Here is a 72,089-nt window from a genome sequence, read left to right on the forward strand (position 1 = left end):
CTTATAAAATGATCATAAAAATTTAAAATAATTTTTAATTTATTCATATTTAAGATTTTTCAACGCACACTCACTAAAACTCTTATCGAGATGATGACATGGTGCTTGCATGACAAACAATTAAAGTCGAATGCTGAATGTACAAAATTGCCAATGAAAATGTGCCACATGGCACATCCCCCTGATCCCCATCAAACATATTCTTCTTTCCCTATCTTTTTCTTCTTCATGTGTGACCGAAACAGTCGAAGGTAGTGGCGAAACAACGAGGGATCAGAGATGGGAGCGAAGCAGTGGTGACCGACGGGTGAAATAGAAGCGTTGACAATCGTGGTGGCGAACGAGGATAGAGACAATAGCTGCAGTGAATGATGACAATCCCTCTATATTTCGTCTCCATGCGTGACCAAAGTAATCAAAAGCAAAGGCGACAGCGAAACAACAATGATCGGTGAGACCAACGCATAAAGCAACGGCTAACGAAGCAGAAGTGTTGATGGTGACGACGATGAATGATGATAAAGGCGATGACGAATGATGATTGAGTTGGCATCGTCGGCATTAGAGGGGAACAGCAACAATTGACAACCAGAATAAAAGGGTAGCAAACGCAGGTGAGAAGAGAAAGAGAGATTGAGATAATGGGTTTGGTGGGGATAAGGAGCTATGCCATGTGGCGCATTGTCATTGGCAATTTTGTACACTCAACATTTGACTTTAACTGTTTGTCACATCATCGTCACTCCAACACTATGTCATCACCACAGCAAAAACACAAATGAGTGCATGCTAAAAAATCTTAAATGTGACGAAATTGCAAGATATTTCAAACTTTTAATATAACTTTACAATAAATTGAAGTTTAATAACCATATTGCAAAAGATACCAAATTTTGGTGGCGTGGTGTGATTTAGCCACTATGTACTTTAATTAAAAACTAAAGCTTTCTTAATCGACCATGTGTAGAAGCATTAATTCATGAGTCACGACAAAAATAATAATTAATTTTTTATTTAAGAAAATCTTAGATATAGTATATAGTATAATAATATTTTATGCGAAAATAACCCTATATAAGATTAAAGTGATACAAAATCTAAAATTCATGTGTAATTTATTTTTCAATCGGGTTAGTCTGTTAATGCTAGATATATTGTATTGTTGAGAGTTGATTATTCTCTGTAGACATATTATATTCGTTGAATTGGAGAAAAATCTAAACACGCCATCTATGAAAAATAAATTTGGCACGTGATATTCCTGTTTAGCATGGGTTCTAATAATTATTTTATACAAAAAAGTTTGGCAAAAATAAATATATGACAGTGATATTTGAAGAAATTAAGCTAAATTTGGCATGTATTCTGATTAGTTTGAAATGAAACGACCTAAAGAAATTGCAATAAAAAAAAAGATAATGTATATCTAGTTATGCTAAAGATTTAGAAGAGACTATGGGTCTCTTCTCTTTGTTGTTTTTAATTCGTTTTAAGTTTTCAATTTTTTAAAATACTGAAAATGCCTTCTCTTTTTTATTTTCAAAAATATATTTAAAAAAATTATAAAAAAAATCCAAAACAACATTTATTATTTTGGGTGTTTTATGTGAAAACACACACAAAACACCAAAACGCGAAAAATGAACCGCCTTCCCCCCAGCCTCAGCCTCAGCCTCAGCCTCCATTCTTGCATATCTTCTCTCTCTCTCTCTCAAGCCTCGCCCAAACACCGCGCATGCCATCTCCGTCGCTGCCAAAGCAACCATTGACCTCGCTCACCATCTTCGTCGCTGCCAGAGCCGCCGTCAACCTCGTTTGCCACCGCCGAAAGTCGCCATCGACCCCTCCTCTCCCCCTAAATCTAGCAAACCCCATCCATTCTCTCTTTCTTCTCTCCAAAACACCCAAAAATCGCAAACCCGAAAACACAATACCGCTATCGACTGAATCAGCCACTACCACCATGACCATCGCCGTCAACTGCACTCACCATCGGCCGTGCGAGCTACCGTCTACCGCACACCGTCGCTCCCAGGGGTGTCAACGGTTAGGATTGATCCGGTTCTATAAGAATCCAATAACCGAACAATTTTTAACGGTTCCGAAAAAATAAGAACCGTAACCGAACCATTACATATGTAAAACCAAATCATGACCAATCCGTCGCATCAGACCGATTTCGATTCGGTTTCGGTTCTATCTAATTAACATTTAGTTTTTATACATTTTCACAAAATATGAAATTACAAACAAATTTATTAATTAAAATAAATTCATAACTTCATTAATGCTTCAAATCTTGAAGTAAAAATAGAACAAAATAATTCATAAACTACCTTATCAAATTATATTATATCGATCATTTAGTATAGCAATAACGCATAAAAGTCTAAAAATAAAAGAGTTTATGAATAACAATAACTAACAATAAAAAAGAAATAAACAAAAACTAGCATATTAAAATTGCAAGTAATAATATATTTATGTGTATATATATGATTAGTGGTTAATTTTGTAAAAATTTTGTTATAATTATACCCTTCTTTCGATCTTAAATATGGTTTAAATTAGATATTAATATATATTTTATGGTTATATGTAAATTTAAATTGAAAAATGAATGAAATGAAATTTTAAAGTAAAATTTAATAATAATAATAATAATATATAAAATTATATATAATACATATACATCATTATATGCATGCATGTAATATATATATATATATATAATATAATCTAATATATATATGTGCCATGTGTAATACATATATATAATATATAATTTATTAATAACATTAAATTATTTTTATTTTTTAGGCATGAAGAATTCAAGCCCATGAAGACTTAAAGTCCATGAAGAATTCAAGTCCATGAAGAAATCAAGCCCATGAAAAATTAATGTCCATGAAGAATTCAAGCCCATGAAGAATTAAGGTCCAATTTGAGCAACCCATGGAAGATATTATTTGGAGAAGGCCCAAGGATTATTTTTAATCCTAATAAAGATTAAAAACCAATTTATAGAAATCTATTTTTATTTTTTATGTGAGAGCTTTATTAGGTGTGTTTTTTTTAGCTAAAATCCATTTAACTATTAGGTGGATATTATAGCTAAAATCCATTTAACTTTATGAGTGCTTTATTAGGTATGTATTTTAGCTAAAATCCATTTAATATTAGGTGTGTATTATAGCTAAAATCCATTTAACTTTAAGTGTGTGAGTGCCCATTAGATATAATTATGTCTAATTGAATAATTGAAATTGTGTGGTTTGTATTGCATCGTGTAGCCTATAAATAGCTCACTTGATTGCATTTGTAAGTGTGATTATTATTCTTGAATAAAAGTTTAGTTATTTCCTTAGAATTCTCTCTTTGAGAATTGCTTTTGTTCTCTCTCATTTTCTTTAGTATTTTCTCTTGTGATCTTACTTCCTTCCTTTCTTCTTTTAAATTCTTATGTCATTTATTATTACTTTATTATTCACCGCCTAAATGGACGGTTAGTTTTTGCCTTTAAATTCTTGCAATTTTCATTCTTATCATTTAATTGTTCACCGCCTAAATGGACGGTTAGTTTATGCCTTTAAATTCTTGCAATTTTAATTCTTGTATTTTAATTATCTACCGCCTAAATGGCCGGTTAGTTTCTTCTATTTTAATTCCTGTCATTTAAATTCTGTTATTTAAATTATGTCATTTAAATTCCTGTCAATTAATTTAATGGAGATGAGTAGCTAAATCTAATCTTGGGTTAAGGCAAGGACAGTATCCAACGCCAATGATTCCCAAAGAAAGCTGCGCTTTAAATAAGTAACATTAATTTAAATTTCAATATGAGTGTGTATTAATTATTAAAAAATCACTAGGTTTGGATTGGAGCGTAGGCCTAACTTAGAGCTTTCATGCCATGTATGAGAGTTACTAGAACTGGAAACGCTATCATACTTAAACCCAGATGATTAATTTAGTTGTTTTGTGTATTAATTGCAATTGGATTTATGGTGGTTGCTTAAATTAGAATCTCGCATATCATGTATGGGGATTGCTTAACCTAGAACTATCATCATCTCTAATTGCATTTAATAACAAATTCTCATATCTGAAATTAAATTAATGTTGCTAATTTTTTATGCTAAAATTTGAGAATCAACGGGTTGGTACTGAAATTGTCTTAACTCAAGCACTATCCAAATTCATATTTTTACGTTTAATGTTTATTTCAATTTCTGCCTTACTTTATTTTCTAGTATCTGTTGTAAAAAAAAAAAAACTCATAAAAAACCTTGTTGCCAATTTGTCCAAATGCGTGTGCGTGTGTGTGACATTCTTTTTCTTTTGCCATAAATAAATCTCTCAGTGGACGACCTGGATTCATCCAGAAAATATAAATTTAAATTTGGACTACAACTGCACTCGTACACTGGCGAGTATAAACCTCTCACTAAAATAAAAAAAAAATATAAAAGTTTTATTATGATTTGTTTTTATTATGTTTTAATTGCAGGGTGAGAGTGCAGTCAAATTTTGGCGCCGTTGCCGGGGAGATTAAGGCAAAAACAAAAGGAAAAAAATAAAAAAACAAAAAAAATAAAAGAATAAGCATCTCTTGATAAAATCGGTAACTCTATTTCTCTTTTACTTTATTTTTGTTTGTGCATTGTATATGAGACTGAGATCAGGTAGAATTTTGAAACAGTATTTTCATATCATTCTGAGTCTTTACCTGCAATTGGATTGTCAACTTTACACTCATGTCTCAAAATTACTACAATCTGTCTGCACAAGATACTTATCATGATGAAAATTATCATTTTGAATCTGATTTGTCTAGACCTCTTAAGGATTATCTATACCCTCTTAGGCAAACCACTTTTGATTTGCAATCAGACACTACCCATTTGTTACCCATTTACTACCCATTTACCATGAAATTGAGGTTTGGTGTGCTGTGTGTGAGACTTCAGCTCATTTAACGGATGACTGCCCTATAATACCTGCTTTTAAGGATGTATTGTATGGTCAATCTAGTTACACACACACACACAACTATGAGAGAATGTATTACCAGAACCATGAGGAAAACTACCATTCGGACTTTGATGCATATCACCTTAATTCACACTTTCATCCAAATTTCTCATGGAAAAATGATTTTGTAGCCCAACCACATGAGCACTTCCTTTCCCAGCCTCAATCATTTCAAACTAATGAAGGGTCTACATTCGATGCATATCAACCCCCTCATGGGAGTTCATTAGAAGATACCTTCAATCTATTTATGCAAGGCCAAATGGAAATTTTTACACAAATGTCCAAATGTCAAGAACATACCATTAGAGTTACAGAGGACATTAGGAACCAATTGACACAGCTAACACAGACTTTGAGCATGTCAGAGCCTGTCCATCCCAACTCACTCCAAATCCCATTAATAAAACCCATCATCAAAAGTGAAAGTCAGGAGCAGGACATAGGAGTGACTGTCTTAAGGAATGGAGAAATAATTGAGAAACTTGATGCCCCTAGGACAATACACCCTTTGGTGTAAGAAAAGAGAGTGGTTGATCACAGTGAGGTAGATGTCAATGAAGCCTTGGAGGAAGAAAAAGACCAAAATGATGTAAGAAAAGAAGAAACCTGGGAGGAAGAAGAGGATAAAATTCTAGAGCCAAAATGTGAAAAAATAATAAGTTTATCCACATTTACCCCTCAATTTCTATCTTTTAGGTTAGTCGATATTATTGAGGATCAAATTAAACCAAACACGTGTGAGATGTTTGTGCAAATTAATGTGCCATACGCGGATATAATAAAACCAATACCTTCGGACGATATATTTTCAAAATATATATGTGCATTCATGAGAAAAATCAATTTATATAATTTTGAAAATAACTTTAAAAGTGGTGTAGTGAATGGGAGATATTATACGATTAGGTGGGCAACCACTCATTTGATCCTTAATTGGAAGAAAAGAAAAAAAAATTCTAAAAAAAAAATAAATAAAAATATAATAAAATAATTTTTTTTATATATATATATACATATAAGTTGTTCCTTTTCTTCATTACTTAACTAGTGTTTCTCTATGTGCAGTCTAAATAAAATTTCTCCATACGAGTTTATGTATTGAAGACCGCTAGGTATGCCTATCTTCTATCCTTTTATTGCCAATTGAGGACAATACGCAATTTAAGTTGGAGGGGTAAGGTGTCTACAAAATTTTATCTAAAAAAAAAAAACAAAAATTAAAACAAAATTAATTAAAAAAAAAAATTGAATTGAGAGAGACAGAATTGACGCTGGTGGTAGCCATCTTTTCTTGGGCAGTGCAATCACACTGCCCTATAAAGAAAGAAGGCACACTGCCAAATGTTGAAAATAGAGGCGCGAGCGTTGAAAAAAAAAAAGGCACTGACAAATGTTGAAAAATGAGACGCTAAACGACGTCAAGTCTGACGGTGCAATTATGGCATGCCTCGAGTCGAGTGTAGAATAGTGATGCCCATTGCTCTATAAGAGACTCCATATCTGTATGAGGCAAGTCACCCCTCTTGAGCTCAATCTTCTCTCCTTTGTGTTATTCTCCGATCAGGTACTCTCATCCCTTTTGTAAAGTTTATAGTTCTTTACTTTCTTCTTAGTATAATTTTTTTTTAAAAAAAAAAAATGGATCTTTATCTCTCAAAAATTCACAAGTACTATCCATCTCTCCCGCAGAATGATTTGAAAAAAATTTATGTTGTTAGGTGTGAAAGACTTAGGTTGTTGATGCTTAATAACATCCCTGAAGATATTCGTTGGCTGATCGAAGCAAAAGTTCGATTAGCTGGTGAAACTTCACCTAGTTTTAAGCATTTTCCAGGCTTAGGGAAGAGTAGTTTTGCGAAGAAAAGAAGAGCGAAAAGAGTGAATGGTTGTTATAAATATGCTCGATGGACCTGTAACACACGATGCAAATCTGTGGGGTTTACGTCCATAAATCGAGAAGATAAAATTAGTTTCATAAAGGATGGACTGAGTAAGGAGTCTCTGGATGATATCCGATTGACTCTTGAGACGCATCCATGTGGAATAGTGCAAAGAGAACTTCTTGCTTTATGGACCCAGTTCAGAAGTGACCACCAATGCTATAGTCTTGGGAATCTGACTAAAAACGACCCTGTTTGCCAATCTATAAGAAAATTGGATGGGAAGCTTATCCCCGCTTCATAGAAAGTGTTTAAGCCGTTTCTGGACGTAAAACCAGAGGAAGATGTGAGCCACAATCACAACTACTTATACATACGCATGATTTTTGTTTGTATTTATTTCTTGTTGAATTGTTGTATAGCTACTTTTGATCGCCAAACTTCTTTTCAGGACATACAAAAGGAACAAACATGGAAGGCCAGTTAGTTCGTCGAATCAATACCATATGCGTACTTTGTGGCTCTCAACTTGGGAGCGATATTTGTTACGCACTTGCAGCGAGCGAACTTGGTAAAAAATTAGGGGAGAACAAAATTAATTTAGTATATGGAGGGGGAAGTCGTGGATTGAATGGTTATATTTCACAAGCTGTATATCTTGGAAATTCATCTGTGGTAGGTGTAATGCCAATCCCTTTAGCTGAACCACATATTTCCGGGATTACACGCGGTCAACTTATAGAAACGACTTCTATGTCTGAGCGCATGGCTTGTAAGATTTATCAGTCAGATGCCTTCATTGCTTTACCAGTAGGTTTTGGAACACTTGAAGAAATCTTTTGTATAATCTCCTGGGCCAAGAGTAATCTCCATACCAAACCCATTGGACTTTTAAATGTTAACCATTTTTTCGATGGGTTACTCTCTTTTCTTAATCAGGCTGTGGACCAACAGTTCATTTCTCGTTCAGCAAGAAAGATTCTCATTTCTGCATCCACCATTGATAAGCTGCTAGAGAAATTACATGCTTATGTTCCACAGTACGATCCTCATGAGCCTCGGATAGACTGGTCTAAGGCAATTAGTAACAAGCGCCAAAGGGGTCCGATTAATTTAGATTTATCACTGTGAGAAATGCTCTTTATTAAGATGACTGAGTAAGGAGTACTTTTTGTACTCTTGAGACGCATCTAGTTATTGTACACCTTGCAGGATTTTTCTTGGTTGTGTTCTTTAAAAAAAAAAAAACAAAAAAAAAACAAAACTGTGGAATGTTGTTAGCAAAGTCTTTGATAAGGTGGCTGAGTAAGGAGTACTTTTTGTACTCTTGAGACGCATTTTACTTATCTTATGACTTGCATGAAATTTTTATTTTGGTGTAAAAATATAAATATATATATATATGGTGTGCTCATTTGTTGTTTAAGTTTTAGCAGTTCACAGCAAATCTATGGACTTGTGGAGTTACAGGTATTCTTAACAACCCTAATTTATTACTGCAATTCAAGTTGGGGGGTGTAAGGTTTAGTTATGAATTATTTGGTTCATATTTAACTGTGAGTTTGCTATTGCTAGTTTGTTGTCTTGTGTGAAGTGATTATCTTTATCTGCTCTTATTAAAAAAAAAAAATTGTGTTTTAAATAATGCTATTCCTAAAGCTTTAAAGTTATGCACTGATAGCCGGTTAAGTTTGCAATACGAAACATGGATGCATTGATTTCTTATTTGAAAACGTTTATGCATTAGAATAAGTAATTTGCATTCATTGGGGATTCAAAATTTAAAAATTGGTTATCGGTCATAAAGTCAAAGGTAACAGTAATTAGCTGATTAGTACATTGTATGATCCCTCAACAGAAGTGGAGACTATTACCCAAGTAAGTGTTTGAGCCTAATAACCATTAATTCTGAGTGAAATAACACTTACTCTAAATATGCTCTCTTGTTTATCTTATCTTTTCAATGGCTTCAAAATATCAATTCGCTTTGAATGTCTAGTATGATAGCGGATGAATTTGACTGGTTTCAAACTTCGACTTAGATGACTGAGAACCATGATAGGGGGATCAATTTCTTTCAGTTTGAGCCTATTAAACCTTTTTCTTTCTTTAAATTAACCTCCCTTGCTATCCCATTTGAGCCATTTGTAGTACAATTTCTTTCGTTACTCTCGGTTAACCCATAACCATATGAATTTTATCCAACCTAGTGTGATTTTGGGAATTAATCTGTCTTTCTATTTTCATATTTAAAGAGAAAAAGAAAAAAAAAGAGAAAAAAAAGAGAAAAAAAAAGAAGAAAAAGAAAAAAAAAAGGGGGCAAATTCTCTTAGCTATTCAGCATAACTGTTTCAAAATAAATGCTAAAAAAAAAAAAAAAATCCCGACACACCCTTTGCACACTCTACATTTTCTTTGACAACCCGTATTAACCTTATAGCCCCATTACAACCCAGTCTGGTCCCTGTTGATGCTATAAATCATGTGATCTCAGAATTCGAGTTTGGAGTAGGGAATCATGTTTAAATTCAGAAGTTACTCATCTAGAGCATTATTCCAATCATGAAGCTATGTCAATTTCCTTATTCTTTCATGAAAATACGTTCCTTGTATTTGGGATGACACCGAGTTTTGAACTTGTTCTGCATTTACTCTTATAACGGTGCACCCCCTTGTGTGTACACCTGAGGAATCCTTTTTATTGGAGAGAAAATCCATAGTGAGATTTGAAGTCAAAACTTTGAGGGAGTAAATCTGTGTGTTGGTTATCCTAATTTCCATTCCTGAGATTGTATGACCTTTAACCAAAAATCTGATTTAGAATGCTAAATTACTTATTCGATTTTATGCATTTTGGTTTCGAATTTGAAATTTTTACATTCATACAGTTATTGTGAATAAAGTTTGGCAGGTGTATAATCTGATTGCTAAGGGACTAGCAATGTTTAAGTTGGGGGGTATGATTAGTGGTTAATTTTGTAAAAATTTTGTTATAATTATACCCTTCTTTCGATCTTAAATATGGTTTAAATTAGATATTAATATATATTTTATGGTTATATGTAAATTTAAATTGAAAAATGAATGAAATGAAATTTTAAAGTAAAATTTAATAATAATAATAATAATATATAAAATTATATATAATACATATACATCATTATATGCATGCATGTAATATATATATATAATATAATCTAATATATATGTGCCATGTGTAATACATATATATAATATATAATTTATTAATAACATTAAATTATTTTTATTTTTTAGGCATGAAGAATTCAAGCCCATGAAGACTTAAAGTCCATGAAGAATTCAAGTCCATGAAGAAATCAAGCCCATGAAAAATTAAAGTCCATGAAGAATTCAAGCCCATGAAGAATTAAGGCCCAATTTGAGCAACCCATGGAAGATATTATTTGGAGAAGGCCCAAGGATTATTTTTAATCCTAATAAAGATTAAAAACCAATTTATAGAAATCTATTTTTATTTTTTATGTGAGAGCTTTATTAGGTGTGTTTTTTTTAGCTAAAATCCATTTAACTATTAGGTGGATATTATAGCTAAAATCCATTTAACTTTATGAGTGCTTTATTAGGTATGTATTTTAGCTAAAATCCATTTAATATTAGGTGTGTATTATAGCTAAAATCCATTTAACTTTAAGTGTGTGAGTGCCCATTAGATATAATTATGTCTAATTGAATAATTGAAATTGTGTGGTTTGTATTGCATCGTGTAGCCTATAAATAGCTCACTTGATTGCATTTGTAAGTGTGATTATTATTCTTGAATAAAAGTTTAGTTATTTCCTTAGAATTCTCTCTTTGAGAATTGCTTTTGTTCTCTCTCATTTTTTTTAGTATTTTCTCTTGTGATCTTACTTCCTTCCTTTCTTCTTTTAAATTCTTATATCATTTATTATTACTTTATTATTCACCGCCTAAATGGACGGTTAGTTTTTGCCTTTAAATTCTTGCAATTTTCATTCTTATCATTTAATTGTTCACCGCCTAAATGGACGGTTAGTTTATGCCTTTAAATTCTTGCAATTTTAATTCTTGTATTTTAATTATCTACCGCCTAAATGGCCGGTTAGTTTCTTCTATTTTAATTCCTGTCATTTAAATTCTGTTATTTAAATTATGTCATTTAAATTCCTGTCAATTAATTTAATGGAGATGAGTAGCTAAATCTAATTTTGAGTTAAGGCAAGGACAGTATCCAACGCCAATGATTCCCAAAGAAAGCTGCGCTTTAAATAAGTAACATTAATTTAAATTTCAATATGAGTGTGTATTAATTATTAAAAAATCACTAGGTTTGGATTGGAGCGTAAGCCTAACTTAGAGCTTTCATGCCATGTATGAGAGTTACTAGAACTGGAAACGCTATCATACTTAAACCCAGATGATTAATTTAGTTGTTTTGTGTATTAATTGCAATTGAATTTATGGTGGTTGCTTAAATTAGAATCTCGCATATCATGTATGGGGATTGCTTAACCTAGAACTATCATCATCTCTAATTGCATTTAATAACAAACCCTCATATCTGAAATTAAATTAATGTTGCTAATTTTTTATGCTAAAATTTGAGAATCAACGGGTTGGTACTGAAATTGTCTTAACTCAAGCACTATCCAAATTCATATTTTTACGTTTAATGTTTATTTCAATTTCTGCCTTACTTTATTTTCTAGTATCTGTTGTCTAAAAAAAAAACTCATAAAAAACCTTGTTGCCAATTTGTCCAAATGCGTGTGCGTGTGTGTGACATTCTTTTTCTTTTGCCATAAATAAATCTCTCAGTGGACGACCTGGATTCATCCAGAAAATATAAATTTAAATTTGGACTACAACTGCACTCGTACACTGGCGAGTATAAACCTCTCACTAAAATAAAAAAAAAATATAAAAGTTTTATTATGATTTGTTTTTATTATGGTTTAATTGCAGGGTGAGAGTGCAGTCAATATATATACCTAAAAAATTATAATATATATACAAGTATAATATTGGTTCCGATTCAGTCCGAACCACGGTTTAAAAAGATAAATCAGTAACCAAACCAAATATATCGGTTCTTAATTTTTTAGAATCAGAACCTAACTATTGAACCATAGAACCAATCCAAATGACACGGTTCGGTTTGGTTCACCAGTTTTCGAATATTTTTTGACACCCCTAGTCACTCCCCTTACATCGCGTCCACCATCATCGCCTCCCCTTCGTACGAGACCCCATCCATTTTGTCTTCTATTTTTTGAATTCTTTTTTTATTTGATTTTTTTTGTTTTGTTTTATTTGAATACAAATATGGAATATGATATGTAATATAATTTTTTTGTATTATTTTTTTTTAATAGTTTATAATTTATTAATAAATGTTTATAATTTATTTTAAATTAAATTTATTGAATAAAATATTATAAAATGATGTTTTTCAAAATTTCAAAACAAACGCGTTTTCTAGTTTTTTGTTTTAAGAAACAATTTTTCAAAATGATAAAAAGAACACATTTTCAAAAATCTCAAAACGGATACTCAAAACACAAAACTAAAAATAAATTCAAAACTCAAAATCAAAAACTGAAACACGAAGAGAACATCACCTAAATGCTTAAACTCATATGATAAAAATAAATATGACACTTGTAACTTGTATATGGATGAAAGTTTCAAGGTTGATCATCACTTGATTTGTATAATAGTTGTGTTTTTTATTGGTCTTTATTGGTTCAAAAATATTATTAGCAATCCTTGAGCTCAAGATTGTTTGAATTTTCTCTACTTGCAAAATAAAAGCGAGTCTCAAGTAAATCTTTTGATGATTAAGTCAATCATTGTACTCGAGAATGATACAATAGTTATGTAATCAATGTATAATTAATGAGGTACTTAACTTTTAGAAAATTGTATCTTTATATAGGCTCCCAACAAGGCTAGGAAAGGTTAGGATCGAGTAACATAGAGGATATAATATTGATCACGATGTGAGCCTTACCAATTGGCAATGTAGTGTTGGCTTGAGCTTGGGTTGATTTTCTTAGGTAGGTCTCGTGACCCATAGAGGATCTTATGTTAGGTCTTAGAGTTATTCTAGACCTGACTTTTCAAATCTCGATTTATATAAATTTCTTGAGTTTCGTATTTAATTTATACCTTAGACTTGTGTGTACTTCTTGTGAATGTTACTTTGGGTATTTTTCCTTTGTGGTATCATTATATATTATTTTTATAAATGCTCCCCAAACATTTAAGACCATGTTTGTAATACCCTAAGTTATTATGAATAAAATTAATACTATACTTAGTTATACTTTTATTTAGATGATGCTTATATGATATATTTAATTAGCTTAATATGATATATAATTAAGTTATTAAAGTGTGCTTATTATATAAGTATAAGTATATATAAGTATATATGCATGTATGTATGTCGTATGGTATATATATGTATAAAAAAAAAAAAAGAAAATCCGAAAAATTCGGATTTCTACAGAGTAGTGCGCGGCCAAGGCATGGCCACGCCTGCAACCGGATTTCAAGGGTGAGGGGGCCATTAAATGGCCGAAGCGATGTCGGAGTGACCTAGGGGACGCGTGGTCGTCCATGATAGGACAAGTCACGTCGAATTTGGGCTATAAATAGCCTCGTTCGAGGGAAGCAAAGCACCGAAAATTTTAATTCAAAGATTGGCTGATTGGGAGTGAGTTTGAGAGATTTAAGAGTGAGATTCTGATCTCCAAGTCATGGGCATCATTTCTGTTAAGTTTGGTGGCCAATGGAGCAGTGAAGAGAAAGACCCAAGCATCGCCGGAAAATCGCGCATTCGATCGGAAAATTAAGGTACTTTTAATGTTTTTTTCTCGTTTTTAATAGTAAATTTGGATTCAGGGGGTTGAAAATAAGGGGGGAGAGCTTCGTTTCGAAGCTCGGAGGGGCCGTCGGAGAAGGCGACTGCAATCGGGCGCGTGGAAACACGGGCCCGCGAGTGGGAAGAAGGCGCGTGCTGCTCACGCGCTCGACAGAAAAAAAATAATAAAAGAAAAAAAAAAGAAATAAAAGAAAAAATGTAAATAAAAGAAATAAAATTTTAGAAAAATTTTATTAAATCTGAAATGTTGTTTATGATTTATTGGTGAAGAAATTTTCTGAAAATGCTAAATTTATTAATTATTAAGTAGATTTTTTTATTATGGAAATAAAAAAATAAGATTTTTAATTCCAAAAATTCCAAGAAAATTTCAGGATATTAGAAGTATTATATTAGTAAAGAGAAATAGAATAAAATAAAAGATTAGGTAATTATTATGTAATAATTACATATTTAGCTATTATGAAATAAGAGAAAAATAAGAATTTAAGTTGGAAAATTCCATGAAAATTTCAGAATACTAGAAATATTACTTAAGGAATATTAGTAAAAAGATTAAATTTTTATGAAGTCTAGATAATTATGTAGTTTCGAAAAGATAAAGCTTAGAAACAAAAGAAAAAATGGAAGAAATTATGAAAAATAGTAAATGGTGTTCTAAAAATAAATTTATGTTGTAGGAGTCCTTGTGAGTAGGGAGATTAAGGAATAGCTACTCGGCACGTTGTTCGAGACAAAATAGCAATAAGTGTACCGCATGAACTTAGTACAGTTATAAATGTTAATGCTTTTACCATATTGGCATGTTATGATGTGCAATCAACACGTAGACTGCATCAATGACATGATTATGAAATGCATACATACACATTGATACTGTTGATCACACGCATATGAGGCCGTAGGGAGTACGAACTGACACTGCTGTCTTATCAAGGGTGCACCCATACACCTCGGCTTCGAAAGAGATGGCCACTAAAATAGTAGGCAACATGAGGGGTGCAGTTGACACATACGATGAAAGACATTGCATACACACATGACATGACATTGTGTACCTTACTTAGATGACTCATCATCTAACTTGGGTTTTCGCCCCTGGAACATTCGACGTTCCAGTCGGGACTTGCAGAGATGATTCCGAGATTGGTGATGAGTAGTGTCGCGAGACGACAAGATACGAGTATATGTACCATGATATGTTGTAATATGGATAGTTTAAAGAATTGTGTACATTGTATTTATCAGACGCTTATACCTTGTAATGAACGCCATGTCCAGTTATTATTATTGCCATGAGCAGGTTCGATTCAGCTTCCGCTTTGTATTTATTCTCTAGTATAGATATCTCATCTAGCACTAGATACGGTCTTAGGGAATTTAAAAAAAATATATATAGACCAAATTTCTTAAGATATAACACGCCCGAGAAGGTGGGCTGTTACAATGTTTTATCTTATGATATCAAATAATTTTATCTTTCAATACAAAATAATTATAGAACTTTATCCTTTAATAAACTTGTTAGTACATAAATCATCTAATATGATTTTATTTGATAAATTTCATATATTACTTTTGAGATTTATTTAAATTGCATTGACCATCTTAATCTTTTGAAAAACAACACCAACCTCCCTTTAACTTTTATGGTTTGACGTCAATTTTCATCATCCCATCTAAAATTTGCTATTAATATAATTTAAATGACCAAAATGCCCTCACTTATATTTCTCTCATCTCATTATATCTCTCTACATCACTTTATTATTTTTCTATAATTTGTACTAGCCCTACCTTATGAATTAGTAGTGATAAGAAACAAGATTTCTCTTTTTCTGCAGTATACACTATGAATAAAATTTGGTTGCTAACGACCATTATTATTGATGGGAAACAAGATTTATTCCCTTATCTCTCTTTCTCATTCAAACCTAAATGAGTTTTTTTATCATAAAGATAAATTGATAAAATAAAGATGAAAATGAACAAATGAAAATAAATTCAAAAATGAAATTGAAGATAAACCGACAAAGAAAAGTATATTTCTCTCTTTCTTACTTACATTTCAATGAACACAACAAGTTTTAGGTTCAATTTATCCAACCCAAACCTTTTGGGTTCATTCATTTCAGACCTATAAGCCAAAATTTTATAGATTTGAAATAAATGATTATATATCTAGATTAGTTCATCTTGAACTTAGGTTTAGGTTTGCTCTTTATCAAGGAAGATGAATAACAAATCTAGATCTAACTTCGATTTGGGTTCAATTGATAGTTAGTGATTGGCTATTAGCAGGCAACTTACGACAAGATATGAGAAATGTTAGAGATGGAGAAATTAGATAGAAAAAATGAAAGGATAATATATTTATGGGTAAAATGGTCGTTTTACTTTTCATTTTAATAACAAGGAAAGCCAGTATCATTTTTAAAAGGGATATTAGTATAAAAAAATTAAAACTTTTTGAGTTGTGATGATTTTATCAAATCTTTTTAATTTTGGCAATTAAGGTCAAATTTGTAAAATTAGTAGCAATTTTATCCAAATTGGAAAAGTGGGCTGCCCGGCCTTATTTTAATAGTTTTTTTTATAATAAAATGTTAAATATATTTTTTTAGTGTGTGAGTTTAATTTTATATATTTTTTATAATAAAATGTTAAACTGTTATACAAAACTATATTTAACAAAATTGTACTGTCGGGCAGCCCATTTTCTCAATTTGGCTAGAATTGCAGAATTGAAAAAACAGATTACCTGGTCGTACAATTTTATTAAATATAACTTTGTATAACAGTTTAACATTTTATTATAAAAAGAAATGTATCATTCAAATGTAATATATTTGTTGTGATTCTAAAAAAAATGTGACCGTTTTAACATTTATATGTAGTAGAGTTAAGAGAGTTTATGTTTTTTTTTTCACCTTTTTAAGGGAGTATAATATTCTATTTGGTGAATGTATATATGTGTATTACTTTAATTACCTTTATGAAATAATTATTTATTATTGCTTATAAAATAATTTTGTTATTTGTTAAAATTTTTTAGGGACTATATAAAAATAAAATGAGAGTAAGGGTGATCTGTTGTGGAGCCATCTAAAAAATTGGTCTGAGATGGAATGGACTGTTTGTTTGAAACTATTTAAAAAAAAAGTGAGGGCGATTTGTTTATCTGATTTTTCTGTGACAAAAAAATTAAACTCACACACTAAAAAAAAATGTATTTAACATTTTATTATAAAAGAAATTACTATTAAAATAATGGTCGGGCAGCCCGTTATTGCAATTTGGATAAAATTGCTACTAATTTTACAAATTCAGATTTAATTGTCAAAATTAGAAAGATTGGATAAAATCGTCATAACTCGAAAAATTTTGAATTTTTTGTACTAATAGTCCTTTTTAAAAATACAAGGCTGTTAAACTCAATTTTTAGAAACTTCAAAAGAGTTTGTGAAATTTATTACCTTTTTATTTTTGGAACTTCAAAATTTTCTAATATTTTTCTCTACAATGAAACGTATGTTAATTATTTTTGTAAAAAAGTGGTGAAAATGATATTAACTATATATATTAACATTTTTATAATTATAGTTTGTTATTATAAATTTTTATTTATCAACATGAATATAAAAAAAAAATCACTTATATTATATTATATTATATATATATTTATATATATTATGAAAACTCCATTTACCTAACATCACACAATGCCCAAAATCATTTTTGTAACCAAGCATGCTTCAGTGCCTCTTGGAAGCAATGCCAAATTTATGCTTATGCTGTCTCCGACAATATATCTTTTTCGTAAGAAGTGCTTTCACGGAGAGCAATTTTATTTTCTGTTTTTCCTAACTAAGCCGATCAATAAATGATCTGCTGGGCGTCTGGATCGTCGACGATGTCGGCAATGGTGAGGGTCTCGCCGGCGAAGAAGAGGGCTTGGAGGTTGTAGGGCCGGACGGCCGGCGGCGGTCCGGCCCACAGGGCCTCGGCAAACTGCTGGTGGATCCGCTCAGCGGGGTGGAAAGAGTCCCACCAAACATGGTCATCGGGGTGGTGGCAAAGCTGGTAATCAGTTAGCTTCTTGGTGCCTCCACAAGTGAACACTCCCCCAAATGGTCCAGTTCCGCAGCAAGCATTCACCCCGTCCTTGAAACCTGTTTCACAATCAAGCCCCATATGCATATGCGCATGCGCGTGTGCATGTGGCGCGGTGCCTTCAGAGTTAGAATATGAAAGCAACAGCTCAACCACATTAATTTGTGGCAGTGTTGTTTTTCTCAACAAAATAGTTTTGTACCGCATATATACAAGTGACTATGTCATCCGATTTATGTCTTAACTCTTAAGAGTTCCGAGCATTCGGTTATAGAGTAATTTGGTAACTAAATTGGATTAACCAACCTATATTTAACAAAATGAGCTGAAGTGAATTGAAATTTTATTAAAAAAAAAAAATTGATTCAAACAAAATAACCAAAAATAAATAAAATGAATTGAATAATCAAAATAAATAAATTTTATTTAGAATTTTCAATGCTAAAAAAGTTCAGTAAGAATATAAAACATTTTACTAAGTGCAATAACTTTGATAGACAGGATTTTAAGTCTATTATAGTGGTAATTCCGTAAATAACCTAAAATCTAGTGGTATTTGTGTAAAGTAATAGTATATCATCAGTTAATTGGATTAGTAATCAGTATATGCTAAAACCAAATTGAAACCCATATTTTTTTATATAAAAAAAAATGAACGGAACCAAACTTAATGAAAGAAATTAACCAAATTAGCTGAAATTAATTGGTTTAAAAATTCTATTTTTAATTGAATAATGTCACCCCTATAATTGTAGGAGTTTTTCATTTTATTTACTTTTGTCTTTATATATCTACAAAGTCTTTGTATTTTATCTTGCTCCAAAAGATATTAATCTTTTTTCTCACATTTTCAAACTATTTTCTATTCATCGCATCTCATATAAGAGGCACTACCCTAATCTTATAATAGGTAATCTCATTTTTAATTTTATCCCTTTCTTTATCATTACATTATACATTTATCATAACACACTCAGTTTAGTTATATTAATATAATATATATATATATGTTGCACTAGTGGTCTTCAAATTGTCTGCCATTAATTTGTGGGTCACAAACAAAATATTTTAGAATTGAGGAATATATATATATATATATGCATACCGTAATTTGATGGATTATTGACTCTGTCCAGAAGCCAGTCGTAGAAATTGGAGTTGCAATACTTGAAGCCCTTTAGAAGATGCTCCAGGTTAGTGAGGACAAGCTTTAGAGCATTGTTATGTGCTAATGCCAAGGAGCAAGCTTCTTCAAAGCAGTCGCCGCTTTCTTCGCCTTTAGGGTTCAAAGCTCTTAGTGCCGGCAAGCAACCTAAAGGCGACAGGCTTAAGAACCCAAATTTTCTGGCACCCACCTCATATAATTCCTACATCATCAGCATTAATCATCTACACAAAATTACTGACCAAGCTTATTCTACAATTTAGAATGGTTAATTTTTGTGGGCGAGCATTATTCAGTAAAAATTGAATTTTCGAATCATATCAATAAATTTCGATTAATTTTTTGGTCAATTTAGGCTTTAAGTTTTCAATTTTTTTTTATATTTTCTGTTTTGAAGATTATAATTTACTATTTAAGGGAAGAGACTTAAATAAACCAAAATTTATGGTTATTTTCAAAATATACCCCTATATTTTAGGCTATTTACAAAATTATCACTAAGGTAAACAATGTCTGACAATAATTACACTTTAGCAAGAGTTTAGGTTATTTTTCATAAATTTAATTATTTTAATTAACGTTTGTCATCATTTGAACTATTTTGGTTAGTTCCGATTACATTGATTTTTTAAAATTTTGGTTTAGTTAGACGTTGTTATATATAAATTTGATTCAATTCCTAAATTGTTTTATAAATAAATAAATTTATCAAATGTTCACTTTAGGTGCAATGGAAAAAAATTCACTTAAAATCGCCCAATGCCACTAAAGTAATGTATAAACTGTTATAAAATATAATATTATATAAATAAAACTAATAGTACAACAGCATATATAAAATTGAATAGAGGTAGTGCACGAATAAAGAATTAAGGCATCTGTGACACATAGTGTCCTTAAAATAGATTCGCCTTCTCACCAAGAGCGCTAGAGATTGTTTAGGTATTTGTCTCTCAGATATAATGATATACAGATAAATTTTAAAGTTAACACAAACACTTTAAAATCTTCCAACAAACTTGAACAATAAGAGAACACTATTAATTAGAATATCTTTGTGTGTCAGAATGATTTGAAAGAATGCAATTTTCGTGTAGGGAAGACTATCTGTATTTTAAAAAAGTAGAAGGGCCCTATTTATAGGAGAAGGTTGTGAGTTAATGGTATTCATTTATCTTTATCTTTTTGGATAATTTTTAAGATAAATTGGGCATATACTTAAATTAGAATGGCAGTTTTGGGTATTCCAAATTGATCTCCGACTAAAAATAAAATTTACTTTGAGTTGATTAAAATAGTTAATAGCTTCCACTTAAATTTTAGTATTAGTATACCATAATAATGCTAATTTTGTTTCAATTTTCCAACATAAACTTATTCTTTGTACACACAAGCATTCCTTAAAATCGAGATTTGATTAATCACCTGGATTGCTTGCGTCAAGTTCCCAATGACCATGCCCACGTATTCTTCAGGGTGATGTCGAAGCCTCATGGTTGGGTTGCCAAGATAGCCACCCATGTAGTCATTGCTCCCAATGCTAATGAAATAAACAGCTTCCGATATGAGCTTCCTTGCCGCCTCTTCATCTCCCAACGCTTTTCGCACCTCTCCAAAGTGCTTCAACTGTGTCTTCAGATCAATTACCTAAAAGATTAATCCCACCAAATCCGTGGTTAACTCAAAAGTATCTATAAATTGCAAAGATTATTCTCAATCTTGCTCCGGGAAAACGATCGGTTTTGATTTTCTTACCAAACCCTGATTGGTTTCAGGAAGAATGCCAGCCCCACCGGAGGCGAAGTTTACACCGGCAACGTATTCAGCAGATGGTTCCAAGAACGGAGGAATTAAGGGCAGCTTCGCATATTCGGCTGTGCAAAAAAGGAACACACAACTGAGAGTTCAAGCTTTCAAATAAAAGCATTTGTATAGTACTTTGGGCTTGGGATGTGGGTAATATAAACTTAATTATTAAGGATTAGGAATGTGAAGTCACTCAGATCAGTCTCAAAATATGCCAAGAGTTTGATATTCATGTATGGTATGTTTAATATGTGACAAAGTGATACAATTATAACACTCTTGAAGATGCTATCAAACTTTAGTAAATTTCTAGACTAAAAAAAAAGTTAGCAATGGAGATTTGTTTTATGGGACAAAATTAAATAATAAAAACTCTGGTCGAAACAAATTTTAATTTGGTTGAGAAAATCAAAATTTAATGGGTCGCATATATATGATTCTTAATTTAAATATATTTAAATTAATAAATTTTAAGTTTTTTATGTTATATTTCAAAATTTAAGAAAAGAAATCCTAATAACCTAAACTCGTTTATGCAAATCATGAAATGAACTCTCATTTCACAAACACTATTTGTTTCTCATTCCCGTCAACCATCAACAAATCAATAATTTCTTTTTACAGCGGCAGATTAGCCATTTTTCCAAACTTCAACAATCAACAAATCAACACAATAATTCCTCTTTTGAAATGAATGAGTGAAATTAAGAAGTAATATAAAAAAATATTTAAACTATGAAAAATAAAATTTGAAGATACCCATCAAATATCCGTCGTTGGACAAAGTAAAAAATTAAACAAAGGCATAAGGTATACATATGCTCTCCAACTCTTCTCTATAGTCATTTGGTAACTTATGGACATATCATATTCCTCAACTTTTAATTTTACTGCAATCACACTTTATCTCTTAAATGAGTGTGTGAGATATATGTGCATTGTCAATGGGTTGCTGGCGAGGAAGGGGGTGGAAACAGAGACTGCCGACGAGGGAGGTGATGGGTCAATCGGCCAATGGGTGGGGCCAAACAGGGGCAGATACACATGTGAGCTGCCCTGGGCTGAAGCCCAGGGCAGTCCACAAAAAAATTAAAATGTTAATACAAAAGTTTGCCCTAAATTCATGTTAGCCCAGCCCCAGCCCACCCCTGGCCCAGCCCAGCCCACCCCAACTTGCTGGATCCGCCCCTGGGGCCAAACCAATGGGTGGGTCAATCAGCCGATGGGTCGGTTGGCCAAGGCGAGAGAGGCGATGAGTTTGTTGGCGATCCACTCATCGCTGCTTTCGCCTTGGTCAATCTACCCACCAAGCAAGAAAGAACCTTTCTTGATATCCGACGTGAGGAAGTTCTATCGATTGGTCTTTGCCCACCTTTCCACCTCCGACCTCTGTTTCCTCCCTCTTTTCTCGTTATCGACCTTTGTTTTCTCTCTTTCTCTCGTCGTCGACTTCTATTTCCTCCCTCTTCCCTCATCGACAACCCATTGACAGTGCACTTATATCTCATATGCACTTATTTGAAAGATTATGTGTATGACAAGGGGAGTAATCCACAAAGACCACAATCCAGACCCTCCCTATCACTATTCCGAGGAATAAGCAATGGTTTTAGTTAGGTGAGACGTTTAGTATTTTACCGATAAAATCTACAATGACGCGACCGTCGGAGAAGCGTCCGGTGGGGCCGTGAAAGAAGCCGTTCTGGCCGTAGGGCGCGTAGTTTGCTCGGTTCTCGGGAATGGTGTCGATGTAGTTATTGTTGCCGGGATCCACCGTGGAGTCGCCGAACACGAACAAGGGGCTGGCGCTGCTCCGCCCAGTCTCCGCCGCCGCCGCCCTCAAACCAAGCACTGATAGAAATAAGGACAGATACACCGCCAAGTAACTGAGTCTGGAGGGCACCCACCTCGCCATTGCCGAGAACTTCGCCGGCTGGCTATTCGTTTCGTTGAGGCACCTAATAATAATCATGCATTCAATTTAAGTCTTTGGGGGCGAATTTTCCAATGAATTGGTATGGACATATATGGATTAAAATATATTGAGTTTTTTTAAGCATCTTTTACTGAGTCTCAAGTACTGTTGAACTGCGCTTGAAGTTCATAACAACTTCCTTTGCTGGTACCATAATATAAAATAAAATTTTCTGGGTTTGAGCACATACACAAACATTAATTTGTGTGTTTATCTAATTTGAGTAATTTGTAAAGCATTACCAGTGTTTGGTAAATCTTTTAGTATACATTTAAATGGTAGAGATCACATTTGTGTCTTTGCTGTCAACGAGAAACCCAGTAGTGTTCTCTTTTAACACTTTTTGAGAGTATTTTCTCAGTAATATTATTAACGTACCCATGCTTATTTTATGTTTTGCATCTTTTTGTCGTGTTAGAAAATTCAAAAAATGTAAATAATATGACATATTTTTTCAACATATATACTTCACCAATCTCATATTTTGCTAGGGTTGGCCACCCATACCTACCTACCTTCCCTGATCATATGTGAAAAACACTCCTGATGGGTCTGATATATAGAGGGCTTGGTCTGAGGAGGTTCAAAGCTGGTGTGTAGTGTGATTCCATGGCCGGTTGATCTGCCGCATATTATTGAAAGAAGTGTGCTTTTTACAATGAATTTGGTTGGACGCGTATAAATGGGGAGTGCAAGTCCTATGTGAGTTTTGCCTTTATATGATTGTTATGACACAAAGTTGGATTGATTCCTTGGGTTTTGTATGATAAAAGAAAGGTAGTTGTCAGTTGTCGTCATTTATTATAGAGTTTCAACCACCCAACTACCTCTTTTATCTTTCTTTGATCTTATCGCTTTTGTCACTCCCATTCGCTTAAACTTCATGCCAATTTCCAAAACAAAAGCTTCAAGTTTATTTGTTAAGTAATATCATGCAATCTAATGATTGCTGTTTTTTTTTTTTTTTTAACTTAACTTGTTCCCTTGTGACCTATGACGAATAAACCTAAGTAAAATATTTTTAACCATATATAAATAAGAAATTAGTAACTTAGATTAATAGGGGCAACAAGGTTAGTGCGGAAAAGGTAATGAATTGATAATATCTCTCTTGTTAGATTGTACAAAAATATAAAAATGTCTTAAAAATGATTTTGAGGTAAGCTTTTTATTGTTAGGTTACTTGTATTATTCATGATATATTGAGAAAATTTTCGTTTCTCCATTCTTAAGGTGTGTAAGATTGATAAAACTTAGTCTTGGGATGCCTTTTCTTGTGAAAGTCCCTGACACTTGGTCCCACGATTTTAAAACTTAGTTATGCTTTTATATTAAATAATCTTGTTTTTACGAAAATTATTTAAGAGTGAGTTGAAGTAACAATCTCTGTAAAGGGAAATAATGATGTAGTATTCATTTATTTAAGTTGATTGGGTAACACAACATATAATAATATATCATAAATAATTATATAAATAATAATTTAAAAAATTATGTCCACTAAGTAAACACGTTGAGGTAGGAGCAGCGAATATTTTTTGATTTTTTCTAAGAATATAAATATTTTTATGCAGTGCGACCATATAACGTAAATCGCTCGTATCAATCACATCACCAAACTATTTTGATAGTATATTTTTGTAAGTCATAAAAATAATTTTTTTGGTAATTTTTTCCAAAATAATGATTTTATTAATATTTTTTTGTTATAATTTACCTTAGAATTTCTCCCGTTGGAAAGACCACTCAAAAACAGGAAAGCCGGAAAGGGAATGAAAATAAAATGGGCCCCAAAATCTCTGGCTTAATATACTTTTCTGGGCCTTAATGTTGGGTTTGATGCAATGGATCAGAGTCGCCAGGCCCAGGCTTTCTGAAGCGGGCTAATAAGAGATTTAAGGAAAATAAAGGGGTATTTTCGTCATTAGCAGGTTTCTTCTCTTCTCTCCCTTGTGAGCGAGGACTCTGCTCTCGAGTCTCGACCTTACCCTCTGGAAGCTGAAAGCCCTAACGGTGACTCGATTTGTTTTCCCCACGAAAAGCTGAACGCTGTGTTTCTTCAGGCGATTCCTCCAAGAAGCATTCAATGTCGTCGTCCAAAAGAAACTACAAGGAGAAGATTATTCGTCGCAAGACGTTCGTTCCTCCTTTGCTCTGTTTTCTCCCTCTTTTATTCAAACAGTCTGTAATTTCTGCGTTTTGTGGGTTTTACCTTCCCTTTTGTGCAGGGACGAGAAGGCGGAGGAACCTGAGCAACCTAAGTATCGAGACAGAGCTAAAGAACGTAGGGAAGATCAGAATCCAGATTATGAAATCACTGAATTGGGCTCTTTTCATGCGGTTGCTCCTCCAGGGACTGTGGATCTTCGGTTTGTCCCATGCCCCATCCGTCTCTTTCTCTTCTGTTCTCGTGGTTCAATTTTAGTTCTGTGACCATAAATATGTAAAGAAATTTACTCATACCAGCATTACTGCTATTTCACTTGTTGAGTTTGCCTCGAGTTTGAGCGATAGGAGGTCAGTGAAGTCTTGGTGATCTATAGGCTGGAAGATTTAGAACAGTTAGGTTTCAATTTCAAAGTGTAATGTGTCTTAATTTTTGGGGTCTAATTGTAATATCTCCAATGTTGGTTAGTTTCATTAGCGTGTCCGCCTGTTCTATAAATAAGAGGGCAGGGGGCAGTTGATAGCAATCAAGATTAATTGGTGAGTTCTCAGTTTCATTTGTGATGAGTGCTGTGTCGTTCTTGAGAAAAGAGAGGCTAAGTGATAAGAATTTAGTCCTTGTGTATTCTTGAGGGAATGAGGGTTTTGTACTTGGGGATATAGATGAAGGAGAGGGCTTGATGTATTGATCAATTTCCTACTGAATAAAAGGCTGCTCTGTGGGTGTTGTACTACTGGATGTAGGTTTGCCTAAGGGCATTCCGAACCAGGATAATCTCGATCTCTTTGTGTGGTTTGATCATTTTAATTTATTGTTCTTGCTTATTCTTCTGTTATAACTGATTGTTCTTATTGTCTTTTTTATTCTGTAAGTGTGTAAGGATTTGATAGGAGTATTCTTCTTATGTGTTCCTGATTTGTAAGTCCTAACGACAACATCACTGATGTTTTCGGTTTCCTAGGTTGGCTGACGCCCACAAGCTATCCATCGAGAAGAGCAAGTATCTTGGAGGTATGTGTCCTGTAAATAATGCTTTTTGTTCTTGTCTTTGTAGGACAACCTATTGCTCACTTTCTATGAATGAAATTTTACTAAGTTCAATTCAATGTCATATTAATTATGGTTCTTTTTTTTGGGGGTTGTTTAATGATGGAACTGAAAGATTCAGTTGGTTAAGTACAGAGTTAAACGACATTTGAATTTACCCAAGTAAAATAAAACACCTTGCATGGACATATTATTTGTGGACAAAAAATTATTCATTTGCTTTTCATCTTCTAACCCACAGGATAAAAAAAGGTCTTCAATTCCTGAAAATTCTCCCTTTTTGTGGAGCTCCCTGTCCTTGTGGGTTGTTTCTTGCATACCTTAATCAAACACAAAAAGCTCCTTCCATTGTGTTTTCCTATGATTTTCCTTCTTTTATCTTTCTCTCCACCAAGCACAGATCCAAATAGCAGCGCTGTTCCCCCCCCCCCCCGAGAAGTAGCTTTAAGAAATACAAACATGCCACTTTGTGCTATGACAGTGGAAGATGAGATTGAGCGTGAACAATAAAAGTTGATCCTTTTAGCAAAGCTCTTGTCCAGCATGTGGATTTTATCCACTATCTCACATACCCTTCTCTCCCCCCCCCCCCTCCCCCCCTCTTCTGATTATGAGCAACAGTCTCTTCTGCTACATCTTTACCTCTCAGATGACTAAAAGATGGAAATTAAAACATCGTGATGGCCTACACATGTGGGAACAAGCCTGCAAGTAGCTACTGTAAAAGAATAAGTTGCTTGGACCAGCTTAAGCAGTTTGTATCACTAAAAATCTGATGGAGTATAGTTTTCCCTCCTTGGTTAGTTCCTCAAAGGCCCTTATTGGAATAAAGTTACTATCAAACTCTTTTCACTGAGATTGTATACTGTTGATGCTCCTTTCTTATTTATCTTGATATGGGAGTGATATCTGCTTTAGCTGTCTTTTGTTCAACTAATTCTTTTTTGTTTTGGCTCAATCAATGTGATTCAGGTGATGTGGAACATACCCATTTAGTTAAAGGCTTGGATTATGCTTTGCTTCACAAAGTAAGGAGTGAGATTGACAAGAAGCCAGACGCCGGAGATGATGATGATGGAAAATCTAGGTATCTGAGATTGCTTAACTTATTTAAGCGTGTAAAATATTTGTGTCTATTTTGTTTTGCAATTTTTCCCTTATTTTATGTTCCATTTTGTTCCGTTTAAATATATTTGACTCACATTGCTTTTTAGGTGCATATTCCTTTCATAAAAAATTGAGCCTATATACTGTGTATTGATGATGCTCTCTCTCTCTCTCTTTCTCTCAATTTACTGATAGGGCTCCCAAGGAAGATCAACCAGTGTCATTTCGCACATCAACTGCAAAGGTAACATCTGAAGACTTGGATGAATCTAGTGGTTTCAGTTGCCATGATGCTACTCAGAGCATATAAATACGTAACTTCTAATGAAGAAAAACAATGGTGATTATCCTATTTGTCTGTTGCAGTCAGTGTATCAGTGGATAGTCAAGCCTCAAACAGTAATCAAGTCAAATGAGATGTTTCTTCCAGGTCGAATGGCTTTTATTTTCAATATGGTATGGTTCTTTCTTCCTTATATCATCATATACCTAATAGTTGTGTCCATGTTCCATTTCATTACTGATATTACTAACCTAGACTCCTTTAGAAAATGGGAAATTAATTGAGACAATGATCAAGACAGTTTAATTTTGGTCTAGACAAATGCTTTATTGTTTGAACGGGCCATGTGGCCCTTATGTGTGTTCATGTGTTGGAAAATTACCATCTATTTGTGAAGCTGCCTTTTGGTTTCTAGGTCCTTATTTTGTTTTGTTTCTTTCTTTCCTTTTCTTTTTGTGGTGTGCATACTGAGTTGTTTTAGCATCTATGTAGTTCCAACATTGTCCTCGCATAATATTGGTTTTGTTGCCTTTTGATGTAAGTGACCTTGGGCCTTGTAGAAGATAAGGCCGTGGATAGAAATGAATGTAAAGTAGTTAGAATTCATGTAGCCAACCCCACATAGTAGGATAAAGGCTTGACATGTTGTGGTAGATAACTGCCATGAGATATCGCCTGCCTTCTAAGTATCATACACCGTTGGTCCTAAGCTGGTGAATGTCAATCATCAGGTTGGTCAAGGGCTAGCACAGCTGATTGTTTTTGTCAAGTCAAACATACAAACTGTCTTTGAATATTGCTAGTGTGAGCCATGTCTCATGACACAAAATTTCATTATGAATGACTATCATGAGTTGATGCATTCTAATTAAAGTTATTTTTTTGGGTGTTGGATGACATCACTTATGAGAATGGTACTTTGCTAGTATAGCTGGCTTCGTTTCAGGAAGTCAGTAATACACAAAAAAGGTGGTATGTTATATGCTCTTGACTGCTTGGCAAATACTTTAAGGTAGTTGATATAGTTTTGCTATGTTAAACACCTGTCCTGGCAACCAACAAGTAACAACTGTACATAAAATCCTGTACTCCAAAAAACAAAATGAATCTAGAGGGAGTTGCACAAAGCAATTTGAGATTTTTTTCTTTAATCTAAATTCTCTTCCATGTATGTTAGGAGGGTGGGTTTTCTCATGATATACCAACCACTCTGCATAGAAGCAAAGCTGACTGCCCAGTCCCAGAGGTTAGTATCTTATTGGCATTTGTAAATGCAAAATTTCATTGTTGTGATGTTGCTGATTTAATATTGATCATTGCACATTTTGCAGGAAATGGTTACCGTCAGTGTTGATGGTTCTGTTCTAGATCGAATAGCCAAAATTATGTCATATTTACGCCTTGGATCATCTGGAAAGATTCTGAAGAAAAAGAAGAAAGAAAGAGAAGTGAAAGGTATGCTTTGCCCCTTTTTTTCCTTCATAAGTTCACCATCTATAAACCTTACAATCCAAAATGGGTGCCATGTCCTTATTCAAAACTTGTTGAATACCCATCAGACATTTTAAATACATGTTGTAGGTGCCATGTGCATGTCTGGTTATGAGAGCTTGATTGAAGTTAGGTCCACTCCTAAATGGAATGTTGAAATATCTACTATTCCTCCTGGTGTTTTCCTTGTTATCAGTACTAGATGTCTGTTTGTATTTTCAAATCATATTGTCATATGATGATTTTCTTTGATTAGTGACTTAATTATCTAAATTTGAGATTACTTAAGACTACTGAACTTAAATTTACATTTTATTTGTTTACATTTCTGGTGTAATGATAATCTGATTGGTGCAACAACAATACTCACAATCCTTAAGCCCACTAGGTGGGGTTGGCTAAAAGAACATAATTTGACCGGTGCAGTACTATTAAATATGTTCCTACGGGTTTTAGATGTGATGTTTATAGGTCAAGTTAATGGAAAAAAAAAAAACTTTTTTCTTAGTTGTAGTCATACTTTAACTGTATCCTTATTTTTTCCCTTGTTTATCCTGTGTTCATTTTGATATTAACGTGATACTTCTTGGTTTGCCATTTTAACTATGGATTTTTTCCCTTAATCAAAGAACTCTTGAGAAAACTTTCAGCACACTTGTGCTGTAAGATGTCCCCAAAATGCTAACTCCTCTGTAAGCTGTAAAAGGCATTTATATAAGGATATACCAAATCTGGTTGACATGAATATAAATGCACATAACAAACAGGGAGGAATTCAAATTTCTTCATGAGAATGAAAATCTGGCAAGTCCATCAAATTCTTCTCACGGTAAATATTCTGTGGAGTTCATGCAAGCATTGAATTCAAATTTCTTCATAAGAGCAAAAACTATGGTGAGTCAATTGAATGCTACTCCTGGTAAATATTCTTGATAATTCATGCATGCATTCATGTGATGCATGTGTGATAATAAAGCTATGTTGTCAACCATTTGGTATCAGAGGGTATTTTGATTTTTTTCCCCAAAGAGAACGAGGTAAATACAGCTCTAGAGTTCAACTTCTTATCTATTTGTGCATTTCTGGTAGGTGGTGATCTGGTTCTGTTTTTTATAAGCAATATCCAATTATTCCAACATCAGTAGTTTCCTTCTCTATATAACATATGCGTATTAAATCATGCAGGAAAGATAGCAGCTGTTGGCAATGAGTATTATGAAGATGAGAGGGTGTCAAAGCATGATGGTGGAATTGTAAAGAATCAAACTAGCCTAAACCCCCCTCCACCTCCCCCACCTCTGAAAAAGGTACAGCCCGATCCAAAAGAAAAGCAAGGCCCTGCAGTTGCCAGAGCTGAAGGCGATGACATATTTGTGGGGGATGGAATTGATTATGCTATCCCCAGTAAAGATATGAGCCAAAGCCCTATCTCAGAAGACATGGAGGAGTCCCCTCGCAATAGGGAAAAAACTTCCTACTTTAGTGGACCTGCTTATGGTCCGATCCCGCCCTCTGAACCTTCCCATGATTGGCAGCAAATGGTGAGTTATCTTGAACAAAAGTAGAGTACCTAACTAAGTGCTGTGAGTTACTCCTAATTTTCTCGGGTTCCATTTTTATTTTGACCTTTTCAGAGTGGATATGATGCTATGCAAGCACAGGCCTTAGCCGGTGGCTATCAAGCAGAGTGGCAAGATTACCACTATGCTGAGCAGCTAGCTTATCCTGAGCAATACCTCCAGCCAAACATTCAGGGTTATGATGTCCAAACAGGTTTAAACATGCAACAGGACCCACGCTTCATGACTCAAGAGGAGAAAGACAGGGGTTTAGGCTCCGTGTTCAAGCGTGATGATCACAGGCTTCAGCAATTGCGAGAGAAAGATGCTCGGGAGAAGGATCCAAATTTCATATCTGAGAGTTACTCTGAATGCTATCCTGGATACCAAGAGTACAACCGTGAGATTGTTGACAGTGACGATGAAGATGACTTATCGAAAATGGATATGGGTGGAAGGGTGGGTGATGTTTTGATCTTCAATAACTATCATGCATTGATGGTTTTATAATAAATTTTTCTTGCATGAGCATGTTTTAAGATCCAATAATCTTTATGCTACCTATTGGCTACCTAATATAATCCTCTTTTATCTGGCCTTGGACTAGTTGTTAATTGGAGGAAGACCTTCGACACTAGAAGTGTTGAGGTGAATAGGAGGAATAATAAAGTAGAAATTTTCATTTGAAAATAATTAAATTAAAATCACATCAGTCTGAGGTGATGTTTTGGTTATACATAACAATTGTGCATTGATGCTTTTATCGAAATGAGTTTTTCTTGCATGGTTTGAAAATGAATATATAAAAACTCTCACGAGCCTTATCTTCTTTTTTCTCCTTTTAAGAAATATTCATTTATTTGTTCTTCGGATAATCATTATGCGTTGATGCCTTTGAGAAATTAAGTTTTCCTTGCATGGCTAGCATGAATAAATAAAAGCTCTCATTGGCCTTTTCATTCTTCTTTTCTCCTTTAAGATAAAATTCATTTATCCGGTTATAGAAATGTAGTAGTTGTCCCAAAATTATTGTTTGTGCTTTAGGGGAAATGAACCTTTTAGCGGTCATGGTAGTTCCTCATTGGTGATTTTGATATGGTTAATAAATTAATATTCGATGCTGTTGCAGGCAAAGGGTCGTCTCCACCGGTGGGACTTTGAGACTGAAGAGGAATGGGCAAAATACAATGAGCAGAAGGAAGCAATGCCAAAGGCTGCATTCCAGTTTGGGGTGAAGATGCAAGATGGTAGGAAGACTAGAAAACAGAATAAAGACCAGAAACTTACTAATGAGCTGCACAAGATTAACAAGATACTTGCCAGAAAGAAGATGGAGAAGGAGAAGGGTGAGCTAAATGATGATGGGGGCATCTATGACGATGAATCACATCCAGGTAAGAAGCTTAGGATATAAAGTTTGGTAATGAGGCCCACAAGATTGACGAACATACTAGACAGAAAGAAGTCGGAAAGAAGGAAGGGTGAGATAGATGATAACCGGGCTGGGTGGGGGGTGGGGGGGGTTGCGCCTCTGTGACGCATTGTCACATCCCAGGAAGAAGCTTTAGGTATAAAGCTTGGTGGATTGGTGACACTATGTATCATTGTATTTCCATGTGGTTTTTTCAAAACAGTGGGATTGGGAAGGTGGTTTGGAAAATTTTGAATTGTTTAGGCTAGGCATATGAACTGTCTCAGAAGTTTTTGTACTATCAACCATAAGGCAGATCCATTATTTGGGTTGGATGTATGTATGTATGTATGTATGTATGTTGCTTCTTCTCTCTCCTCTCTCTGTGTGTATACTCGACAATGAATGTTATCTCTTGGCCATGCCTTGTTCAGGTTAGTAAAGTCCACACAGAGCCTTCATTATCCATTTCCCTTTATATAACCCAGGCCCTTTCTAGAGCAAATCTCTTTTCTTTTGTTACACTAGTTGAGTATTCATGTTTGTGTGCAACTTTTGGAACATTATCTCAAGACTGGGCTTGAACTCTCATCCGTTGACCAAGTGAAGACCTCTGCATAACTTCTGAGCACTGAGATGATTTTCAAGCGGGTATGGTCCTTTAGTCAAGCGTTAAGCTCTACTATTTGATTTGATCTATCCTCATTTAACGGAATTTAAATTAGTTCATGCATGGGGCTTTGTAGTTTTGTCTCCAACATTGTCTTTCTTCTTTCTTGCTCCCTTTTGGTGCTATATCGTTTCCAAACGTATTAGCTCTAGATCTTTTGTCCAGAGGTGCCCTCAAGTTGCCATGTCTTGATGATGGTCCTGCACCTTCTTTGAGGGTGGATGTTCCCAAGCCATCTCATTCCCTGGCTGACGAGAGAGAGGCTAGGTAACATTCTCAAGACATTTCTTATCAGCTTAGACCTCTTTTGTGTTGTTTGGAGTAAGGAACTTCATCACCATCTTATAAGTATTGGGAGTAGCTCGGAATGTGGTCAAATTAAACCTTTCAAGGATCATATTATTGGCAAATGGTGCATTGACTATTATGAAGTCTAGCTCTTTCGTTACTCTTCTTGACTTGGATTTTATAGTAACCAAGAGTTGAATCATCCCTTCTGTTTGTACTATCCTTCCATTAAATCCCACTAAAGGGACTCAAAATTAGACTTAGTTGTTCCATGGTATATCCCATGTTGAGAAAAGCTCGCCGATTCAAAATCTCCAAACAGTTCCCCATATCAACCAAAATTCTCCTAAACTCCCACCAACCCATGAGTATCAAGATTACCAACGGATAATTATAGTTGGTTTGAGATGAGAGGTCCTTATTGGAGAAGATTATGGATCCTTGGGATCTTCCACTCTTCCTAAATTTTTGGGGCACTATACTCCCCGAGATTGTTCTTCTTAGCTCCAATATATTTCGAGGGTCGGGACCCCCAACCAAAGTGTAGAAAACTAGGGGATTCTTCAATCATCGTTTTCCCTCTCACTAGGGTGGAGTATAAGTCTAGTCTAGCTGGATCGGACTTTGTGCTAGGAAGGATTCCTCCCTCCCCTCTCGTTTCATCTCTACAGTCTATCCATTCTAATTTCTAAGTAATGAATTGTCGCAAGTACCTTCAATTCATCAAGTCTTTGATTTCTTCCCTCAATTGCTTACATTCCTTGATGTCATGCATGCGATCTTTGTGGAATCAACAATATTTAGCTTGATCTCTTGTATTCCTTCCCTTCTATGGCCATCAATATTTCGATTCTCGGGCATTGAGAAGGGTGTATCTCATGGGGCTCCTCTGGAGGTTAGGCCAACCTTCTCGGTTAGGTTTCTTCCCTCATAAAGGTTCTACTCGACCTTTTTGTCTAGTAGATTTCTTTTTCTTGTCCTTATTTTTCGTAGTCTCTATTTTCTTAGCCCAGTGTACATCCTCAACATTAATGTACTTAACAACCCTATCAAGAACGTTCAGGAAATAGAATGGGGTTCTTCACAAGTAAGTTTAATAGCCTTTCACCTTTTAGGTTGTTTTAGAAGGCCACGATAGCAATCTATCGATCAAAGTCCCTTATACTAAGTGCTTTTAAGTTGAACCAGGTAACATAGTCTTGAAGGGACTCGTCGTGTTATTGCTAAATGTTGACTAAGGTCATAGTGTTCTTTCATACCCGTCGGAAAAGGTAAAATGAGCAAGAAGTTGATCTTTAGCTCCTTGAAATGAGTGGATTAATTGATTTAGCAATGCCGAATACTAATATCAAACATTGCCATTAGGGATGACAATTGCAACCGAAATTGTGGGCAACCGAACTGGTCAACGCGGTTAAAAACTATTTGACTGGATAATGGTTTGGTTTGGGAAAAAACTGCATACTGTTTCACTAGGTATGGTTTGATTATGATTTTTACTAAATTCAAATCGAAATCCGATCCGAAATCGAACCGAATATGTGAGTAACTGAATCGAATATACATAAATATAATATATATATTTATTTAATATATTATATATACACATAATATATATATTGACTAATGCATTTTTTTATAAGTATTTTAACTAATGCATTACAAATATATAAAATATTTAACATTTATAAAGTAATTAACAAATAAAAATAAAACCTAATCTTAAATTATTTTATTTTTATCAATTAAATAATTATTAATAAAAATATTTAATTAAATATTTAAAAAAAATAAAACCCGATGAGTATGGATCAAATTAAAAAAATCATGATTAAAACTGAAACTGAACCAAAACTGAATGATTTAGTTATGGTTTTTAATTTTTAAAATTAATGAATAATAATTTAGTTTTGATTTTAATAGTTTAAAGTTAATTTAGTCATGATTTTAGTAAAAATTAAAATCAAATTGAATCATTCCCAACTCTAATTGCCATCAAGCTTTGCTGGGGACGCTCTACAGCACATCCTGTTCGAGGCTGTTGAACCAACATGTGTAAAGTGAAGAGCTCGATGTGGTCGAGCAAATCTATGGTTCCATCATAGAGTTTAACCGTTGGAACTCGAAATCTATCGGGGGAATCTTGGCCATTATTGCTCTGTTCAGGGGCTCACTTGGTCCATTGCCTTGAGTTTCTTTCCATTCTGCCATGCACTCTATTTTCCTCTCTAGATGCCAGAGGCATCTTTTTTGCGGAGTGATAACCTTCATGTGTCTGGAAAATATCGACCCTTCACTTCCTGACTGTTGCCTCTCCTTCTTAGAAATGGGGGATTCTTTCTTTTTGGTGCTGATGTTGATCATGGTGCCTTGAGTCGAGTTCTCTATTTGATGACCTCTTTTCTTGTGAAAGGTGGAGTTGCTCCCTATAATGATTATCATGATGTTGGGAGGGCTAAATCTCAATGTTGTTACCCTTGTCCCCTGTTATTTAAGGAACATTGTTAACAATTCCGTAAGGTGCTGCACTTGATCTTTGAGTTGAGCTACTCGATTTGGAAGGGGGGTTGATTCCCTTGCTGCTTGTGAGATGAATGATTAAGCACAATGAGGATCTAAGCCTCTTTGTGGCTCGGATTTGGATGCTTGGTTCCAACAGTAGCTGGGGCTCATTGTAGAGGCATGCTGTTGGAAGAGCTTGGTAATTGCTTGATGGACAAGTGCGTGGCCATCAAGGTTGATCAAGTATGAATTGAAGTTGAAATGGGCCCCACGGTGGGTGCTAAAATGACGCGGTTGAAAGATTGATCACCACTCAATTTGTAGTTTTCTAGTTCGAGATTGTCCTAATGCTTGATGGACAAGTGCGTGGCCATCAAGGTTGATCAAGTATGAATTGAAGTTGAAATTGGCCCCACGGTGGGTGCTAAAATGACACGGTTAAAAAATTGATCACCACCCAATTTGTAGTTTTCTAGTTCGAAATTGTCTTAATGCTTGTCGAGGCTAAGCATGTCTGAAATGCTCTTATGAGACAAAATGAGAGTATGGTCTCGTCTCTAGTAAATCCTTGGTCACTCAAGTTAGTTACTATTTAAGAATGACACAACAATAATGTAATTAGAGTATAAGAAATGACCTCTCTCACTTGTTAGGCATTGTGCATTTATACAGGTGTCTTGTACTAAAAAAGTAGTCTAGATAGGACCTCATGATCAACGAAAATAAAATTTGTAAGTTGGTCCTAGAGAGTTATTCATGAGCCTTATTTGTGCTTTAGAAAGGTGGTGGTGGACTAAGAGATGAACCAAGTACTTGTTGGCTTTTTTTGTTCCGAGCCTAACTCTTGAGTTTTGAGTCATGTTAGGTTTTGCTCAAATGCATATTTTTAATTTTGAATATATTTTTATTTATTGTTACTTTTAAGCAAAACTATTATATTACTCGTGTTAGACAATAGTATGTTGTTTGATGCGGGCTTATAAGGGGTGTGGGTCCCACCTTCTATGGGGCCATGTCTCCCTCAATTTGTTTATGTCGGATAAATGTTATATTGTCTTACACGAGCAATAAATTTTTTTTGAACTTTTAAGTCCAAATAAAGAAGATTTTTTTTTGTTATTTTTATTTGGCAAGTAAATTTTGTTCTGTAGTGAAAAAAAATATTTGTTTTATAAATCACAATATCAAATGTATTTATAATAAAAAAGAAATAAGAGATATTTATATTCCGGATGAGTTATAAAAATATTGCCCATAAAAAATGTTCAGGCGAGCTATAAATTTATAATTCTACGGGCTGAATCAAGAAATTAAATTTGTTAGGTATTTATAAATCAAATAATAGTTGTGAAGAAGAAGAAGAAGAAGAAGAAGAAGAAGAAGAAGAAGAAGATTAACATTAATTTGGTTTAAACAATTCCATTAATGCAAAACATCCCAATCCCCAATTGGGATGCGTGATTTTGATTGGCCGGGAGAAAGCGTGCGACTAAATTAACGAGCATGTGCATATATATGCCTGTTTATCTTTTAATTAATCTTTTATGGCTGCGCGTTTTGGCTCTCTCTCTTCGATTTTCGTTTGACCTTCAACTTGCAAACTCCTCCGATCCACAGGCAACCTCCGTTGTTATCCATAGATTCTTCATCTATCTGTTGTATCTAACCACGAGGAAAGGAGAGAAACGAAGACGGAGATTTGACGCTCAATTTCTGAGACACCAAAGGTAGGGCAGATTGATTCTGTTCAATCCCTCCTCTCTGCAATTCCTTCTTTAGATTGCTTGTTTTTTTTTTTTTTTTTCTCCGTTCTTCGGTGTGATATTGTGATTTCTATAGTTAAGTGTTCCTTGCTGCTATTTTTGTCCTCCTTGGTTGGGGATAACGCTAGCAACCTGAATTCGAGGGTAGTTGATTTCAGTTTGGCTTCTCTTCGGCTGCCTGAAAGCCTATTGGTTGCCGAAAGGCGAAGCCTCAAATCGAGATTCGTTTTCGTGAAATTGTTCACTAGTGGAGGCTAACGCACGCAATCCTGTTTCTGATTTCTATTTCTTTAATGTTTGCTTGTGGTATTGAAGAGTTCGTTTAATTGTATCATGAAGTCTAAGGTCAAGGCCGGGTTAATAAATGCTAGGATGATCATACAAGGTTTTTAAGCTACAAAGTAGTAACTCCTAAAGTTGTGTGTTTTGGAACTGGTTATCCTATACAGTGGAGTTCCCAAATTGGTAATCTCTATCAAAGCAAACGCGAGGATTATATCAGTCAGGTGGCCAAATCTCCATTCTACTTGCTTTTGTCAATTAACTGCTTATGTAACGAAATCTCATTGTGAATCACTCATAACAGTATCTAAGCATCAATATCTTGAGATCCTTCAGCGACATCAATAGTAATAGGAATGGTAAGTCAGGGAGAGATTTCTATGTATTGGGAAATAAGGATAAACATTTTAGTATGTTGTATGCTTTTACCCTAGGAGATGCACTGTTTGATAAATGGGAACCTGCTTAATGCTAATGTTCCATTTTTATACTTTGCGTGTCATGTGTAAAGTGTGAACCACACTTGAGAACTCCAATTTTCTTGCTTCCCTTCCTTTCTAATTACTGTCACTGAGATAACTGTTTTCACAATGCAGAAAATTAGCTAATTCCAGACAGTGGATGTATGTAGCACAAATTTATGGCTAAACCTGGAGGACGAGATTCATATTCCTCAATTTCTAAGTTATCAAAGGAGAAGAACTTCCAGTACGTTGATGATTACACTGATTTTACTTGGACTGTGCCAGAGGCCAATAATACGTGCTCCTCAGGCTCAAGGTCCTTGAAGCATGAATGCCCATATCAATATCCCCATGAATCTGAGGACATTTTGGAGGGAGGATATAATTCTGGTGAAGATCTTTCTAGTTCTGAGCATCAGCCTCCGGAGGTGAACCTGAAAAATGTCTTAAGCGGGTTGCTTGCAATTGTGACTGGCCAAAATAAAGGTTCAGGTGTCAGTGGAGCTCAGCAATTCTCCAGTTCTGATGTTTCATTTCTTGGCTCTGCTGAGAATGGAGAAACTTTCTTGCATGCTTCTGTCTACACACCGAGTGCTCCACCGCTTCTTCAACATTATGGATGTGGTATTGACTATAGTGCTTACAAAGAGGTGCTGGAAGCTGAACCCCCAGAATGGCTTCCAGACAGTTCTACTACAGTTTGCATGCAATGCAATGCTCCCTTCACTGCTCTGACCCGCGGCAGACATCATTGTCGGTTTTGTGGAGGGATATTTTGTAGGACATGCTCAAAGGGGAGATGCTTGATGCCTGTTAAGTTTAGAGAGAGGAATCCACAGAGGGTGTGTGATGCCTGCTATGATAGGCTTGATCCTTTGCAAGGTGTACTAATCAACAGCACTAGCAATGCTGTGCAGGTTGCCAAGAATGATGTGATGGATTGGACATGCACCAGAGGTTGGCTGAATCTACCTGTGGGTCTGTCCATGGAACATGAAATATATAAATCTTCAAATACATTGAGGAGTTTCTGCCAGGTGCTGGTTACATTCACAGTGAAACCATCTTCCAACAATGGCTGGTTTTATTTACTCTAAAATCATATTAGCTTCTTGTGCCATGCCATAGACCCTTCATATTAGAGATCAACTAGTCAACATTCATTCCAACACCCCCCCCGCGCCCCAACACACACACACACACACATCTCCCCCAGGGCCCTCCCACACAGAGGCGTTCGTCCACATACTGGACACTTGCCACTTGTGGTAATTTTGGAGTTGGTAATTTACAGTATGAAACTGGGAGTCAAACTTGAGTTTAATTATCTGTGGATCCATTCTTTAAACTGGAAAAGTTTTATCCTAATCCAGTTAAGTGAAATTTATGTAGATTGTGTTTCTAAAAAATTATATACATGTTTATGTAGATGAAAGTTTCATATCGGAAAGAATTTTTGGAATGGACAGGTTGCCAGATTGAACCCTGAGAGATCCATACCCACAACAGTTCTAAAAGAAGCCAAAGGTTTGGCAATTTTAACAGTGGCTAAAGCTGGAGCATTAGTTGCTTACAAACTTGGCTCTGGGTTGGTTGTTGCCCGAAGGTCAGATGGATCATGGTCTGCACCATCTGCAATTGTTTCTGTTGGTTTAGGATGGGGTGCTCAGGTAAGCCTACCAATGCTTGGGTGTTTTTGAATTGATATGGTCTCTTCTAATATTACTAATTGAGCGAATTTTGAAATTAAGTAATATTCTTATTTGCTTTTATGTATAAATAATGGATGTAATAATTGTCAAGGAAAAAAAAAGAGAGAGAAAAGACATGTAGTGAACAAGAAAGTGCATATGCTGGGTAAATGAATTACATGACATGCATCTTTTCTCGATGGGTGCTAAGTATAACTCCATGAAATTCTTGTTTTCTAAGCTGTCCTGAAAAATAAAGACCATTTTAGGTTTGTTTTTCATTTTTTGTTTTCTCTGTCGTCATTGTTTTTAGAGCTGAGAATTCTGGAAACTCTAAAAATAACTTTGTTTACATGTAGTTTTCATTTACATATGATGAATATTTTGGAGACCAATAAAACATCTTCTCTCTCTTTTTTTTTTTTTTCAGTTCTTAAAATTGTGGTGTTTTAAGATCAATTTCTTGAAAAGAGTTTTTATATTTAATTCACCAAACTCATTGACTGGTTCCAAAACCAGAAAATAGTTTTGAAGCTATAATGAAATTGAACCCTTTCTTTCTCCATTTTGACTTTTCTCATGTTTGCTTTGCATAAGTTATATCATTCCTTTTTATCATTTGCTTCATATACTCTTATTTACCAAAAGCAATGCATGCTTATTGTTCTTCGTAATGTAAACTTTTTCTGTAGCTATGACTTGGTTCAGATAGGAACTGCAAATATAATTATTTTCTGTTTTGAGTGTCCCCTCATAGTCAATACTTCAACCACAAGCTTGGCACTGATAATTTTTGTAGCTCTAATATGTCCATTAGCACTTCCTTCAATTATTCTTTTTAGCCATCAGATTGCTATTGAACATTCTACACAACTTGACTTGACAATCAAGTTTCTCACACTTTTGAGGCTGTGCTAAAATATTCTTGTTTCACTTGCAAAACAATGATCAATCTTCTTTGTTACATGCAAAAGATCTGCATAATCATTTTGTTTACTCTGCTTTTAAAAGGCCATATATTGCAAAGCTGGTACCCAAAACTGAAGGTGTTGGAAGGGCTAGAATTGATGGTGTGTTTTGGCATAATTATAGTTATTAGACCAAACTGGATGCCAAAATGGTGAAGTTCCCAAATCACCTTTCATTGGTAATCTATTTTAAACAACATTATAAAGCTTAATGTATTGCATTTCTTTATAGAATAATTCAATATATGTGAAGAAAGTTCCGACAATGAAAGATGTGGAGCATTGGGTATCAGTATCCTTTGTTCTTTGACAATTTGCATCGGTTGGATTCTCAGGATGCTTTTCTTCTGATGTTTAAGCATTCAACTGTGAGGCTACTTAAAAGTTTGAACTTAGATCCAGTGTTTTAGTTAACTTAGCTAAGTTTATGTACTTGTTCATTTCATTATGCATGAAGGTTTGGAATATATTTGTGCGCTAGGAATGTGTATGACATATATGTCTCGTATAATGAGGTGTTTCCTATAATGAGGTGAGAGGGATATTCTGTGTCACTAGTAAGATTTTGTGGCATGCACATTCTATTTGGCATGCTATAACGGGCTTCAGGCTGCATTCACTTCACTTATATACAGATGAATGTTAGAAACCGAGTTGTTTGGGTCAAGTACTATACCTGTCTCAGCATTGATGCCTTTATGTCATTGCTTATTTTGTAGGTTGGGTGTGAGCTAATGGACTTCATAATTGTACTCCATGATTCTAAAGCGGTCAAAACATTTTGTAGCCGGATGCATTTTTCTCTTGGGGCTGGTTGTAGTGTTGCAGCTGGACCAGTTGGAAGAGTGCTGGAAGCAGATCTGCGAGCTGGAGATAGAGGTTCTGGCATATGTTACACTTACAGCTGTAGTAAAGGTACTGAAGGATTTTGTACCAGTGGCTTTTTATTTATTTTGCTTACTCGCATCACTAGAAAGGTTTTTAGCAACAACTAACGTGAGAACGCTTTAATTTTTTAACTGGGAGAGAATCATTTCCAGATAGCTAGGTTTATGGGGAGAGCCTGACTGTTGTTAATAATTGGTCAGGTGCTTTTGTGGGAGTCTCGCTGGAAGGAAACATTGTCGCGACGAGAATGGATACTAACTTGCGGTTCTATGGCGATCCTTATCTCACCACATCAGATATAATACTTGGGACAGTGGACAGACCGAGGGCTGCTGAGCCCTTGTATGCTGCTCTAAAAGACCTTTACTTGAATCTTCAATGCTAGTTAGTTCACATTGACATTGAACTAGCTTGGAAAATTACGTATATCCTTGCTACCTGTGAAATGCCTCGGCTGTGTGTCCGTACAACATGGTTCAAGGATTGAAACGTGTGGCGTTGACAACATATTTTGTTTATAAGCCTAAACCATCCCTGGACCCACCATTTGTGCATGTTATGCTTGATTATTATACAGATTCACCTAGCACTAGCAGACTTGTATATCTAGCTGGTGTGTATGTAGATGTCACAATATCTGTCAATTTAATTGTGTATATACTGATTATGTACTGATGTGCTTTCATCCGTTAAGTGACATTGGTTGGTACCAATCGTGCACAACCCAATTTGACCTGGTTTTCATTTAGACGCTTTCTTATTAACTGTTTTCATGAATTATGACAGACGGGTTTGCTGCATTTGCTATATTTCACAGTGCCATTGGGAGGGCGATTGAATGATAAAGGTAGACAAGTGTTACCTATGTTTGAGAGAGAGAATAAGTATGGAATCGAATGAAATGAAAATTGATGAAAATACCCTTTTCCAATTTTCATTCAAAGCCTTTGTTTGTGTTTCACAAAAGTGGGATTAGAATGAATGAATGAAACAAAATAGGGCTAATAGCAATAAAAAGTTCAATCTTTTTGCCTTTTTATAATTTAATTCAAACGTTTTAATTTTGACAATAATATCATAATTTGATCGATTGAGTGTAATTTTATTCAAATTTTGAATTCGATTGGAGAGGCGTGTGCTTACATGTGTATTTGTGAATTTAAATGTTTTAAAATGATAGGTTGCATAAGCAAAAAAATAAAATAACATGTTATATATATATATAGAGAGAGAGAGAGAGTGAGATAAGGAAGGACGAAGATGGACGGCAATGACGACGAAAGAGGATAGCGACGATTGATTTGGAAGCTGGAGACGACGATGAAGTCCGGTCTAGAAGCTTGATCGCCGATCGTAAACGTCTATGGGGCCGACTTAAGCGATCAACGATAAGGGTGAGGCAACCATTAAAGGACGTCATTAGCTGGCAAGAGTAGAGGGCCGTCAGTCAACCCACATTAGAAACAAGAAAAGTTGACTATTACGTGACAAGGCAAATATGACAATCACTGGACTTTCTCTTCCTCCTTCTAGATCGACTTCCATCGCCACTTCTAATTTCTTCCAAATCAATCATCGCCTCCAACCCAACACCATTGCCATTCTCTTTCGTTGTCGTCGTTGTCCATCCCTCTTTTTTCCTTTTCTTTGTATAAATATATATAATATATTATTTTATTTTTTATTTTTTTACACATATATATGTAAAATCCATTCAAAAATTTTAAAATGTCAAATGACGTTTCATGTTAACAAAAGCACATGCCGCTACAATCAGATTTGAATCTTAAATAAAATTACACTCAATTGATCAAATCAATATATTATTATTAAAATTGAAAGGTTTAAATTAAATTAAATTAAAAAAACATAAAAAGATTTAATTTTCTATTGCAATTAGCCCAATAAAATAGATGAAAAGCTTGTTTTTATGCTTACTAATCCTGAGTACCGACCAACCGGAAATATGGAAAGAAAGACAGGTCACCTTGCACTCAAAAGTAGCAAAAAAATTCTCTACGGTACTTTCACTGGAAAGCAAATTCTCACTACGGTACTTTCACTGAGTATACTTTTCAAGAAAAAAAAAAACAAAGTTCACTAGGACCCCTTGACTTGACGCATCGCATTCTGCCACTACAAAAAGAACATTCTAGCTAGCTCGACTTTACATTTAACTTTAATAGAGGTGCTGCCAATTAAATCAAAAAGAGAAGAGAGGCAACTCATTGCAGGCGTACAACCTTTGGCAACGTCCAGCTACATTTCTAGATTATGTTACACAAAAACGAAAACGAAAAAGGCAAAAATATGGAAACGAAAACTCGAAAATGATATTTTTCAAAAAAGTTAGGAAACGAAAATGTTGGGTAAATTGTAATTTTAAAAAATATAGGAGTGTATATGAAATTAATATATAATTTATATACTATAAATAATATTAAGTTATAATTTTACAAATCCTAGATTTGCTTTTCTCTACCCTGAGAGAGACTCACGCCGCTTGCTGTCAAGGGCCGACTGCCGCTGCTTCCTCTGTCTACCATCGTCGCCGACTCGCTGTCTCTCTTGCCGTCGACGCGTCTGTTGCCCTTGCCCTTGCCGTCGATCTCGCCTCTCTCACAATCGATCTCTGCTATAGTTGCTGCCTCCCTCACCCTCGCCTTCGTCTTGCCTATCTCACAGTCGATGCGTTTCTGCCACCGTCGTTCGCCTCTCTCGCCATTGACGAGTCTCTTACTCTCACCATCGCGTTCGATCTCGCCTCTCTCACAGTCGAAGCGTTTCTGCCACCGTCATTAGCCTCTTATCCTCGTCGTCGCCCATCGCTGTACACCATCTGGCCTCGATCGTCGCCGCACACTCCATATCTCACCTCGTCACCGACCGTTGCTGCCTCGCCTCTTGGTGACCATTGTCTTCCTTACTGCAAGTGACCGACCGTGGTCGTTGGAAACGTGTTTCAAGTGTGAAACACATTTCCTACATTTTCTATAAATTGCGAAACCGCACCCAGAACATTTCACAATTTACAGAAATGGCCCGAAAGTCGTTTCGGGCCGTCTTCGTGTTTCCAAAATGAAAAATGATTTGAAAACACCAAAATGGTGCCTCCGAGCCGTTCCTGTGCTTCATAGTATAAAATTTGTCATCTCCTTTGATTATCATGACTAAGTATCTCGTGTTTGGTAACATAAAAATTTTATAAAAAATATTTTATTTAAGAAATTAAATTTCATATTTATTATTTGGCAAGTTACAATTTTTTATAAAATTAAATTTCATGATACAACTATTAAAATATCATTTAATATTTTTTTTATAAAAAAATTATTTTTCAACTAAATACTATCAAAAATAGCTTGGTGGACACATAACATTCTCTCTTGTGACAGCATCATTGCATCCAAAAACAAAATTGCCCGTACCATGCTGGTAACAATGTACAAAAGTCGATACAAGCCTTTTGCCTCTTCTGGCTAATTCTTCTCATGGTCTTCAACAAGAAAGACTATAACCCAAAAATACTAAAAAGGAGAAAAAAAAAAATATTACCATTCGATAATCAAAACCAGCTTTGTATTACTATCTCCATTTTCCTTTATGGGGAAATCGAAGGCTGCTCCACTATTCGTCTCCTCAGCATTCATCAATAAAATTCAATCCACGATTTTCCTGTTTTTCTGTGTCGTATGTACCCGGGGCGATTTCTGGCCACAGTTCTTTTGGGGCTTCAATTATTTCAAGTAGCCTCAAAGATTCTTCCATTCAAAACAAAGAATGCCATTAAGAACATAAACATGCACACAACCATCTTCTAAGGACTTCGGAAGCATCCTACAGGAGGTTGTCGAGTTGCACTTGCAGATCCTGTATGGAGACCATGTTAATGCTCTGTATCTCTTCAGGAGAATACTCCGATTTTAGGAGGGATTGTACTTGGATATGGGCTTCCACAATGTTAGTCCTGAGTAAGACCAATCTTCCAATTAGGATTACTAAAATAAATATTCCAATCAGCTTAGCACCAAAGTTAAATGCAAGTTTACATAAGAATAATAGCAACAAATATTGTATCTTGAGATACAGAAAAGCTTTCATTAGTATGAAACTAGTTAACAGAGACATAATTAACAAAAAATATAATGTGGATTCAGTAGCAAAAGTCATGCAAATAGATATGAAGAATGAAATTCTTGGTATATTCCCCAGAAAATCATTGATGAATGATGATGGGAAATGGCCAATCAGAAAATGGGCCCAACGATCAGAATCCAGAAAGACGGAATTAAGAAAAATCACGCTGCGTGGGCATAGTTCTAGTAGAGTGATATAGTGACCATTTTTTCCTCATTTTTCCTTAAATAGAGTAGTGATTTGCCAACAATTTTACATCAAAATGTAAAATGTTAAAACAATTTGTGGTACAAAGTTCTGAAGAACTTTTACATTTAGATTGATCATGACTTAAGATGACCCAGAGCCATAAACCCCCGGTGGTATCTGGCTTTCCTACTTTCCATTTTGTTCATTTAACTGAGCTTTTTATTTGAGAAAACAAAACGAGGAAAATAGGTATGGGCTAAATCCTACAGTGTGGCAAACAGAGAGAATATCCCAAGCAGCAGCATTCAGTAACTTACTTTATAGGTTTGAAAAGTATTGCACGCGTTGAAGGGTTCTGCAAGTAAAGCTTTAGTTTTTCCATTACTGTGGGCAACTCTTGATGAATAGCAACACCGACCTGTTTCAGATGTGTAACATTAAATCAGTTCAGTTAAGCTCTTTGACATTATTAAGTGGAATTCAAAATGTTGATCCTACCAATCAGTCCATAATTAAAGGTAACACAAACTTATTATGCACACCACCACATTCGGGAAACAAGACCAGATAAGAGAATCTTGTATTCTAGCCACTGGCAGGCACACAATAAAATAGGGAAGATTTATAAACTTTTTTAAGTTCACAACATTTGTTCGATTGTTGGATGATTCTCAATTGAGCAATCAGAAAGCAAAAACACAGGAGGCACAACCACCAGTGCTTTCCAGATCTTTTATTTTCTGATAACTATTTTGGAAGGTTCTCCATGTCTCCAGCAGATTGTATTTTCAATAATAGTCCAGCATAAGATGTATTAGTTCACACAACATACCTTCTGAACAAGTTCAGAAACTTTATCTGGTGTTGCAAATGCTTGATCCTTGAGTGGCTTCGCCATAACTGACTCTAGCTTTTGATTTGGACTGCCAGAGGACAATGCAACTTTCACAGCTGTTACCTGCAAGCACAATATCAAGAGAATCCATAGTCAGAAGGCCGGTTGTAGTTCCAGTTGCCAAAGATATGAGGAAGCTTCACAACATCGAAGATTTATGGCATCATATAGATAAACCACTGGCATTTTATTTTATTACCATATACCACAGAAACTAAACAACAAATATCATCGTGCAAAATCATGCAAGAGACCATTGAAATCATGATAATCTTTCGCGGCATAGGCAGACAATCAATCAATGAAAACATCAAGATGCTGATATTATTTGTCTGAATTTGCTACTTCCTGGTTACTTGCAGCAGTTTGATCTGAAAATTAAGGAACAAATTACATGGATTTCCAATTTACAAGTTTTCTCGACAGCAATGGGCCAACAGACCTTGGTAACAAAGGAAAGCATAGGATCCACAATCAGTTTTGTGACTGACATTATGAACTCTTCACAGGTTGCCTTGAGACTCTTCTCCAGTTCCTGCAAGAAAATGATTATTTATCTGCACTCTTGACTGCTAAACAGTGGGACATAGTAGGATTGGATGTCCAAATAAAATGATAGTAAAGAAAAATGAACTTGAACTTCTACTAAAAGATATTCTACTAAATCTTTGGTTCAGTTGGCAGTATCATAGATTAGAGGAAAAAATCATCCTTTGCAAGTTATAATATTATTTCGAGTCTTGGTGAAAAGATCATCAAGCTTGGTAGCATTTCTTTGGACAGGGATTTATCATGGAGAGGCACAAGCTTGATAACATTGTAGGTTGGGAGCAACTTCATCAGGGTGTTGCCAAATAGCAGCAAAACATCAGTCATCATACTTGATGGATTATTCGACTTTTGAATTGTTATCATGCTCAATAATAAATTGACTCCAGAGATTTGTTTCTGAAAGACATTCAGAAAAACCATGTAAAACATTATACCAAAAGAAAAATTATAGAAATTCTAATGTTGTTACATGAAAAAGACAAGTGAACGTAACCTTTGCTTTTCAAGACAATGAAAAACAATCACCAAGATTTAATTGATTTTTCCAGCCCAAATCCAATCAAAAAGATTGTAAACCATAAAACAATTTGTGTTCCCACATTGGATATTAATTGGCTTGAACAAAATCTTAAATTATACTAAAAGTTTCTATCAATGTGAGATTTATAGATGATGTGATATGAGTGTTCCCACAGCACCAGTTTCAACCAACAATTTCCCCCTCCTAGAAACAATTCAAACACCACCATCCTGACATTGTTTAACTCCTATTATCACTAGTAAAGTAAATATCCTTGTCCCACATTAGGAAGTCTCCTAAAAGGTACAAAATTTCTCCATTACTATAATTTTTTTAGGACACTCAACCCAATGAAATTCATAACTTTCAGCACATCAATACTGATGTTCCTTTAACATGCCTAATTCTTCCTAGACATCTTAGAACCATTTTCACTTTCTTGGGTGCTTGAATATGGAGTACCTGCAGCTTCAGCATAGGTTGGAAAGAAGAAACTATGTAAAGAAGATGGGTATGCTAAGGGAAAAGAGAAAACTAATAAAAAGAATAAAAAAGGACTTGAGCAGGTTTAAGAAAGTTGTATTGGGATTGGGAAGGTATGCCATCACCACTGATTTATAACAGAAGAAGTATGAGGCCTGCATCATCAACCTTTTTACAGGAATAAACCAAGAAGATGGAGGTCAATTTCTTAAATTTTGGAAACTAATCTCACCCCCACCCCCTTTTTTTCCTCTACATTTTGGAACAAAGAAGCCATTTCTCCCGCCAAACATCAGCTGACTCCTGTCTAAATAAGGTGATCTAGAATGCATTAGGAAAACAATATTAAACTGAGGGAGTATGAGTTATTTCAAGGTAAAATGCTAGCAATTAAAAGGAAGCCACATACCTTCTTTGCATCTATTTGACTTTCCAAAATTCGTGGAGATAAAGTCCTTGCCAATGAAGTTGATCTTGACCAATCAAACAGCGAGGCCTGACCCCTAAGAATCCGTCTCAGGTGATCCTAGTAATGGAATATGCAGATTAATCAACGGTCATTTGCATTAATAAGATGAAAATAGGACTTAACTGATCTTTAAAAATATCAAATAGATCAAGTTGCAATGCTACGAAGAAAATTTTATAGGTGAACAGTCTCATTTTACTTTCTCTTTATTTATTTATTTAATTTTATTTTTTGGGGGGGTTGGGGGGGGGGGGGGGTGTTGAAGGCTGAATCTCTCTTCTTCTTAGGAAGTGTTCCAGCACCATGTTCTAAACTCTCATTCAGTTGTGTGGATTTGGCATATATTTGATGACTGAGGGCTTGTGAGAGACTGATCTCTGTCCCATGTAGAATACTTGCAAATTCACCCAACATATGGCAAGCTCACAGAAAAACGCAGACAGAGATTTAACTGCTTCAGATACCAACTGGTTTCTCTCGGAACCTGCATGTTTCCCACCCTTTCTCTTTCACATTTACTATCAAGACCAGTTCTACTTCTTGCATTTTAAATATAACTATGGTGATCTTGCCTGCAGTGCAGAAAGAAGAGGGGAAGACAAGACTACACAGAAAAGGGGAACTAAGAAGAAAACAACATATCAAGCCTTTAACCCCCCTAGGTGGGTTGGCTAAGGAACCAAAAAGAAAGGCAGAAAAAGTTCAACACGGAAACCAATCAAATCAAACACTTTTTCTATTAGCTCCCATGGAAACTTATGGTCCCTGTTATAAGTATTTCCTTGGCTTCTTTTTTTTTTTCCTTTTGGCCAAGTACTTCCACATCTTTTGAATTACAGCAAAACAAAATTTAAATTTCCGGTGTGGAGTTACTAACCAGCAAATGTGAGAAATCAAGTTCCTTATGAGTAACTGCAAATTCTATGTCAAATGGAGCAATCTGGAAACCCAAGCATCAAAATAATCAGTTACACAACCTCAGTCAATACTATAACCATCCAGAGTAAAAGGTCAGAGGTAACCTGCTCCCTTAGAATGAGGAGATGCTTTATGAGGAAAAGCTGACCATCCATGGGTGATGATCTTTTTGCGATCACTTTACTTGCTTTCTGATGCATACAAAAGGGTCAACATATTAGGTCACTTTTCAAGGGTAATGATCAAATTCTGGATCGTGCATAAAAGATGATACAATTTTAGATATATCTATTAATATTAGGAAGTGAGGTGCCCCTCCAATTTTGGTGGGGTTGGTTCACAACCTAATCTTCTGATACCTGTTACTCAATCCATATGTCCTGAAACTGGAACAACAAGAAATGTTGAAGAAATTTAAACAAGTTTTGAATATGTTAGGCTTCCTATAGTCTCTTGTCACTTCCAAATTTACCTATCTTACTCTTTTCATCTTTCTGTATGATTAGAGGTTTGATCACGAGCTACAGAGGCTGGGTATGGATAAGCATATTAGCACATAGATGCATGCACAGGATTGTGGTGGTTTGAAAAAACAAGATTCAGTGACTCAGGAAAAGGCCACATGATATGTATAACAATTTGGAAAAAAAATATATAAAAATCTGGAGATCCACAAAAAGGAGGTTACAGATATGAAGGGATAAGTGACAGAAATTATGTTGTTATTAATACTTTGACAAAATAATATCCACAAACAACAAAAAAGAACAAATCTAATTTGACATAGAAAATAGATAATTCACAAGAAACAAAAAACATAATCTAATATATCATTACAATTTACAATTGAAAAACAACAATCCCTAATGTACCAAAAAAAAAAAAAGTATTCCCAAGCACACACAACTTTAACAAGTTATGGCCAATGGATGCCCCCACATGGTTTGTTTCACGTGTATCTTTATGAGTCTTGCAAGCCATCAGCAGTTAACACATCAGGTGATGAGTCCAAACATACTATGGCGCCTAAATAGTATTTATGTTAGGAATATGTTGGATGCAGATGCAAAACTCAATTGAAGTGTGTACATTCTTTATACATAGGCATGGTCCTAAGGATCATGTGTGGCATCCTCTCTACTGTTGATATGTGGTACAGTGTATTACAAACTACTAATCAGTAAAGGATGGACTAATAGAAATTTTCATTGGCTCACTTACTTGGATGGATGTGGAACAAACTTCTACAGCTTCCTGAGAGATGGAGACCATCCACTTGAATAAGAAAATCAGTTTATATACAGAATTTAACAAGAAAAACATAGCTAAAAGAGACTAAAACCTGGGCTAAACCAGTGAAAACTTCTGGTTCTAAACAGCGATACAACTTGGACAGGCACGATAGAGTTTTCTCCAGAGGTGGGTACCAACTTTGAGAAACATCTGGGTCTTCACTAGCCTGCACTTAATAAGAGCATTACAAAACTTGGGAAAGTTATACAACAAATTTTACATGAGAAAACATCAACATATATATATGTATATGAAAACTACAACTGCATGTATTCAACTGACAATAGTCCCACAGAGCATGAGAAACATCAATAGGTAGCATTGGGTCATAATTCTTCTACATAGGCGAATAAAATATCTTTCCCCACCAAGTGAGAATAAGGGTTGTGATTGTTGTTGTTTGTAGGCAAATAAAGGCTACCTAGGTAGTTTATTCTTTTTTTTTTTCCTAATGATATTATTATCCATGGAACTTGTGGAAACCCTAGAAATTAAATGACAGCCTCATACATGGAAAAGAAGATGCCCCTATAAAAGCATTGGCTTGCTAATGCTTAATTTATTGAGGTAAAAAACCCAAACAAGAACTAGTAAAATGACATAGAGATCCACATAAACACAATTATCCACGGAAATGGTGGTCTTGCACTTACAGAAGTGATTTCTGATTTAGTCTCAGAAGATTGCTTGAGCTTTGCAGGGTAGTCCAAATCTTCATCAAAAGGCGTATAATTTGCAATCTAGATAAAATATAAGGTCAAAAAACATACCAATGTTTAGAAATACTAGCATTGTTAGAAAAAATAATGACAAAAAAAAGAAAAGAAATAAACAAGCAGCACATTAACACTACATAATTATAGGAGATAGCGTAAAAGCATAAAATGTCATTCTAGATGCAAGTTTCATGTATACTTGTTTCCATATTAGAATATTTGTACTCCGTCATGTTCGCTGCTTGTTTTGGCATCCACTTGACTAAGCAGGCAATTTACTAAATATTAATTAATTGAACAACTTAACTGAAAGGAAAGCCAGCAGCATCAGAATGATAAATGTATCAGTCTTACCCCTTCAACAACTCACGCAATATCCAATAAGTACATTAAATAGTGATAGTCTCTCTATAATTAATAATATAATTGTTAAGGAAACAGATGCCAATAGTTCATAATTCAAAACTCCTCACAAATAAATTATTTTCAGATATACAAATTCCAAAGAAAGTAAACTTCATGGGAAAAAAAAGTAAAGTTTTTTACTACTCAAAACATAAGATAGCATATCTCCAATTCTCAGCATTCTGCACTTGGAGAATTGGTAAACTTGTGTACAATCAGAGGTGGGACACTTATCTCCATCCCAGTTTTTTAAGTGAGTTATTTTCTCTCAATTTGGTAATCTCCTTTATTTGCAGTTATCTCTATCATACTTTGCTGGATTTATTGTACATTTTGTCTGAAGGCTTACACTATCAGGATGCAATTGAAGAAAGACATACAAATTCTAAGGTTTCCTTTATACAATGTACAGATGTAATCACAATAATATCTAACTATTTTTAGCCAATAAAGTTTAAGTAGGCCAAATGTCCATGGATCAATCAAGTGTGATACCTACTTCATCACGAATATGCGTGCGAGCTCGAAAAGTTAGTCTCTCATGAACATCTGCTAGAATTCTGTCTAATGTAGGATGTAATCCAGCAAGTGGTTCACTTCGTCTGTTGAGCTGTTCTCCAAGGACTTCAACTTTAAGAATATCAACAAGTTCACACAGTACATCAAGATTTGCTTCATGAATAAGTTTTGGGCGTAATGTATCATACAAATATGTACACCTGCAAAGAAGTAAATAGCAAGGTAAATAGAAATAAGAAGTGAAGGTAAAACAACCAAACCTCAATGTATATACATAGACAATTAAGATGAATTTACATGTGTCACAAATACCCTATTCATTTTATAATTAAGATGAATTTTGATTTTATTTCTTTTCTTATCTGACTTGTGGTGTATATGCATTGACAATATTCATAGTCTCTTCTCCTAAAATAATTTTAATTACAATAATTATATCCCCTAACCTCTTTACAACGACTAATAGATCCTTTAAAGTCTTATCCATAGTAATCCCCACTCCATTTCTCACACGGTCATTTGATGTGTACCAAAGTTTATTTGACTCCAATATTTTTGCCTTCTCACCATCCTGTTTCATTTGTTGGAGGCAAATAATATTATTTTTCTCCTACTCATCACATCCCTATCTCAGTAGATTTCCCTGTTAAGTTTTCAATGTTCCAAAATTCAGTCCTATAGTTATGAACTAACTTCTTTACTAGCACCTGCTCATGAAAAGGTGAGAATCCTTGCAAATATAACACTTATGTCTAGATGACAACACGGTGGCCCTAACCCATTTTTCACTGTAGTTGGGCAATGCAACATGTTGCTAAAGGGCATTACACCCTAAGCCAATTATCTTGTCTATAACATACAGAGTCTAGCTACTGGATGATGTCAGGACCCTAGGGTGTATAGTAGCTTACAGTAGGGTTGGATGTAGCATATTATTCCTCAGGAGTAGTTAGTTATTTTACTTGCTGTATTTTCTGTTTTGCACTTATCTTTCAGGAGTATATTTATGCACTTGCCCATGATCATGGGTTAAATAGATCGATTTTCTTGCAAAATACGGGTTATGACAATAAATCCAGCTTACTAATTGTGAAACGTTTAATTACTCAAATGTATCAACGGAATCATTTGATTTTTTGTGCTAATGATTCTAACCAAAATCCATTTTTTGGACACAACACAAATGTGTATTCTCAAATGGTGTTAGAAGGATTTGCAGTCCTTGTGGAAATTCCATTTTCTCTACGATTAATATCTTCCCTAAAAGGAAAAGAAATAGTCAAATCTCATAATTTACGATCAATTCATTCAATATTTCCTTTTTTAGAGGACAAATTTTCACATTTAAATTATGTGTTAGATATACTAATACCCCACTCCATCCATCTAGAAGTCTTGGTTCAAACTCTTCGATATTGGGTAAAAGATGTCTCCTCTTTGCATTTATTACGATTCTTTCTCCACGAGTATCGTAATTGGAATAGTCTTATTACTCCAAAGAAATCTAGTTTTTCTTTTTCAAAAAGAAATCAAAGATTATTCTTGTTCCTATATAATTCTCATGTATGTGAATACGAATCTATCTTTGTTTTTCTCCGCAACCAATCTTCTCATTTACAATCAATATCTTCTGGAACCTTTCTTGAATGAATATATTTATACGGAAAAATAGAACATTTCATAGAAGTCTTTACTAAAGATTTTAAGGCCATTCTATGGTTGTTCAAGGATCCTTTCATACATTATGTTAGGTATCAAGCAAAATCTCTTTTGGCTTCAAAAGGGACGTCTCTGTTGATGAATAAATGGAAATATTACCTTGTCAATTTCTAGCAATGTTATTTTTATATGTGGTCTCAACCAGGAAGGATACATAGAAACCAATTATCTAACCATTCCCTCGACTTTCTGGGATATCTTTCAAGTGTGCGACTAAACCCTTCAATAGTACGAAGTCAAATGCTAGAAAATTCATTCTAATAGGTAATGCTATTAAGAAGTTCGATACCATAGTTCCAATTATTCCTCTGATTGGATTATTGTCTAAAGCGAAATTTTGTAATGTATTAGGACATCTTATTAGTAAGCCAGTCTGGTTCGATTTATCCGATTAGGATATTATTGACTGATTCGGGCATATATATATAAATCTTTCTCATTATTATAGCGGATCCTCAAAAAAAATGAGTTTGTATCGAATAAAGTATATACTTTGACTTTCTTGTGCTAGAACTTTGGCTCATAAACACAAAAGTATGGTACGTGCTTTTTTGAAAAGATTAGGCTCAGAATTATTGGAAGAATTCTTTACGAAGGAAGAACAAGTTTTCTCTTTAACCTTCCCAAAAGCTTCTTTTACTTCGCGGGGGTTATATAGAAGACAAATTTGGTATTTGGATATTATTTTTATCAATGATCTGGCAAATCATTGATGATTTGTTATGAGATCGTGTAAATAGAAATTTTTCGTAAATAATCTGAATGATGAAGAACTAAAAAACATTCATTTATTTCTATTCTGAAATGTTCATGTAGTAAGGCTTAAATCAACTGAATATTCAACCCTTAAAAAAAAGGTTGTCTAGGGAAAGAACTGAGTTTTAGATGCATACATAGGGAAAGCCGTGAGCAATGAAAAATGCAAGCACGGCTTGGGGAAGGGTTTTTGCTTGTTTAACAAGGAAATTATCTACTCCATCCGACTAGATCTAGGTTCGAATCCCAGGCAACCCATTGTCGTATCGAAATCATATGTATAGCAATACGTATTCTATTTTTGAAATCTACTTCATTTATTTACAAACAATTCTGATAGATCTAGATAGATATTGGTTGACAAGGACATATAAGTCATGTTATACTGTTGAATAACAAGTCTTTAATTTTCTATTTCTATTTATGAAAATTCATGTGTTTTGGAGTCCCTGAAAATTAAATAAACCAAGATTTTACCATGACTGCAATTTTAGAGAGACATGAAAGCGAAAGCCTATGGGGTCGCTTCTATAACTGGATAACTAGCACCGAAAACCGTCTTTACATTGGATGGTTTGGAAGTCTATAATTCATGTAGCCAACCCCACATAATGGGATAAAGGCTGGATATATTGTTGTTTTATTTTCTGTTTTGCCTTTGTAATAGAATCCTACCATTGGAGAAATAGCTATATAAAGCCATGGCTGTTGTAGATGGACCATTGAGAAATATCAATTGAATCTTCTGCTTTCCTCTCTCCGAACTCTCTCTCCCTCTCAGATCTGTCTCTTTCTCTCCCTCAGCTTCTCTTCTTCTCTTTCTCCCTCCCGATCCTCTCTGATTCTCCCTCTCGATCTCCCCGTTTCTCCTGCCTCCTGTTTTTCCCTCTCTTTCTCTAAGTCTACCCTAATTCTTCCTAAAATCTTCCCTAATTCTCTCATTCAGCAGAGAAGTCACTTGCCTGGATCCTACTCAAACCCTAGGTACATGACAGATGTTCCCATGCTGGAAGATTATGGTGACACTATTATCACTGGCTCTAAATGATGGATCACAACAATTAATAATGGGGCACAAGACACAGTAAAATGTCCACATGGATGGACCTCTTCATTGTAAAATAGTAGGCTAACTACTAATTTAACAAAAGAACATAATATTAAAGGGTAATTTTAGAAGAAAATATTCAACCACAACAAATGTGGAGCTCATTTTCCTAACTTCCAATTTTTAGTACTAAAATTCAAAGTAATAAAATGAATTGTTTTCTTTACATTATGCATTCAGTACAAGTACACAATTAACTACCGATGTCTTGACCACATTCAAATTCTATACTTTCAAAGGATTTACATTTATATGTTCATGCCTATTCACAGGCTTATGCAAGGTGAAGGAATATGATGGGAGTATCATCTTAACTAGGTACATTTTAGTAAGAGCATTAAGCACGATTCACATCTAGCAATGAATTCAACAAAACATACAGAAGACAAACTGTGAAGCCAATGAAGCATAGTTGTGTCAGCCTTCTCCAACCACTAAACCAATATTTTCACTGATAACTCAAGAAAGCTTTCTATACTTTTTGAGGACTAACATGAATAATTTTCATTGATAGCTCAGTATTTATTGCAGCATGGAATGCAAATGTTATAATAATAATGTTCAGAAACGATGAAGGTGCAGGATAAGAAAAATGAAAACATGATGCACACAAAAGAATAATTGAGAGAACTAACAGAGGATCTACTAAGGGAGCCAAACTTGAAATATCTTCTGAAGATGATGGGAAAAAATGATCAAAGAGTTGATGCTCAAGTTGACATACCTGAAAATAAAAAAAGATTAAAGCAAAAAAGTATGAATCAAAATGTCTCAATGGTATCACCTTGTAAATATTCCATTCCCATCATGCAATTCTTCTAACACGAGTCCAATCAAATATGAGACACAAAAAGGGCATGATAGCATAAATTAACTACTAATACAAGAAAATGGAATTCAAATCACAATGTAATTATAGAATGAAATTAGTTTCTGTTTGGCATTGCTTTAAAAATTCTATTGTTGCAAGAATCACTTCTGTGAAAATTACTTTTGTGAGAATCACAGCTAGAAACAAACAATAGGGTTTCGCCTACTCATCCAATAAATGGTTTTAATGTTGTTCTACATGACTGGCCAATGACCAAAAATAGTGCTTTCAATTGTCAAATTACTAAATAAGACATTAGTATAAGCGCTTTCACAGCTAATAATTCTTGGATGTAAAAGTGCTTTTAACAATTTTTTAAATATTAGACGTTATTTTAATTATAAAAATTTATTCACTTTTGTTATTTAAATTATTAACATAATTAAAAATATAGTTAATATTTTGAATCTAACACAATAATGAGCCTAATAATTTTATAATAATTATAAGAAATTTAATTCAAGCATGAGTGAGACCAAGCAACAGAGGAAGCAAAGCAACAGAGGAAGCAAAGCTCTAAGCTGATGGCAATGACAATAAAAAATCTGTCTGGTGGCTGTGATAGTGATTTAAGGGACAACTAAGACTAAACGAAGCAGCGATAAAGAGATGGGGAGAAGAAGATCAAGTAAGATGGAGATGAAGATGAGAAGGAGAAGATTGATTGAGATGGAGATCAAGAAAGATCAAGTTTGGAGATGGAGACCGAGCAGAGTAAGATTGAGATTTTTTAGATCTAGCTGAGGGGCCAAGTGATGTTGAGATTTTGGTATCTGGTTGAGGCACAAGCCATGCAATATTAAATTTTGATTGAAGACAATCTTGTCCAAAAATAATTTTATTGTCTCTCTATTTCTGTTTCATCTACATAGCAGAAGCTACAAATTTTAGTCATACAAAAGTGCATTTTGCTATTGGCCAAACACCACAAAAAATATATATATACAAAAAACACTTATAACTACCTAAAATCACATTTCTGCTTTCCCATATCACTGCCAAATAGGCTTCAAGCTTAAACAAAGCCAAATAGTGGTCCATTGACAATGCCTATATGTAGTTTCATGTCTCAAACTGCAAAAATGATAATTCAATGTTCCTACTATGAACAAAACTGAGAAGAATTTCAGGTTGATAAATATGAAATGTGAAATTTTTTAGAACCTGCATTAGGTATGCACATCCAGATCTAGTCAATGATGGCAATTTCTCCTTCTTGGAAAATTCCGATATCCGTTGTTGCACTATTCCTTTAACCTAGCCAATAATAAAGCAGAAAAAGCAGCTGTCAATGGAACTGCATAATAAGTAGAAATAAGAAATTTGCAAGGTTACCAAGGATAGCCTCTGTTCACAGTATAGTTTGTGGCATTCTGCAAGAATTTGGACATATTCTTTCCTGGGTGACCTGCTTTCAATTTCCTCTAACACTGGCTTAAGCTGCAAATGTTTACTTACAACCATTAGTTTCATCTATTTGACACATATTACAGTAAACAGTATAATTTTATGCCCCCATTTACTATTGCATATCATCTTCCTCCTATAGCTCAAACAACAGAGTGGGCTAAGACCAAAGAGATGAAGGAGAAACCCATTACCTCACTTGCTGCAGCTTTGAAGCGGACATAAATGACAGATGTCTCTACACCCTCTGAAACAGCTGACATGCTGCCACTACTGCTCCGGATTGCTGCCTGGACCTGACAAACAAGATTAAACATTTCAGAGAGCTTCTCATTGTTTTACTAGAACAGCATTTTCAATTTTCAAGGGGCTTTACCTGAGATGAAGTATTTTTCAGAATAGATAGTACATGAGAACGAATCATACCCAGGGCTCGAGACTGCCAAATAGATGCATTAAAAATGTTTTCTTAGAATTAAAACCCCAGAGCAAGGCTTTCAAGCAAAAAAGAAAGAAAAGGAATTTCTTTTTGAAAAAAACCATACTAGGTACCTGAAGTTGACGAAATTTGACCAAGTAAACATTTGATTCTGCATACTGTGGATTGTTTTCAACATACCTACACTCAGAACAAAATAAAACTAAACAATTTTTTTTCTGCTCATGTGAATGAAGCAAGTTTAAAATTAACTGTCCGACTGTTCTTGCAAGAAATCAGCACTTTCCATCACTGGGTTACACATTCTAGATATCAGAAAGTTCTGATATGACTTATATAAGGTGCAATTAAAACTGACTTACGATATACACTCATCAAGCCTTTTGAGCAGAGGGAGAAAATTTCCATTTGCAACATTCATATTGGAAGAATAGAAATTGGTGGCAACCTGCAAATGGACAATAAAACACCATTTATATTTACACCAGCACACGGATGTTACTATCAATAAGCTAAAATTTTCCTGATGTAGGACAAAAAAGTAAATATTAGGAATTAGTAATATTCATTTTAGTTTTTTTGTTTATTTCCTATTTACTTTATTTCAGTTTATTGATCGAATTTTTAGTTTATTCTTGTGTTGTTCTTGGTTCTACATTAATTGGAGTCAGAGCTATCTTTATTATTATTATTATTATTATTTTACTAAGAGAATCACAGCTATCTTTCGGTTGATTGTTTTGCATCACTTGCCCTCAGTGCCAAAGATGATGTAGGAGGAAAGTTCATCAGAACTTTTTATGTACAAATAAACCAAGAAATCAACATAGCTTTTGGTAGATGAATTATGCCCAGTGTGATTTTTTATATTTCCCAAACTATTTGCCATGTTTTATGATGTGAATTTAGATCTTTTAACATCTTTTGAATAGTTGTAAAGAACAAGTTTGTTCATTTCAAAGAGAAACATCTTGTCAGACTAGCATTAGCCAACAGATAAAAGAAAGAAGGGTAAGTTACAAAACAATACTAAGCATTTAGGTATGTTACAACTTTAGAACAGACTTCTAATTTTAGCAATCACTAACTGAACTTATCCATTTGTTACAATCATATATAGCTGTTAGAAACTCTTAGCCTATATAGTTAAATGATGACTTGGCGAATGGGTATGATAGAAGAAAAGATGATGTGGACAATGATGTCGTTTTCAATTGTTAACTAGGGGCAAAATTGAGGAACATTGCTGAGCAATGAATATGAATTGAGGAATTACGTAGCAATTAAAAGCCACATCATTGTACGCATGATCTTTCCTTCTTTCCAACTCATCAGCCAAGTCATCATTTAACAATTTCTAAGGGTGTTACAAGATTGTAACAAATAGAAAAGTTGGGTTAGTGAATTGTTAAAATTAAAAGTTCATCCTAAAATTGTAACAAAGCTAAAAAAATTTAATTTACACATATAAAGAACAAAGAGCAAAAATAAAAGATAAACACCATTGTCATGGGCTCATGTCCCCAACAAAATTGTTATTCGTGGTTCACCCACAGCCTTATATACCTATGTCACACTCTCTCTCCAACTGATGTGGGATGGGACATTCTCCCCCACCCAATCATGTGACGCCCTTGTCACATTGGCTCCCCACTCTTCTCCTAGGGAGTCAAGGGACCACCTTGGCTCAAGGATACCTCGATTCTGTTATCTCCAATAAGACCCGTAATGATATTAAAGGAATGATGCACATGGGTATCACTCTAATATCATTTTCTCACAGGCTCACATCCAAAAAGCAATTGTTGTTAGGTCTAGTTCACCCAAGACCTTAGATACCCATGCGGCACTCTATCTTGAATCAATGTGAGATGTGACAATATGTTGTGTTTTTTAGGGTTCACACAAACATTTTTCTTTTATTACAGTTGCATAAACTGAAGCAATACTAAAATTTGCTTGGTTTGTCATTCTCAGGAACTGCATTCAAAAGAGGTAAAAAGAAACCACTATTCAATAAATACCAGATCAAGGTGGGCACAGCTGAGAAGGAGGTGGCAGATTATTGATCTCTGAACGGGTTAGTCAGAGATAGAAACCAGATTTCTTTTGGATAAAGGTGTGAAACATGAATGCCATGTTTCTCCAGCTGCATAAATAATGCACACAGAAGACTCAGCCGTCCACATTACCAGCACAGGGAATGGCAGGTTGGACTTGGTCAGGGAGGGGAATATCACTAATGGCATTGGGAATTTCTATCAGGAATTCTGTGAAGAGCCAGAGGTGACAAGGCATTTGATTAGTTTGAGTCCTTGATGGAGAGCTTAATTGTCATCCTCTAATGGTACAAAACATTGGCATCTGATTGTCATCTCTTGCAAAAAAAGAAAAATCAATTTCATCTCTGCCAATCTTCCCAACACCATAACAATTTTCATGAAAACTTTTTAATCAAGACTTCAACATCTAAGTAGCATAACAAAGATAAGGCACTATGTACTGTCATCCACCAAAAGCACTGCAACTCTCAGAGCCGTGCTGAGTATTGATAAGCTGTTGAAGGCCAAGCTCTGCTGAAAGGGATTGAGTAGTGTTCAATTGCTGCTTAAGCTCCTAAGTTCTTGTTTGATTTCAGCCTAGTTATTACTTGACAAACTTTACTAACTGGGTTGTTGCAATTTGTGATTTGCATAAACCTTTCTGAGACCAAATATCTCAAATGAACACTAATCATACCATCATTTCAATTTGAACTCAAATTTAAGGTAGATATTCCATGAAATATATGAGACTGAAATAAAAACGAAGCCAACAACACATAAGATAGCAACTGAATCTTACATTCTCCAATTCATCAAAGTAGTTGAGCTTACTACGAAGTGCTTCTGCAAACTCAATCAATCTTTGTTTCTCTATTAACTGCACTAGAAGGAAGCAACTGAGACAAGTCAAATCAGGATATTCAACATTTTGCACAGATCACTCTATGCATAAGCAACACCAAGAATTATAACGAATTAATCATCACTGGACTTAATCTGAAACATACAATTCACAAAATTGGAACTTGAAGTGAAAGACCTCAACAATTTATCAGAAACCATGAAACTGACACACAAATAACATTCCATCTGAGGCTTACCCATTCCAATCCTAAACAATATCAAGCCCAATTTTAAAGTTATCTGATAACTTGAATATGCTCTGAACCATTTTTAACCTAAAGTGGATAAATGGACACTTGCACTTCAATTTTCAAGATGGCCCTCAAAGGCCAATACCATGAGGGAAGGCACTCTACAAGTGCCCCCCACCCCAAAAAAAAAAAAAACACCCCCAAGAGAAAAAAAAAAGGGGAAAAAAAAAGTCACTCCAATACTTTTAGGCTATCACTTCCCTCCACAAGCTGTCTTCCTTAGACACAAACATCCAAAGCCACTTTCCTAAAATAACTTTTTGAACTCGGCTGAACTTCTACTCCCAAGTCCTTCCCCCCCCCCCCCCCCGAAAAAAAAAAAAAAAACTTGTTTCCATCTGACAAAAAGAAATTTTAACTCACTTCCCAGAATGAAAAATCTAAAGATATAATTTCAAAATTAAAGATGATACAGCCAGCATTCTAAGTAAATGAAGCATCAAGGTCAATGAGAACAGGAAGTGCTCCACACCAGCCGATCACATGCATCATGAAGAGTTTTTGTCTTTGTAGCCACTGCTTGATGCTGAAGCTGTAGTTCGTTAAATAAATCCAGGGTCTCGTCCACCTGCAAAAGGTTAGGACAGTGAATTACTTTAATCTGACTTATGAGGCAAGAATCGAAACCAAAGACAAAATAAGCCAAATTCTAAGACTCTCAGAACAATCAGAAGTAAAAAATAGATATCAACGATGTCAACAGTGATAGAATACCTGATGAAGTATACTATCACATGTCTGTATCTTATCTGTTAACGTGGTTAAGTAGTGCTGATACTTCTCTTCAGTCTATGCCAAGAGAAAAATCAGGTAAAAATATGGCTTAATATGAGAATTCCGCTATAATGAAGAATTCAAAAAAGAAACAAACACTAACTTCCGATTTCATGGCAGCTTCAAGATCCATAAACCATTTGTAAAACTGCACCAAGGAAAATGCAAATAAGTAGTAAATAATATTGAAGGTGAATATCTTAAAGAACTAACAAAATGGCATGGGTTCCATGATACATTCAAAGAACAATCGAATATGTTGATTAATGGCTATTTCAATCCAACGAGTACAACATGTTGGGAACTAAAAACAGAATAAGAAGAAAATGTAGAGGATTAAAGACAATAAAAGCATGACAAGTACAAAGTCAATGCCTAACCCAGAGATTGATTAATAACAAGTATAATTTTTGCCCCTTTCATTATATTGATTAATTCTCTATTTGAAAATAAAACATACAACAACAACAAACATATCAAGCCTTTATTGCACTAGGGGGGTAGGCTACATGAATTCTAGAATTCCATTCATTTCTATCCACTGTCATAATTTTTGTAAGACCCATTCACTTAATGTCAAATCTAAGTGTTGTCATGTCCCTAGGAGGATTAGAAGGGTAATATTGTAATAGGCTTATATTAGTTTATTAGGAGAGATTTTAGTTAGTGGTTAGAAGCACATGGGTGCTGTTATGCAATTAGCTAGAAGCTGATAATGCCTATAAAAGGCCGTTGTAAACAGAGGAATGCTTATGCTGATTTTGATAATTGAATTCTCAATTCTCTCCCAAGATTTCTCTCCAATCTCTCTCTCTCATTCTTCTGCCATTCTCCCTCAATTCTCTCTAATTTCTCCCCCCATTCTTCTTCAATTTCCTCTCTATACATTATGTTCTTGTTCTTAACTATATCGGATCCTTCCGATTTCCATTCTAGTCCATGAGAAGTGTCTCCCACCTTGTTTTTTTTTTTTTTTTTTTCCGGTCTTCTGCTACCTCTTTTGCTAACAACAGTTTTCTTTTTGATAAGCATAAAGTATGTTCAGCACAAATTTAGTAATGATCTTCACTTCTTTCTTCTCCATTTCCCTTCCTTGATTTTCTCTTTTTTTCCCTTTGCTTGTCACTTGCCAAATATAGCATCATGGTTGGTCGGGTAGATAAACCCTATTTCAACATTTTTATTTTATACATTTATTCTGTATGCGCATTTCTTGCCACATCCAATTCCCTAGAAATGTGAACAGCAAAACTTAATTTATTAAAGGAGTAAAAATTGCTATCAAACAGATGCCACAACATATTCCAAGGTGTGCCCAACAGAGCTCCCATGTTTTAACTATATGCTGCAATGCAATGTAACAGAGAAAGGTAAGGTTGTGCCATGAAATTGAGAAGTAAAGCTCTCATTTATCATAAGTGACAGGAGAACCCAATATAGATATCATGGTGAAATTGGTTTTACATGGTATTGGTATGATGGCATGTGATATGCATGCATACTAAATTTAATGAAAGCTCCCATGATTTAACAATGCACATGATACGCATTGTTACGACCCTAGGGTTTGGCTAGGGTTTAGGAAGTAAATTGGTAAGAATTAGAGGAAGGGAGAGCAGAAAGGGAGGGAAAGAGAGAACAGAACATAAAGAATTGTGGGAGAAGAAAGATAACCCAGGGAAAGCAAGGAGAATTGACAGAGGGAAATGGATTCAATTGTTATTCAAATCATGCCTTTCTCTAACTATGCCAGCCTCTTTATAGGCTTATAATTGAAGGAAATAACAAAAAATACAACCAACTAACTACTCTAACAACCTTGTTAACTGTTTATACAAGAGTTAGTTATTCCCACCTAACCTCTAAATTTCTACAATTAGTTCTACAATTTATACACCATGGATTTCCCCTCCAATTACAATCATATCCTCAGGATCATGACACGCATGTATACTAAATTTAATTAAATCTGAAAGTTATTTGAAATCATTAAACCTGAGAAAAGGTGAGTTTCTCAATGTTGCAACCTTGACGGTTAGATAAATTAATATTAGATGAAAATATTTTCAACTGATATATGCATCAATTAAATCAATCATGCACAACAAGACCACCATAATACACTAATAATTAATCCCACTAGGTGGGGTCAGTTACATGCATTATAGCTTTCCAATCTCTCTATCCACGACCATATCTTTTATAAAACAATTATATCCTAGTCATGATTAAAAGTTTCATACCATCCACTCTCTCACAAGAGCATCTATTGGTCTTTTTCTCACATGTTCAAATTATCTTCAAAACACCTCACGCATATTCACTTTTATAGGCATTATTCTAACATTATTCAAAATAACCCCATTTTCAATTCAGCCTTCATTCATTTTAACATTTTCATCTAAGTTTCGCTCATGTTTTGAATATTTTGGTGTTTAATTGCCCACAATTCTATACCATACAATGGCATTGGTCTTATAACCATTTGATAAAACTTCATTTCCAGGTCTAAAGGAGTTCTATAATTACATAAAATGTTTAAAGAACTTCTCTATTTATGTCACCTGATGTTGATATTGTGAGTAACCTTGAATAATCTACCCATCTTTTTGAATAATTGATGTGAGATATCTGAACTAATCTTTTTTTGAAATGACTTGATATTCAAGTCTCACTATAACATCATCTATATTTTTATTTTTAATAAATTTGTATTGTACATATTCAGTATTTGCTTTCCTCAACTTAAAGCATTTGAATACTAAGGTATCCCTCCATAACCAAAGCTTCGGTTACGTTCTCTTTGCTGTTTTCAACCCGTTTTGAGTTTTCAGATTTTCAAAACACTGAAAACGCGTTTTCTTTGTTGTTTTCAAAAACGCATTTTCGAAAACAAGAATTTTTTTTATAAAGAAAACCCAAAACAACATTGTTGTTTTGGATGTTTTCAAGAAAAACACACTAAAAACACCCAAAACGCGAACCCCCCCCCCCCCGACCACCGTCATCGACCGCACCCGCCACTGCCATCGCGACCATCGCCGTCAACCACACCCACCACCAATCATGTGAGTCGTCGTCGACCGCCCACCGTTGCTCCCCTTGCATCGCGTCCAACATCACCGCCCCCCTCTGTTCAACTGCGAAATGGCCGAGCATCGCGCCCGCCACCACCCACCACCGTCGACCAACAACCCCAGCCACCACTATCATTTGAATCGCGGCTCACCTCCCCTTCACCGATCATTACTTCCTTCTGTGATTGATTTCTTATTGTTGGGGCTCCTCATCTTCTGTGTTTTGAATCCTTTAGTGATTTGATTTTTTTTTTTTGTTTTGTTTTATTTGAATACTGAATATTTAATATGATTTTTTTGTATTAATTTTCCTTTTTAATGATATTTCTAAAATTTTGGATTCTTTTTATGATAAACTAATGTTTTGTTATTTTGTAATTTATAATTCCTTTCTTCAATGTCTCATGTTGTGGGTAATTTAAATCTTGAAATTAAGATATTAGATTTCAATTTGTAGGCAAAAATAAATTTATCATGGAACTAATAGTTAAACCAAATCGAAAATTATTTTAAAAAGCACTTTGTAATTTTAATGTATTACATACGATTAGATTATCAGTTATCTCTTGTATTATAGTTTAAACCCCTTGAATCAAATTTACAATTTATTAATAAATGTTTACAATTTACTTTGAATCAAATTTATTGAATAAAATATTACAAAACAGTTTTTCAAAATTTCAAAGTAAACACATTTTCTAGTTTTCTATTTTAAGAAACAGTTTTTTAGAATGATAAAAAAAACGCATTTTCAAAAATTTCAAAATAGACACTCAAAACACGAAACAAAAAATGAATTTAAAACTCAAAACTGAAATACAAAGAAAACACCACCTTAGTATTCACACTTCCTTTATCTCATCCATTTAAATAATGGCATCTGCAGATAACAACCTCCAAGGCAACTCCTCTTCTTCTTTTTTCGTTTTTTGCTAACCCAAGGCAACTCTTATTAAATTGGGTAATCTCTACAACACTTTTAACATTAAAGGTATAACTCCTAGTTACAGCCAGTCTCAAGCCCAAATGAACAAGAAAGATTGCATTCAGTAACCATCAGCCAGCATAGATATTTTAGGATCATTTAAAATGGATTCACATGAGTTAAGTTACAAAAATGACAACATTATATTAAGCTTTAATCCCAGTAAGTGGAGCTTGCTACATGGATTCTATCTTGCCAATCATGTTTAGAATCCATAATAAAAAGATATGACCAACAGAAAGATTTCTTGGTTATAAACAATAAACTGTAATAGCTATCTATACCAGGTATTGAACCATAAGCTTCTGAAACTATAGTGCCATAAATGTTGAGTAGTTGGTTATCATGTCAATCTAAAGCATGAACTGTTTAGATGATTAGATGATGCAGTGTTTAACATTCAACATGGCACTAGAGTGGGCCATCCCGTGCTTAATCTAACCACCTACACATTTAGTACAATATTTACACATGTTCGGCCCCTAAGGTATGGCAACATTTGAGGGATGCGTTTCTCTAACAACTTAAAATTTCAGCAAGAGTTGGTAGTTACTAATTTGACACACTAAGAAAAGATTAAACAAATAAAAAAAAAACTAAATATGACATGAGACGGCTAAGGGGTTAGAAAAGCTACAATGTGAGTTCTTTGGAGGCATGGGGTGGGAGATTACATTATAACATCATCAGGTTTGGGTAAGGTTTATCTTCCTATAAAGAGGACAGTTTGGGGATTAGAAAGCTTGAGATCTATAGTAAAACCCTCTTAGGTATGGGGTTGTGGAGGTTTATGGTTGAGCGAGCTACCATTTAGTTATGCTCATTGAGAGTAAGGGCATGAATTTATTTATTTATTTTTTTGGTGGGGGTGGGGGTTGGAAATTACAATGATTGGCAAATGGTAATTATGGGTTTAGAGTGAATGCAGAATTAAACATAGAGAGTATGAATGAAGATAAATTATATGAACGGAGTATTAAAAAGAAAAATATGTATGAAAGTCAAAACTGAATTCATGTTAAAAAACATGACACCCCAAGACTTAATCCCACCAAGTGAAATCAGCACATGAATTCTAACCCACCAATCATCTCTATTTCTGTCCATGTCATGCTTATAAGTTTTCCACCAAGTTTTTCTTGGTCTTCTTCTACCTTTTTCACTACAAATTTCTTTGATTTCATCCACTCTCCTCGCATGAGCATCACATCAATAAGTCTTCTTCTCACTTGACCAAGCCATAACACAGTAAAAAAAACACTAAGGGTATCTCTTGTGCAAGTGGCTTCCAGGTTTCCAAGTTATTGTTGCCTGTATTGAAGAACATCTTTCGTTATCTTATGATAGTACATAGAAGATAGTTCTTCCCTAAACACTGCTTGTGATTCAGGGTGCCACAGCTTGCTAATTGGAGGTATTTTGTAGTTGGCAATAGGCTAGAACAGAATATGAGGTTGTTAGAGGATGTTGAGTGGGGAGTACAGTTCCCTTTTTCTTTTTCTCTTTTAAGTTCTATATTTCAGTACTCAGGCATGGAATTTTGACACACATTTGTCTGTTGAGTTTGTTTCTGGATTCAATTTTTTGGATGGAATTAAGTGCTCCTGTTACAAACAGGAGCTGCCACATAGCAGCCTTTGATGGAAATTGGAAACAAAAATAAGAAAAAGAAAACATGCCTGATTTGTATTGACCATGACATCTTCAATGGCCCCCGAGTCTTCCACAGCACTGTGCTTTGTGGAAACAGACAAACCATTATCCTGTCCGCTTACGTTCTCCTGGGACTATAAAAAGAAAAACCCAGTAAATAGCATAAAATTAGTGCACTGGAATAGAAACCATACAGAGAGAGAGAGAGAGAGAGAAGGAAGCTTAAAAAGCATTATAATGCTTTACAGCACAGGAATTAAGTCTCACCAACTTGACAGGAAATGGTCGCTCAGCAAATGCATGAAAAAGTGCTGCTATTGCTGCTTGTTGTTGCTCTGTCAATGGAGCATTCTTTGACAAACAGAAAAACAAGTCAAGCACTCATTGATGACAGCTCTAAAAGAAGTAGTTTCACAGCTAATTAATGCCTCAAAACAAGCATAACTGCATAAACATATTCCCACAAAAGAAAAAGAGGGAAGGAAACATAGGAACATAGTTATCATTTCCCTTTGGTTTTTTTCAGCTGGTACAGCCTGATAGTTAACATATTGGACCAAATCAGAAAAGAAGGCATGTATTTCGTTTGGATCAACTTTCCAGTGTACCCTGGACCATCTTGGACAGACCAGGACATTTCATCCAATTCGATTGACTGGCTATCCAGGACATCTTGGGCATGCAGTTAGTGATGATGGTATTGGAGATAAAACAATAAATTTGACAACCTAACAAAAGCAGTATCTCAATCAAAAACACAACTTTTGAAATTGCACAGCTTAATTTTAGCCTTCTGCCCCTCTTGTTGTCATCATAGAGCTTAAAACAGAAGCAGAGTGGCAGATTCTTTTAGTCGGGGACTGTTGTAAATTTGTTGCGCATTTAAAAAATGGTGAAATTTATATAAGGTAGGGGAGAGGGTAGTTTTGCTTGAGATTTCTTAGATTTATTGAATGAGCATGAGAAAGAGCAGGTTAGACGACGAGAACATACCAAGGCAGATCTTGAACCAAAAGTTAAAAGACTAGCTGTTTCATGTTCAAATTAAGACTAGCTGTTCCATGGTCAAATTACTGTGATCCGAATAAATACAAAAATATGCCTAGATCCACTTAGTCATGCCAGCCAATTGAGTTACTCATTTAGGGGTCCTTTATCAAAGAATAGACACATACTGCATCAAATGACAAAATAACTCCATTGGAATTAAAAAGATGTTTTATATTTTTATAACTTTAAAAACATATTGACATTCTAAAAAGCATAGATAAAAACACATAACACTGACATGTCAATATGACAAAAGAATTAGGACACAACTTGAGTCGGACCAGTGAAATAATATATTATATGCTTTAATATATATATATATATGCTTTAAAACATATTCTATATAATAATTGTGATTAAACAACAACAACATATCCAGCCTTTATCCCACTATGTGGAGTCGACTACATGAATTCTAGACTTCCGTGTATTTTTGTTTTTGTCATATCTTCATTTAGGCCCATACACTTCATATCAAAATTTAATGTCTCTCCCAAAATTTTCTTGGGTCTGCCTTTACCTCTTTTTTTGATTAATTATTCCATTTCATCAACTCTCCTCACATGAGCGTCTCTTGGTCTTCTTCTCACATGACCAAACCATCTTAGTCTAGTCTCTCTCATTTTCTCCTCGATTGACACTACTCCTACCTTATTACAAATAATCTCATTTCTAATTTTATTTTTTCTTGTACGGCCGCACATCCATCTTAGCATCCTCATCTCCACTACGCTCATCTTTTGCTCATACTGGTATTTGACTGCCCAATATTCTGAGCCATATAACAAAACTGGCCTTATAGCTATCCTATAGAATTTTCCTTTTAGTTTTAATGAGATTTTAGCATCACATAACACCCCCGATGCATTTCTCCATTTTAGCCAACCTACCTTAATTCTATGCGTGACATCCTCATGAATTTCTCCATCTTTTTGAATCACCGATCCCAAATATCGAAAATAGTCTTTTCTTTGTAAGATTTGATCTTCCAATTTTATTATAACATCTTTCACTCTTATATTCTTACTAAATTTACATTCCATATATTCTGTTTTCCTTCTACTTAATTTAAATCCGTTAGATTCTAAATTGTTCCTCCACAACTCAAGCTTATGTTCATTTCCTCTTTTGTTTCATCCACCAACACTATATCATCTAAAAATAGCATACACCATGGCACCTCTGTCTGAATGTGTTTAGTGAGTTCATCCATTACTAAAGTAAATAAGTATGGACTTAGTGCAGAACCTTGGTGCAATCCCATTATAATTTTAAACGGTTCAGTATCCCCTCTGCATGTTCTAACCCTTGTCTCTGCACCATGATACATGTCCTTAAGGGCTTGTATATAGGCTATTCGGACTCATTTTCTCCCTAAAACTCTCCATAATACTTCTCTAGAGACCCTATCATAGACCTTTTCTAGATCTATAAACACCATATGTAGGTCCTTCTGCTAATCCCGATACCTTTCCATTAGGCGCCTCAATAGGTATATAGCTTCTATTGTTGACCTACCAGACATGAAACCAAACTGATTTTCCAAGACATCTGCTTTTTTTTTAAGCCTCTGCTCTATTACTCTTTCCCAAAGTTTCATGATATGGCTCATTAACTTAATTCCTCTGTAATTTTCACAGTTTTGAACGTCTCATTTGTTCTTGTATATAGAAACCAAAGTACTATTCCTCCACTCATTTGGCATCTTTTTTGATTTAAGAATCGCGTTAAATAATTTTGTTAGCCAAGAGATGCCCTCTTCTCCCATGCATTTCCATGCTTCTATTAGTATATTATCCGATCTCATCGCCTTATGATTTTTCATCTTTTTTAATGTTTGGCTTATTTCATTTGAACTTATGCATCGATAAAATGTATAGCTCACATTCCCTTCGAAATTACTAAGATGTCCCAACCTAACTCTTGTGTCCTCACCATCATTAAATAATTTTGTGAAATACTCATTCCATCTCTCCTTAATCGCTCATTCATTCATTAATACATTTTGGTTTTCATCTTTTATTCATTTCACTTGGTTTAGATCCCTTGTTTTTCTTTCTCTTACTTTAGCTAATTTATATATATCCCTTTCTCCATATTTTGTATCAACTCGTTTATATAGATTTTCATATGCTTTTGACCTTGCTTCACTAACAGCTCTTTTTGCTACCTTTTTTGCTTCTTTATAATTTTTTAGGTTTTCTTCATTGTTGCACTAATATACAGCCTTATAGCAAGTTTTTTTATTTCTAATTTTCAATTGTACCTCTTCATTCCACCACCAAGACTCCTTAAGGTTTGGGGCTCTACCATTTGTCTCTCCAAGGATTACCTTTGTCGTGCTTCTCAGGGCAGTAGCCATTTCCCTCCACATTTGGTTTGCCTGTCCTTCTCCATTCCATTCCCTTCCCTTCTACACCTTAATTTTTCTTTGAAGATTAGTTGTTGTCTCATGAGAAAATAATCTATTTGGGTGCTTGATGTGACATTTTTATATGTGATTAAGTGT

At 34.7% G+C, this 72,089-nt stretch overlaps 4 protein-coding genes across 5 annotated transcripts in view; 2 read left to right on the forward strand and 2 right to left on the reverse strand.

Moving 5' to 3' along the window:
- Positions 1-17,474: 17,474 nt before the first annotated feature.
- On the reverse strand, positions 17,475-22,893 carry LOC127794106 (GDSL esterase/lipase 5-like). Its single transcript, XM_052325000.1, has 5 exons — positions 22,529-22,893; positions 20,840-20,958; positions 20,510-20,731; positions 19,025-19,286; positions 17,475-17,978 (listed from the first exon to the last, which is right to left on the reverse strand). The coding sequence occupies exons 1-5, from the start codon at positions 22,860-22,862 to the stop codon at positions 17,683-17,685; spliced, it is 1,233 nt and encodes a 410-aa protein (XP_052180960.1). The 5' UTR covers positions 22,863-22,893; the 3' UTR covers positions 17,475-17,682.
- Positions 22,894-24,802: 1,909 nt separating this feature from the next.
- LOC127795710 (suppressor of mec-8 and unc-52 protein homolog 2) lies at positions 24,803-32,265 on the forward strand. Its single transcript, XM_052327563.1, has 11 exons — positions 24,803-25,001; positions 25,094-25,234; positions 25,994-26,043; positions 27,052-27,166; positions 27,382-27,430; positions 27,553-27,642; positions 28,647-28,715; positions 28,801-28,924; positions 30,146-30,501; positions 30,595-30,978; positions 31,649-32,265. The coding sequence occupies exons 1-11, from the start codon at positions 24,952-24,954 to the stop codon at positions 31,931-31,933; spliced, it is 1,713 nt and encodes a 570-aa protein (XP_052183523.1). The 5' UTR covers positions 24,803-24,951; the 3' UTR covers positions 31,934-32,265.
- A 4,655-nt stretch (positions 32,266-36,920) lies between these two features.
- Positions 36,921-42,174, forward strand: LOC127795704 (uncharacterized). Its single transcript, XM_052327557.1, has 5 exons — positions 36,921-37,117; positions 38,032-38,936; positions 39,369-39,569; positions 41,278-41,473; positions 41,647-42,174. The coding sequence occupies exons 2-5, from the start codon at positions 38,076-38,078 to the stop codon at positions 41,829-41,831; spliced, it is 1,443 nt and encodes a 480-aa protein (XP_052183517.1). The 5' UTR covers positions 36,921-37,117; positions 38,032-38,075; the 3' UTR covers positions 41,832-42,174.
- Positions 42,175-44,846: 2,672 nt separating this feature from the next.
- LOC127794494 (conserved oligomeric Golgi complex subunit 3) overlaps positions 44,847-72,089 on the reverse strand; it is a 30,770-nt gene continuing 3,527 nt past the window's right edge. For both annotated transcript variants that reach the window (XM_052325638.1, XM_052325639.1), the window contains exons 5-28: positions 68,798-68,881; positions 68,557-68,664; positions 62,919-62,963; positions 62,756-62,830; positions 62,514-62,609; positions 61,687-61,764; positions 59,205-59,290; positions 58,956-59,022; positions 58,780-58,842; positions 58,598-58,699; positions 58,332-58,436; positions 58,161-58,253; positions 56,761-56,849; positions 52,523-52,742; positions 51,556-51,642; positions 50,952-51,068; positions 50,831-50,863; positions 49,714-49,800; positions 49,569-49,631; positions 48,632-48,748; positions 47,110-47,202; positions 46,605-46,730; positions 46,090-46,190; positions 44,847-45,413 (exon numbers count right to left, since the gene is read on the reverse strand). In XM_052325638.1, the coding sequence (XP_052181598.1) occupies positions 45,284-45,413; positions 46,090-46,190; positions 46,605-46,730; positions 47,110-47,202; positions 48,632-48,748; positions 49,569-49,631; positions 49,714-49,800; positions 50,831-50,863; positions 50,952-51,068; positions 51,556-51,642; positions 52,523-52,742; positions 56,761-56,849; positions 58,161-58,253; positions 58,332-58,436; positions 58,598-58,699; positions 58,780-58,842; positions 58,956-59,022; positions 59,205-59,290; positions 61,687-61,764; positions 62,514-62,609; positions 62,756-62,830; positions 62,919-62,963; positions 68,557-68,664; positions 68,798-68,881 (2,265 nt within the window). In that variant the 3' untranslated portion in view covers positions 44,847-45,283. The remainder of the gene's footprint in view (positions 45,414-46,089; positions 46,191-46,604; positions 46,731-47,109; positions 47,203-48,631; positions 48,749-49,568; positions 49,632-49,713; positions 49,801-50,830; positions 50,864-50,951; positions 51,069-51,555; positions 51,643-52,522; positions 52,743-56,760; positions 56,850-58,160; positions 58,254-58,331; positions 58,437-58,597; positions 58,700-58,779; positions 58,843-58,955; positions 59,023-59,204; positions 59,291-61,686; positions 61,765-62,513; positions 62,610-62,755; positions 62,831-62,918; positions 62,964-68,556; positions 68,665-68,797; positions 68,882-72,089) is intronic.

This window comes from Diospyros lotus, chromosome 2 (assembly GCF_014633365.1).
Source record: "Diospyros lotus cultivar Yz01 chromosome 2, ASM1463336v1, whole genome shotgun sequence".
NCBI lineage: Eukaryota > Viridiplantae > Streptophyta > Magnoliopsida > Ericales > Ebenaceae > Diospyros > Diospyros lotus.

Bases quoted from the DNA above. Each gene is read 5' to 3' on its own strand.
- LOC127794106 (XM_052325000.1), bottom strand. From the start codon at position 22,862: ATGATTATTATTAGGTGCCTCAACGAAACGAATAGCCAGCCGGCGAAG. The intron at 20,959-22,528 runs GTAAAATACTAA...TTTTTTGCACAG, and splicing joins CGTCATTGTAGATTTTATCG to CCGAATATGCGAAGCTGCCC. The intron at 19,287-20,509 runs GTGATTAATCAA...CTGATGATGTAG, and splicing joins ACTTGACGCAAGCAATCCAG to GAATTATATGAGGTGGGTGC.
- LOC127795704 (XM_052327557.1), top strand. From the start codon at position 38,076: ATGGCTAAACCTGGAGGACGAGATTCATATTCCTCAATTTCTAAGTTA. The intron at 38,937-39,368 runs GTGCTGGTTACA...TGGAATGGACAG, and splicing joins CATTGAGGAGTTTCTGCCAG to GTTGCCAGATTGAACCCTGA. The intron at 39,570-41,277 runs GTAAGCCTACCA...CTTATTTTGTAG, and splicing joins GTTTAGGATGGGGTGCTCAG to GTTGGGTGTGAGCTAATGGA.
- LOC127795710 (XM_052327563.1), top strand. From the start codon at position 24,952: ATGTCGTCGTCCAAAAGAAACTACAAGGAGAAGATTATTCGTCGCAAG. The intron at 25,002-25,093 runs GTTCGTTCCTCC...CCTTTTGTGCAG, and splicing joins AAGATTATTCGTCGCAAGAC to GGACGAGAAGGCGGAGGAAC. The intron at 26,044-27,051 runs GTATGTGTCCTG...AATGTGATTCAG, and splicing joins GAAGAGCAAGTATCTTGGAG to GTGATGTGGAACATACCCAT.